The following is a 72,089-nucleotide window of genomic DNA, read 5'->3' as shown; positions in this document are numbered from 1 at the left end:
CTATAAAAGATAGGTCTGGCTCATCTAGTCAGAGATCATACACAACTCGTAAACCATATCTTCCTTTGGAATACGATGAGTGAACACATAGTGAGATTCCTTAGGAGGATATGTGCATCGTGGATGATACCCCTTGATACGTCTGCAATGTATCTATATTTTTTATGGATTCATGCTATTATATTATCACTTTGGGCTTTCTATTTTTGTGCCCCTCATTGCTTTGTGGTACTCAGTTCTGCCCCGGACAACTAACATTGCTCATTTTTGCCCTCTATAATGCACCAGCTGCTCACAAAAGCCCAAATGGAGTTGTTCCTTCTGGTCAATGCCTTTAACTGTTACCTCCTGAGTAGTGGGGCCACATGATATCCTGACATGTGGGTCTCCACTCTTTCTCACCATAGTGCTGACGTGGTAGAATCATGATATGTGGGGTCGCTCCACTCTCTCTCACCAGAGTGTTCACGCAGTAGAATCCTGACATGTGGGGTCGAGGCACATATGACATGTGGGTCTGCTTAAAACCCTGGTAGGTGGGGTGTGGCCACTATCTCCAGTAGTGTTAACATGGTAGAATCCTGACATGTGGGGTCGACGCAACATATGACACGTGGGTCCGCTTGAAACCCTGGTAGGTGGGGACTGGCCACTATCTCCCCATAGTGCTAACGTGGTAGAATCCTGACATGTGGGTTTGAGGCAACATATGACATGTGGGTCCGCATGAAACCCTGGAGGGTGGGGTTTGGCCACTATCTCCCCCATAGTGCTCATGCGTTAAGATCTTGACTTATGGGACTGGTGTTACTTATGACAGGTGGGTCCAAGACAGCTTATGACAGGCGGGCCGACGTTGCATATGACAGGTGGGGTATGTTCTCTCACTCATTTGTCAACGGTCGACCGCGCATAGCCACGAGCACCTTCCCCACAGAGCAGCCATAGCCATGGCGGGAGCTTGCTCGCATCATTGGATCTCATTCTAGCACTTACAAGCGGTCGGGGGCGGTGCATGTCCGCCACGACACCGATATTGTTTCTCTTCCGATTGGTACTATCTCATCGGAGGGGACTCATCACCATAAACATCTTCATCAGCACCATCTCATCTCCAAACCCTAGTTCATCTCTCATAACCAATCTCCGTCTCGCGACTCCGATTGGTACTTGTAAGGTTGCTAGTAGTGTTAATTACTCTTTGTAGTTGATGCTAGTTGGATTATTTGGTGGAAGAGATTATGTTCAGATCCTTGATGCTACTCATTACCTCTCTGGTAATGAATATGATTATGCTTTGTGAGTAGTTACTTTTGTTCCTGAGGACATGGGATAAGTCATGCTAATAGTAGTCTTGTGAATTTGGTATTCGTTCGATATTTTGATGTGTTGTATGTTGTTTTTCCTCTAGTGGTGTTATGTGAACGTCAACTACATTACCCTTCACCATTATTTGGGCCTATAGGAAGGCACTGGGAAGTAGTAAGTAGATGATGGGTTGCTAGAGTGACAGAAGCTTAAACCCTAGTTTATGCGTTGCTTCGTAACGGGCTGATTTGGATCCACTAGTTTAATGCTATGGTTAGACTTTGTCTTAATTCTTCTTTCGTAGTTGTGGATACTTGCGAGAGGGGTTAATCATAAGTGGGATGCTTGTCCAAGTAAGGGCAGTACACAAGCGCCGGTCCACCCACATATCAAACTATCAAAGTAACGAACGCGAATCATATGAACATGATGAAAACAAGCATGACAGAAATTCCCGTGTGTCCTCGGGACCCTTTTTCCTCCTATAAGACTTTGTCCAGGCTTGTCCCTTGCTACAAAAGGGATTGGACCACTTTGCTGCACCGTTGCTACTTTTGTTACTTGTTGCTTGCTACGAATCATCTCATCACACAACCACTTGTTACTGATAATTTCAGTGCTTGCAGATATTACCTTGCTGAAAACCACTTGTCAGATCCTTCTACTCCTCGTTGGGTTCGACACTCTTACTTATCGAAAGGACTACGATAGATACCCTATACTTGTGGGTCATCAAGACTCTTTTCTGGCGCCGTTGCCGGGGAGTGAAGCGCCTTTGGTAAGTGGAACTTGGTAAGGAAACATTCATATAGTGTACTGAAATTTATTGTCACTTGTCACTATGGAAACTAATCCTTTGAGGGGCTTGTTAGGGGTATCTTCACCTCGAACGGAAGCACAAAGAGTTGCTCCTCAACCTGCTGCACCTACTCAAAATATTTGCTTTGAATTTCCTTCGGGTATGCTTGAGAAACTGCTGGCTAATCCTTTTTCACGAGATGGAACATCACATCCAGACTTGCATCTAATCTATGTAGATGAAGTTTGTGGTTTGTTTAAGCTTGCAGGTTTGCCCGAGGATGAGGTCAAGAAGAAGGTCTTTCCCTTATCTTTGAGGGATAAGGCATTGACATGGTATAAGCTATGTGATGATACTGGATCATGGAACTACAATCGGTTGAAATTGGAATTTCATCAAAAGTTTTATCCTACGCATATAGTACATCGTGATCGGAATTATATTTATAATTTTTGGCCTCATGACAGAGAAAGCATCGCTCATGCTTGGGGGAGGCTTAAATCAATGTTATATTCATGCCCCAACCATGAGCTCTCGAGAGAAATTATCATTCAGAACTTCTATGCTCAGCTTTCTCATGATGATCGCAACATGCTTGGCACTTCTTGTACCGGTTCTTTTATGAAGAGAGATATTGACTTCAAATGGAATTTATTGGAAAGAATTAAACGCAACTCTGAAGATTGGGAGCTTGAAGAAGGTAAGGAGTCAGGTATGAATTTCAAGTTTGATTGCGTTAAATCCTTTGTTGAAACAAATACCTTTTGTGATTTTAGCGCTAAGTATGGACTTGACTCTGAGATAGTAGCTCATTAAGTGAATCATTTGCTGCTCATATTTATCTCCCCAAAGAGAAGTGGTTTAAATATTATCCTCCTTTAGAAGTCAATGTAGTTAAACCCAATCCAGTTGAAGAGAAAGTCATTGCCTATAATGATCCTATTGCTCCGAGTGCTTACATTGAGAAACCACCTTTCCCTGTTAGGATAAAGGATCATTCTAAAGCTTCAACTGTGATACGTAGAGGCTACATTAGAACACCTACACCCCGTGAGCAAGTTAGAGTTGAACCTAGCATTGCTATTATAAAAGATCTCCTGTCCGATGATGTTGAGGGACATAATATTCACTTCTATGAAGATACTGCTAGAATTGCTAAACCTCACGCTAGAGATAAACATAGGCTTGTTGTTGGCACGCCTGTTGTTTCTGTTAAGATAGGAGATCATTGCTATCATGGTTTATGTGATGTGGGTTCTAGTGTTAGTGAAATACCTCAATCCTTATATGATGAAATTAAAGATGAGATTGCACCTGTTGAGAAAGAACCTATTGATGTCACTATTCAGCTTGCCAATAGAGATACTATCTGCCCTATGGGAATTGTTAGGGATGTTGAAGTCTTGTGTGGTAAAACGAAGTATCCTGTTGATTTCCTCGTTCTTTCTACCACTCAAGATAGCTTTTGTCCCATCATATTTGGTAGACCTTTTCTCAATACCGTCAATGCTCATATTGACTGTGAGAAGCAAACTGTCACTGTTGGCTTTGAAGGTGTGTCACATGAGTTCAATTTCTCCAAGTTTGGTAGACAACCTCATGAAAAAGAGTTGCCCAGTAAGGATGAAACTATTGCCTTGGCTTCTATTGCCGTGCCTCCAACTGATCCCTTAGAGCAATATTTGCTTGAGCATGAAAATGATATGCATATGGATGAAAGGGATGAGATAGATAAGGCTGTCTTAGAACAATATCCTATCCTTAAGAATAATTTGCCTGTTGAACTGCTTGGGGATCCACCCCCACCAAAGGGTGATCATGTGTTCGAGCTTAAATAGTTGCCTGATACTCTTAAGTATGCTTATCTTGATGAAAAAGAGATATATCCTGTTATTATTAGTGCTAGCCTCTCAGAGCATGAAGAAAATAAGTTACTAAAAACTCTGAGAAAGCACCGTGCTGCTATTGGATATACTCTTGATGATCTTAAGGGCATTAGTCCCACTCTATGCCAGCACAAGATTAAAACTGATCCTGATTCCAAACCAGTTGTTGATCATCAAAGGAGATTAAATCCTAAGATGAAAGAGGTAGCGAGAAAAGAAATACTAAAGCTCCTGGAAGCGGGTATTATCTATCATGTTGCTCATAGGGATTGGGTGAGTCCGGTGCATTGCGTCCCTAAGAAGGGAGGTATTACCATTGTCCCTAATGATAAGGATGAATTGATCCCATAAAGAATTATTACTGGCTATAGGATGGTGATCTATTTTAGGAAATTGAATAAAGCCACTAGGAAAGATCATTGCCTTTTATCGACCAAATGCTAGAAAGACTGTCTAAACACACACACTTCTGCTTTCTAGACGGTTATTCTGGTTTCTCCCAAATACTAGTTGCACAATCTGATCAGGAGAAAACCACTTTCACTTGCCCTTTCGGTACCTTTGCTTATAGACGTATGCCTTTTGGCATATGTAATGCACCTGCCACCTTTCAAAGATGTATGATGGCTATATTCTCTGACTTTTATGAAAAGATTGTTGAGGTTTTCATGGATGACTTCTCCGTTTGTGGGTCTTCCTTTGATGATTGCCTCAGCAACCTCGATTGAGTCTTGCAGAGACGTAAAGACACCAATCTTGTCTTGAATTGGGAGAAGTGCCACTTTATGGTTAATGAAGGCATCGTCTTAGGACATAAAATTTCTGAAAGAGGTATTGAAGTCGATAAGGCTAAATTTGATGCGATTGAGAAAATGCCATACCCCACAGATATCAAAGGTATAAGAAGTTTCCTTGGTCATGCTGGTTTCTATAGGAGGTTCATTAAAGACTTCTCTAAGATTTCTAGGCCTCTTACCAATCTCTTGCAAAAGGATATTCCTTTTGTTTTTGACGATGATTGTGAGGAAGCCTTCAAAATACTTAAGAAGGCTTTGATAACTGCACCTATTGTTCAACCACCTGATTGGAACTTACCTTTTGAAATCATGTGTGATGCTAGTGATTATGCTGTTGGAGCTGTCCTAGGGCAAAGAGTTGATAAGAAGTTGAATGTTATTCACTATGCTAGTAAAACTCAAGACAGTGCCCAAAGAAACTATGCTACTACGGAGAAGGAATTTTTAGCAGTCGTGTTTGCATGTGAAAAGTTCAGGTCTTACATAGTTGATTCCAAAGTCACTATTCACACTGATCGCGCTGCTATTAAGTACCTCATGGAGAATAAAGACGCTAAACCTAGACTTATCAGGTGGATTCTCTTGCTACAAGAATTTGATTTGCACGTTGTCGACAGGAAGGGTGTTGATAACCCCGTAGTAGATAACTTGTCTAGGTTAGAGAACGTTCTTGATGACCCACAACCTATTGATGATAGCTTTCCCAATGAGCAATTGAATGTCATCAATACTTCACGTAGTGCACCGTGGTATGCTGATTTTGCAAACTATATCGTTGCCAAATATATACCACCTAGTTTCACATACCAGCAAAAGAAGAAATTCTTCTTTGACTTAAGACATTACTTTTGGGATGATTCTCACCTTTATAAGGAAGGAGTAGATGGTGTTATTAGACGTTGTGTACCTGAACATGAACAGGGACAGATCCTACAGAAGTGTCACTCCGAGGCCTACGGAGGACACCATGCGGGAGATAGAACTGCACACAAGGTATTGCAATCAGGTTTCTATTGGCCCACTCTCTTCAAGGATGCCCGTAAGTTTGTCTTGTATTGTGACGAATGTCAAAGAGTAGGTAATATCGGTAAACGTCAGGAAATGCCTATGAACTATTCACTTGTCATTGAACCATTTGATGTTTGGGGCTTTGATTATATGGGACCTTTTCCAAAATCCAACGGGTATACCCATATCCTAGTTGCCGTTGATTACGTCACTAAGTGGGTAGAAGATATCCCACTAGTAGTGTTGATCACAACACTTCTATCAGGATGCTTAAAGAAGTTATTTTCCCTAGATTTGGAGTCCCTAGATATCTGATGATCGACGGTGGTTCACATTTCATTCATGGTGCTTTCTGTAAAACACTTGCTAAGTACGATGTCAACCATAGAATTGTGTCCCCCTATCACCCTTAGTCCAGTGGTCAAGTAGAGCTAAGCAACAGAGAAATTAAACTAATTCTGCAAAAGACTGTCAACAGGTCTAGAAAGAATTGGTCTAAGAAGCTCGATGATGCACTGTGTGCTTATAGAACTGCCTATAAGAATCCCATGGGCATGTCTCCGTACAAAATGGTGTACGGTAAAGCATGTCATTTACCTCTTGAGCTAGAGCATAAAGCTTATTGGGCAATCGAAGAGCTCAACTTTGATTTCAAACTTGCTAGTGAGAAGAGGTTATTTGACATTAGCTCGCTTGATGAATGGAGAGCTTAGGCATATGAAAATTCCAAGTCGTTCAAAGAAAAGGTTAAGAGGTGGCATGATAAGTGGATACAAAAGCGTGAGTTCAATGTAGGTGATTATGTCTTGCTATATAATTGTCGTTTAAGATTTTTTGCAGGCAAGCTTCTCTCTAGATGGGAAGGTCCCTATATTGTTGAGGAAGTATATTGTTCCGGTGCTATCAAGATCAACAACACGGAAGGTAATTGTCCGAGAGTTGTAAATGGGCAGAGAATCAAGCATTATATCTCAGGTGCTCCCATAAATGTTGAAAGCAATATCATCAATACCATAACTCCGAAAGAATACCTAAGGGATATTTATCAGCCTGTTTCAGACTCCGAAAACGAAGAGGTATGTGATTCGGTAAGAAAACAGACTCCAAAACTTTTCCAGTAGGAAATTTTCTCCGTTTTGGAATTTTTGAAAAAATAGAAAAAATGGAAGTAGTCCGGAAAGCGCGTGAGGAGGCGACAAGCCTGCTAGGCGCGGGCCCACCCCTTGGCTGTACCTGGGGGGCTTGTGGCCACCTCATGTGCCTCCCGGACTCCGTTTTCGTGCGGAGTACTCCTTCTGGTATGGAAAAAATCATTATATATTCTCCCGTAAGGTCTGACCCTCGCAACACGCGAATTTCCCGTGTTTTCGTTTCGAGCCTGTTTTGTGCAGCAGATTTAGAGCAAGATGTCGTCCCAGGAATCTATGGGGGAGAACAATCTCCCTCAAGTCTATGGAGAAGTAAATGCTGATCTGAAAAGAATGGAGGCCAAGGAAAGGCTACCTAAAGAAACCAAGGGCAAAACTAAGGAGAAGAATCAGGCGTGGGATGAAGCACAATCTGTGTTCAACAAGGAAGAACTTGAAGAAGTGGATTTCCTCCAACCCTACCTCCACCTATTGTCTCCATCCTTGATTGAACTCTTGAGGTTTTGTGAAACAACTCGTGCTCGCAATACTTATCTCACTCGTGAAGTTGTTTTGCTGGAGAAACATATCACAAATCTCCAAGGTATAAATCAAAGATTAATGGGCCTCTTGGAATCAAAGATTGCAACAACTCCACCACCATCACCGCCAAAGGAAGACAACTAAGCATGGGTATGGTCAATCCCCTTGCCTTGTGCCAAGCTTGGGGGAGTTGCCCCGATATCGTATCACCATCACATTTTTTGCCTTTACCTTTGTTTTAGTTTGTTCCTTTTCAGTTTTCTTTTTCTCTAGTAGAATAAAAGTCTTAGTGTTTTAGTCTTGAGTTTTGCTTTGTGTCACCCCCGATGTATTCGAGCTCGTGAGCCATATAGTGAAGAGTATCTTAGTTGAGGGTTTTGCCTCTTTCCATGATCAAAAGAGTGAGAAAAGAACAAAAGCATGAAAGATCATGTAATGATCTTATGGGAAGTGATGGCTTCACATATAAAAAGAATGTTGATTGAAACTTGTTGAGGGTAGACAAACATAGACCTTGGTCATTGTTGCAATTAATAGGAAGTGATAAAGAAGGAGAGGTTCACATATAAATATATCATCTTTGACACCATCTATGATTGTGAACACTCACTAAACTATTGCATGCTTAGAAGTAGATGTTGGACAAGGAAGACAACATAATAAATTGTGTTTTCTTGGTTCTGAACAATGTTATATGACTCGAGATCCCTTAGCATGTGACGATTGCTTCCACCTCATATTAGCCAAAACTCCCGCACCAAGTAGAGATACTACTTGTGCATCCATAAACCTTCAACCCAGTTTTTCCATGAGAGTCCACCATACCTACCTATGGAATTAATAAGATCCTTCAAGTAAGTTGTCATCGGTGCAAGCAATAAAAATTGCTCCCTAATATGTATGATCTATTAGTGTGTGGAAAGTAAGCTTTGTACGAACCTGTGATGAGGAAGGCATAAAAGAGACAAACTGCATAATAAAGTTCTTTATCACACGAGGCAATATAAAGTGACGTTCCTCCGCACTAAGAGGACATGCATCCAAACCTCAAAAGCGCATGACAACCTCTCCTTCCCTCTGCGAAGGGCCTATCTTGTACCTTTACTTTTTGCCCTTGAAAGAGTCATGGTGATCTTCACAATTCCTTGTTTCGCCTTTATCTTGGCTAACGTCATATGCTAGGGAAAGATCTATATTCATATGTCAACTTGGAGGTAAGCATTCATGAATTATTATTGTTGACATTACCCTTGAGGTAAGCAGTTGGGAGGCAAAACTATAAGCCCCTATCTTTCTCTGTGTTCAGCTGAAACTTTGATCTCATGAGTACCACGTGAGTTGTAGCAATTGTAGAGAACGAAAATATGATTCAGTATGTGGATTTGCTTTACCAGCTCTTATTTGACTCTTTCTGATGTTGTGATAAATTGCACTTGCTTCAATGACTAAAGGCTATCGGTTGCTAATTCTCGGTAAGGTTCTTGATCCATACTTTACTTTGTGAAGGAATTGTCACTTTAGGATGAGAGATTATATGTTGGTATTGCTGTTCTGATCATGATCATGATGCATGCATGTTCGTATCTTGTTTTGTCGACACCTCTCTCCCTAAACATGTGGGCATATCTATTGAGCTCGGCTTTCGCTTGAGGACAAGCGAGGTCTAAGCTTGGGGGAGTTGATACGTCCATTTTGCATCATGCTTTCATGTTGATATTTATTGCTTTTTGGGCTGTTATTTCACTTCACGGTACAATACTTATGCCTTTTCTCTCTTATTTTGCAAGGTTTACATGAAGAGGGAGAATGCCGGTAGCTGGAATTCTGGCCTGAAAAAGGAGCAAGTTTGAGATGCCTATTTTGCGCAACTCCAAAAGCCGTGAAAATCAACGTGGATTTTTTGGGAATATATAAAAAATACTGGGCCGAAGAAGTGCCAGAGGAGCACAACCAGGGGGGCACAACCTGGTAGGCGCGGCCACCCCCGGCCGCGCCTAGGGGGCTTGTGGGCTCCCTGCTGGCCTACTGGCTCCGCTCTTCTGCTATATGAAGGGTTTCGTTCTGGAAAAAAATCAGGAGGAGGCTTTTCGGAGGATTCGCCGCCGCCACGAGGCGGAACTTGAGCAGAACCAATCTAGAGCTCCGGCTGGACGATCCTGCCGGGGAAACTTCCCTCCCGGAGGGGGAAATCGTCGCCATCGTCATCACCAACACTCCTATGATCGGAGGGGACTCATCACCATCAACATGTTCATCAGCACCATCTCATCTCCAAACCCTAGTTCATCTCTCGTAACCAATCTCCATCTCGCGACTCCGATTGGTACTTGTAAGGTTGCTAGTAGTGTTAATTACTCTTTGTAGTTGATGCTAGTTGGATTATTTGGTGGAAGAGTTTATGTTTAGATCCTTGATGCTACTCATTACCTCTCTGGTCATGAATATGATTATGCTTTGTGAGTAGTTACTTTTGTTCCTGAGGACATGGGATAAGTCATGCTAATAGTAGTCATGTGAATTTGGTATTCGTTCGATATTTTGATGTGTTGTATGTTGTTTTTCCTCTAGTGGTGTTATGTGAACGTCGACTACATAACACTTCACCATTATTTGGGCCTAGAGGAAGGCATTGGGAAGTAGTAAGTAGATGATGGGTTGCTAGAGTGACAGAAGCTTAAACCCTAGTTTATGCGTTGCTTCGTAACGGGCTGATTTGGATCCACTAGTTTAATGCTATGGTTAGACTTTGTCTTAATTCTGCTTTTGTAGTTGTGGATGCTTGCGAGAGGGGTTAATCATAAGTGGGATTCTTGTCCAAGTAAGGGCAGTACGCAAGCGCCGGTTCACCCACATATCAAACTATCAAAGTAACGAACGCGAATCATATGAACATGATGAAAACTAGCATGACAAAAATTCTCGTGTGTCCTCGGGATTGTTTTTCCTCCTATAAGACTTTGTCCAGGCTTGTCCCTTGCTACAAAAGGGATTGGGTCACTTTGTTGCACCGTTGCTACTTTTGTTACTTGTTGCTTGCTACTAATCATCTCACCACACAACCACTTGTTACCGATAATTTCAGTGATTGGAGATATTACCTTTCTGAAAACCACTTGTCAGATCCTTCTGCTCCTCGTTGGGTTCGACACTCTTACTTATCGAAAGGACTATGATAGATCCCCTATACTTGTGGGTCATCATGCGGCATTTCTTAGTAAGATCTCAGACCCCGATCCTCCATATTCAAGTGCTTCTAGATCCTTCCCCTTAATCTCATATGAACACCTAATTTCACGGGTGCCATCGCGGAAATGTCCGGTCGCAACAGCTATAGCGGCAAGGGCGGCGATTAGAACATGTCTTGGCCACACTCACCTACACCAGATTCGGAGGATGTTCAGGAAGTTAGCACTCGCAACCTATTTGAATGATCCATTGTTTAATTTGTAGTGTTAATTGACTTTTGGATTGATTATTGTAGTTTAGCAGGCACGCCGAGGATCCTTGGTATATTGCATACCAAGAGGAGTCAATCAAGTGAGGTAGAGAGAAGGTGGCATTGGAGGAGGCGCTCGCTAGTTTGGGTGTTGAATTAGCTAGTAAAAACAGATTGATTGTTGAGCTGAAGTGTAATATTGTGAAAGAAAGAATAATTCTCGTAACGGTAAGTTAAAACTAGACACTGATCTGGTCATATTTGATCATGTGGTAGAGGAGCTGTAAATGGACGAAGATTAGAAAGCAAGGGTCGTACAAAGACTAGAAGTGAAGGAAGAGGAGAAAAACATATGCATGGTGGCACTTATCATAGTTATCATCTCTTTACTAGCTCTTCACTATGTAGTTAAGGTAAATTGATATAAAATAATACAGAATTTCTAAATATGATGGGTTGTTGAGCAAGTTTGTACCCGGAAATCTAGTCAAGATGTGACATCTTTTTAACCCCGTGGAATTTAGTTAACATGATATGCATCTTTGTTTGTACAATTTTCTCGCCAAATATGCCTTTTCTTTTTATTAGTAGATCACACGCTATCCAATTTCAATACAACTCATATGCTATTTGGTGTCTACAAATTGGAAATTTGAGGAATTAAAAACATCATGGTCTGTGAACTCATCCACTTCAAATTAGCATTGCATCCAAATGTTTAGGGATCCCAAATGTTTATTACACCAGCATGTTCAAGACAGTAGCTTGACAAACATAGCAAATAATGCTACTACTAAAACACATTTCAGCATAAAATTCTCTCCCTCCAATTTCTTCTGCCTAACCCTAAGCTGGTTAATGGCAGCAGAATTTTTAGCATATTTCTTTAATAACACCTGAATTTGCATATCCTTCATCTTGATCAAATCATCTCTCCAACCATTCTTCTATAGCAACTCTTGATTACATGCTTTGTAGGCCTATAATTCAGTGACAACTTGAGCATCCTTATCTCTTTTCAGCCGATGCACCATGTCACGCAAATCAATCAATGTTGGGGAACGTAGTAATTTCAAAAAAAAAATCCTACGTCACACAAGGATCTATCTATGGAGAAACCAGCAACGAGCAAAGGCATAGAGCATCTTCATACCTTTGAAGATTGCTAAGCGGTAGCGTTGCTAGAACGCGGTTGATGGAGTCGTACTCGCAGCGATTCAGATCGCGGTGGATTCTGATATATGCCTCGAACAACGGCGCCTCCGCATTCAACACACTTGCAGCCCAGCGACGTCTCCAACACCTTGATCCAGCAAGGAGTGAGGAGAGGTTGAGGGAGAGCTCCGGCAGCATGACGGCGTGGTGATGGTGGAGTTGCGTGGTATTTTGACACGGCTTCGCCAAGCACTACGGAGGACAAGGGGGAGGGGAGTAGGGTTGCGCCGAGAGAGAGAGAGAGAGAGATTGTGTCTCAAAACAGCCCCAAACCCTCCACTATATATAGGAGGAGAGGGAGGAGGGTGCCCTCCCTTAGGGTTTCCACCCTAAGGGGTGCGGCAGCCCTAGATGAGCAAGGGGGCGGCGGCCAAGGGGTGGAGGAGGTGGCGCCCTAGGGTGGGCAAGCCCACCATACCTAGGGTTAGTCCACCACCCCTCTCTTGCGCCTTGGGCTGATGGTGGTGGCGCACCAGCCCACTTATGGGCTGGTTCCCATCCACTTTTGTCCCATGTAACCCTTCGAGGCTGGTGGCCCTTCCCAGTGGACCCCCGGAACCCTTTTGGTGGTCCCGGTACATTACCGGTGACGCCCGAAACACTTCCGGCGATCAAATCCTCACTTCCTATATATGAATCTTTACCTCCGGGCCATTCCGTAGCTCCTAGTGATGTCTGGGATCTCATACAGGACTTCGAACAACCTTCGGTAACCACGTATACTATTCCCATATAACCCTGACGTCATCGAACTTAAGTGTGTAGACCCTACGGGTTCGGGAAGCATGCACACATGACTGAGACACCTCTCTGGTCAATAACTAACAGCAGGGTATGGATATCCATGTGGGTTCCCACATGTTCCATGATGATCTCATCGGATGAACCACGATGTCGGGGATTCGATCAATCCCGTATGCAATTCCCTTTGTCTACCGGTATGATACTTGCCCGAGATTCTAACGTCGGTATCCCTATACCTTGTTCAATCTCGTTACTCGCAAGTCTCTTTACTCGTTCCATAACACATCATCCCATGGCTAACTCCTTAGTCACACCGAGCTCAATATGATGATGTATTACCGAGTGGGCCCAGAGATACCTCTCCGTCACACGGAGTGACAAATCTCAGTCTCGATTCGTACAACCTAACAGATACTTTCGTAGATACCTGTAGTGCACCGTTATAATCACCCAGTTACGTTTTGACATTTGATACACCCAAATCACTCCTACGGTATCCAGGAGTTGCACAATCTCATGGTCTAAGGAAATGATACCTACATTAGAAAAGCTTTAGCAGACGAACAATACGATCTAGTGCTATGCTTAGGATTGGGTCTTGTCCATCACATCATTCCCCAATGATGTGATCCCGTTATCAATGACATCCAATGTCCATGATCAAGAAACCATGATCATCTATTGATCAACGAGCTAGCCAACTAGAGGCTCGCTAGGGACACATTGTGAACTATATATTCACACATGTATTACGGTTTCCGGTTAATACAATTATAGCATGAATAATAGACAATTATCATGAACCAGGAAATATAATAATAACCACTTTATTATTGCCTCTAGGGCATATTTCCAACAGTCTCCCACTTGCACTAGAGTCAATAATCTAGTTATATTGCGATGAATCGAACACCCATAGAGTTCTGGTGTTGATCATGTTTCGCTCGTGGAAGAGGTTTAGTCAACGGATCTGCGACATTATGATATGTATGTACTTTACAAATATCTATATATCCATCCTGGATGTATCCATGTATGGAGTTGAAGCGGCGCTTGATGTGCTTGGTCTTCTTGTGAAACCTGGGCTCCTTTTCAATGGCAATAGCTCCAGTGTTGTCACAGAACAGAGTCATCGGGCCCGACGCACTTGGAATCACTCCTAGGTCGGTGATGAACTCCTTCATCCAGACTCCTTCATGTGTTGCTTCCGAAGCAGCTATGTACTCTGCTTCACATGTAGATGCCGCCACGACTCTTTGCTTGCAACTACACCAGCTAACTGCCCCATTATTCAAAATATACACGTATCCGGTTTGTGACTTGGAGTCATCCGGATCTGTGTCAAAGCTAGCATCAACATAACCCTTTACGATGAGCTCTTCGACACCTCCATAAACAAGAAACATATCTTTAGTCCTTAAGATGGATTGGGTTGAACCTCAGAGTCATTAAAAATTTGGTAAACCCTATTTTTAAAAATAGAAATTCAATTTAAAGGGGTACCCAAGCTAAATCAGGCCTCAGAAATCAGAGCATAGAAAAAGGCGAGGCTGACTAATTAAATGAAAGGATTTCGAACCAAAATCTTTGCTAATTCGACAAGGATTGTATTCTTTAATTATTTCTCTATTTTTTATTACTTAATTTAAGAATAAAAAACTTTATTCTAATGAATTTTATTCTTCTTCTTCGGATTCAAAATAGAAGAATAAAAGAATAAGTAGAAGAATTAAATTAAGTCAATCCAAAAAGAAAAGGAGGTCAGGTACTTAAGGATGTTCTTGACCGCTGTCCAATGATCCACTCGTGGATCACTCTGGTACCTCCCTACCAAACTTATGGCAAGGTTCACATCAGGTCTAGTACATAACATGGCATACGTACTAGAGCCTATGGTTGAAGCATAGGAGACTGTACTCATCTTTTCTCTATCTTCTACCGTGGTCGGACGTTGAGTCGTACTCAACCTCACACCTTGTAATACACGCAAGAACCCCTTCTTGTCCTTATCCATATTGAACTTCTTCAATATCTTGTCAAGGTATGTGCTTTGTGAAAGACCTATGAGGCGTCTCGATCTATCTCTGTAGATCTTGATGCCTAATATGTAAGCAGCTTCTCCAAGGTCCTTCATTGAAAAACTCTTATTCAAATAGGCCTTTATGCTTTCCAATAGTTCTATATCATTTCCCATCAACAATGTGTCATCCACATATAATATGAGAAATGCTACAGAGCTCCCACTCACTTTCTTGTAAATACAGGCTTCTCCACAAGTCTGTATAAACCCAAACGCTTTGATCACCACATCAAAGCGAATGTTCCAACTCCGAGATGCTTGCACCAGCCCATAGATGGAGCGCTGGAGCTTGCACACCTTGTCAGCATTATTAGGATCGACTAAACCTTCCGGCTGTATCATATACAATTCTTCCTTAAGAAAGCCGTTCAGGAATACCGTTTTGACGTCCATTTGCCAGATTTCATAATCATAAAATGCGGCAACTGCTAATATGATTCATATCGACTTCAGCATCGCTACGGGTGAGAAGGTCTCATCGTAGTCAATCCCTTGAACTTGTCGATAACCCTTAGCGACAAGTCGAGCCTTACAGATGGTCACATTACCATCCGCGTCAGTCTTCTTCTTAAAGATCCATTTATTTTCTATGGCTCGCCGATCATCGGGCAAGTCCACCAAAGTCAATATTTTGTTCTCATACATGGATCCTATCTCGGATTTCATGGCTTCAAGCCATTTGTTGGAATCTGGGCCCTCCATCGCGTCTTCATAGTTCGAAGGTTCACTGTTGTCCAACAACATGATTTCCATGACAGGGTTGCCATACCACTCTGGTGCGGAACGTACCCTTCTGGACCTTCGAGGTTCAGTAACAACTTGATTTGAAGTTTCATGACCATCATGATTAACTTCTTCTCTAGCCGGTGCAGGCACCTCAGAAACATTTTCTTGTGTTGCTCTACTCTCCGGATCGAGAGGAGGTACAATTACCTCATCAAGTTCTATTTTCCTCCCACTTACTTCTTTCGTGGGAAACTCTTTCTCTAGAAAGAATCCGTTCTTGGCAAAAAATATTTTGCCTTCGGACCTAAGATAGAAGGTATACCCAATAGTTTCCTTAGGGTATCCTATGAACACACATTTTTCTGCTTTTGCTTCGAGCTTCTCTGGTTGAAGCTTCTTCACATAAGCATCGCAGCCCGAAACATTCAGAAACGACTGCTTAGGTTTCTTGCCAAACACTAATTCATACGGTGTCGTCTCAGCGGATTTACACGGCACCCTATTTAAAGTGAATGCGGCAGTTTCCAATGCATATCCCCAAAATAATATCAGTAAATCAATAAGAGATATCATAGATCGCACCATATCCAATAGAGTGTGATTACGACATTCAGACACACCATTACGTTGTGGTGTGCTAGGCGGCGTGAGTTGTGAAACAATTCCACATTTCCTTAGGTGCGTGCCAAACTCGTGACTCAAATATTCTCCTCCACGATCAGATCACAAGAACTTTATTTTCTTGTCACATTGATTCTCTACCTCACTCTGAAATCCTTGAACCTTTCAAATGTTTTAGACTTGTGTTTCCTAAAGTAGACATACCCATATCTACTTAAATCATCAGTGAGGGTGAGAACATAACGATAGCCACCGCGAGCCTCAACACTCATTGGACTGCATACATCGGTATGAATTATTTACAATAAGTTGGTTGCTCGCTCCATTGTTCCGGAGAACGGAGTCTTGGTCATCTTCCCCATGAGGCATGGTTCGCATGTGTCAAATGATTCAAAAACAAGTGACTCCAAAAGTCCATCCGTATGAATTTTCTTCATGCGCTTGACACTGATATGACCAAGGTGGCAGTGCCACAAGTATGTGGGGCTATCGTTATCAACCTTACACCTTTTGGTACTCACACTATAAATATGTGTAACATCACGATCGAGATTAATCAATAATAAACCATTGACCAGCGGGGCATGGCCATAAAACATACCACTCATATAAATAGAACAACCATTATTCTCAAATTATATGAGTAGCCATCTTGCATCAAGTGAGATCACGATGCAATATTCATGCTCAAAGCTGGTACTAAATAACAATTATTAAGGTTCAAAACTAATCCCGAAGGTAGATGTAGGGGTAGCGTGCCGACGGCAATCACATCGACCTTGGAACCATTTCCGACGCGCATCGTCACCTCGTCCTTTGCGAGCCTATGCTTGTTCCGCAGTTCCTGTTTAGAGTTGCAAATGTGAGCAAAAACACCGGTATCAAATACCCAGGAGCTACTACGAGCGCTGGTAAGGTACACATCAATAACAAGTATATCACATATACCTTTGACGTTGCTGACCTTCTTATCCTATAAGTACTTGGGGCAATTCCGCTTCCAGTGACCGGTTCCCTTGCAGTAATAGCACTCAGTCTCAAGTTTGGGTCCTTTCTTTGGCTTCTTCCGGCAACTGGTCTACCGGGCATGGCAACTGCTTTGCCGTCTTTCTTCAAGTTCTTCTTACCCTTGCCCTTCTTGAAACTGGTTGTCTTATTGACCATCAACACTTGATGTTCTTTCTTGATTTCTACCTCCGCAGATGTCAGCATTGAATACAACTCGGGAATAGTCCTTTTCATCCCTTGCATGTTGTAATTCATCACAAAGCCTTTATAGCTAGGTGGAAGCGACTGGAGGGTTCTGTCAATGACCGCAACATTCGGAAGTTCAACTCCCAGCCGAGTCAAGTGGTTGTGCAACCCACACATTCTGAGTATGTGCTCACTGACAAAACTATTCTCCTCCGTCTTACAGCTAAAGAACTTGTCGGAGACTTCATATCTCTCGACCCGGGCATGAGCTTGGAAAATAAGTTTCAGCTCCTCGAACATCTCATATGCTCCGTGTTGCTCAAAACGCCTTTGGAGCCTCGGTTCTAAACTATAAAGCATGCCACATTCAACTAGAGAGTAGTCATCACTCCGTGACTGCCAGGCGTTCCTAACGTCCTGGATTGCCGCGGGAATGGGAGGATCACCTAGCGGTGCATTAAGGACATATGCCTTCTTGGAAGCAGTGAGGATGAGCTTTAATTTACGGGCCCAATCCGCATAGTTGCTCCCATCACCTTTTAGCTTGGTTTTCTCTAGGAACGCGTTGAAATTGACTGAGACATTTGCGTTGGCCATTGGATCTACAATATTTGTAAAGACAATTTTAGACTAAGTTCATGATAATTAAGTTCATCTAATCAAATTAATAATGAACTCCCACTTAGATCGGCATCTCTCTAGTCATCCAAGTGTTACATGATCCACGTCGACTAGCCCGTGTCCGATCATCACGTGAGCGAACTAGTCATCAATGGTAAGCATCCACATCTTGATCGTATCAACCATACGAATCATGTTCGACATTTTGGTCTCCCGTATTCGAGGACATGTTTGTACATGCTAGGCTTGTCGAGTCAACCTAAGTTTTTTGCGTGTGTAAACTGGCTTACACCCGTTGTATGCAAACGTTAGAATCTATCACACCCGATCATCACGTGGTGCTTCGAGACAACGATCCTTCGCAATGGTGCACACTTAGGGGAATACATATCTCAAAAGTTTAATGAGGGATTCATCTTATCTTTGCTACTGTTGTTCTAAGCAATAAGATGAAAAACATGATAAACATCGCATGCAATCATATAGTGACATGATATGGCCAATATCATCTTGCTCCTTTAATCCCCATCTTCGGGGCACCATGATCATCATTGTCACTGGCATGACACCATGATCTCCATCATTGTGTCATCACGAAGTCGTCTCGCCAACTATTACTTCTACTACTATAGCTAACGGTTAGTGATAAAGTAAAGTAATCACATGGCGTTGCATCTCATACAATAAATTAAGACAACTTCTATGGCTCCTGCCGGTTGTCATACTCATCGACATGCAAGTCGTGAATCCTATTACAAGAACATGATCAATCCCATACATCACATATGTAACATCACATCTTTTTGGCCATATCACATCACATAGCATACCGTGCAAAAACAAGTTAGACGTCCTCTAATTGTTGTTGCAAGTTTTACGTGGCTGGTTTGGGTTTCTAGCAAGAACGCTTCTTACCTACGTGACAGCCACAACGTTGATATGCCAATGCTATCTACCCTTCATAAGGACCCTTTTCATCGAATCCAATTCGACTAAAGTGGGAGAGACAAACACCCGCTAGCCACCTTATGCACCAAGTGCATGTCAGTCGGTGGAACCAGTCTCACGTAAGCGTACGTGTAAGGTCGGTCCGGGCCGCTTCATCCCACAATACCTCCAAAAAAAGATAGGACTAGTAACGGCAAGCAATTGACAAAATCATCACCCACGACTTTTGTGTTCTACTTGTGCATAGAATCTATGCATAGAACCTGGCTCGGATGCCACTGTTGGGGAACGTAGTAATTTCAAAATATTTCCTACGTCACACAAGGATCTATCTATGGAGAAACCAGCAACGAGCAAAGGGGTAGAGCATCTTCATACCTTTGAAGATTGCTAAGCGGAAGCATTGCTAGAACGCGGTTGATGGAGTCGTACTCGCAGCGATTCAGATCGCGGTGGATTCTGATCTATGCGCCGAACAACGGCGCCTTCGTATTCAACACACGTGCAACCGGTGACGTCTCCAACGCCTTTATCTAGCAAGGAGGGGGAGAGGTTGAGGGAGAGCTCCGGCAGCATAACAGCGTGGTGACGGTGGAGCTGTGTGGTATTCTAACAGGGCTTCACCAAGCACTACGGAGGATGAGGGGGGAGGAGGAGTAGGGCTGCGCCGAGAGAGAGAAAGAGAGATTGTGTCAAAACAGCCCCAAACCCTCCACTATATATAGGAGGAGAGGGAGGAGGGTGCCCACCCTTAGGGTTTACACCCTAAGGGGTGAGAAAGCCCTAGATGGGCAAGGGGGCGGCGGCCAAGGGGTGGAGGAGGTGACGCCCTAGGGTGGGCAAGCCCACCACGCGTAGGGTTAGCCCACCACCCCTCTCTTGCGCCTTGGGCTGATGGTGGTGGCACACCTGCCCACTTATGGGCTGGTTCCCATCCACTTTTGGTCCATGTACCCCTTTGGGGCTGGTGGCCCTTCCTGGTGGACCCCCGGAACCCTTCCGGTGGTCCCGGTACATTACCGGTGACGCGCGAAACACTTCCGACGATCAAATCCTCACTTTCTATATATGAATCTTTACCTCTGGACCATTCCAGAGCTCCTCGTGTCATCCGAGATCTCATCCAGGACTCCGAACAACTTTCAGTAACCAAGTATACTATTCCCATATAACCCTACCGTCATCGAACCTTAAGTGTGTAGACCCTACGGGTTCGGGAAGCATGCAGACATGACCGAGACACCTCTCCGGTTAATAACCAATAGCGGGGTCTGGATATCCATGTTGGTTCCCACATGTTCCACGATGATCTCATCGGATTAACCACGATGTCGGGGGTTCGATCAATCCCGTATGCAATTCCCTTTGTCTACGGTATGATACTTGCCCGAGATTCGATCGTCGGTATCAGTATACTTTGTTCAATCTCGTTACCGGCAAGTCTCTTTACTCGTTCTGTAACACATCTTCCCGTGGATAACTCCTTAGTCACACTGAGCTCAATATGATGATGGATTACCGAGTGGGACCAGAGATACCTCTCCGTCACATGGAGTGACAAATCCTAGTCTCGATTCGTACAACCCAACAGATACTTTTGGAGATACCTGTAGTGCACCTTTATAATCATCCAGTTACATTGTGACGTTTGATACACCTAAAGCACTCCTACGGTATCCAGGAGTTGCACAATCTCATGGTCTAAGGGAATGATACTTGACATTATAAAAGATTTAGCAGACGAACAATACGATCTAGTGTTATGCTTAGGATTGGGTCTTGTCCATCACATCATTCCCCAATGATGTGATCCTGTTATCAATGACATCCAATGTCCATGATCAAGAAACCATGATCATCTATTGATCAACGAGCTAGCCAACTGGAGGCTCACTAGGGACACATTGTGATCTATATATTCACACATGTATTACTGGTTCCGGTTAATACAATTGTAGCATGAATAATAGACAATTATCATGAACCAGGAAATATAATAATAACCACTTTATTATTGCCTCTAGGGCATATTTCCAACAATCAAGTGTTGCTTCAAGAACTCGGGCACTTTTGGGTCAGCCCATTCGTAGAACTTACAACCACCAACCTACGATATTAACACTATTTAGGGTCAAGATTACAGTTTTCATTTAATGGTCATAAAACTTGGGAAATGAGAAGAAATTGGAAATCACCCGAACTCTTGTGCAACAGTAATATCTTCGTCCTCGGTAGGAATTTCTCCAAGAAATCCACCTCGAAGCCTTCATGTTGCACCAACATTCTTTATCTAGAGAATACTCGAGCGGCTTTTCTCTGTACGGTATTGGGGAAGAGAAGGAAGATTTCTCGTCATTGTACCATATAGTGTTGTTGACGCAGGAACTAGACATGTCCTAGCTTTATGGAGGCTTATGAAATTAAACAAAAATTTCAATGGTCATAAAGTAGATTATGGACCATCTGAGTGTGTAGTAACGATGGTGAAAAACTTGCTCAATGTGCAGTGCTTCGATGTGCCATTTTAGTGGTGATAAACTAGCTAAATGTGTAGTAGAAGTGGTGCTAAACTCGCTCAATGTGTAGTAGCATTGGTAATAAACTAGCTCATAAAACTAGGCATGTATTAAATGTCCTGCTCAGTTCTGCACCGCAATGTGTAGTATCATTGGTGATAATCTATCGTTCTTACCGACGCAACGTCCTGCTGAGATCCGTGGAGATCCACACAACCCCGATCAGCCCAGATCCAGGACGACTTCGACATGGAGGGTCGCGCGCCGATGATGTGTGGAGACAGGGGGATGGGGTCGAACTCGCCATTGAGGAGATGTGAAGACGGGGGAAGGTCGAGCTTGCCATTGACAAGGTGTGGATACAAGGGGGGGGGTAGGTCGATATCACCATCGAAGACAGGAGCGGAGGGGGGTTGAACTCGTTGTCGAGGAGGTGTAGAGAGGGGGGAGGGGGAGGTCGAGGTCGTCGTCGAATAGGTGTGCCAACACAGGGTTCGGGTAGAAAGGGGGAGATGCGGTGGCACGACACAAGTGAGATTCAATAGCTCATATGTTGGGTCCTCTTGTCGCTTGTCCCTCTTTTGCCGCTACCATGTGATCCACAGGACACCCGACCGAATCGAGCCAATTGGGTCGCCTCTCGCAGATCGACCATGTCTAACCCTAGCGGCTGATCCAAACCGTCCTCAAACAGCCATCCAATGGCTCACATGGTGCGGGGTTTTGGTAGGGGTTTGAGGGGGTTTTGAGAGGGTTTTAGTGATTAGGGTTGAGTATAACTTATTTTTAAAAATCACGAAAATGTGATACTTGTGCACATCATTTTTTTATGTTACTAGGTTGCTAGGAAAAATAATAAACAACGTCTACAGACATGTTCATGAAATTTCATTTACAAAACTTAGCTATCACCAACAAGGTTGCATGGTATTCAATGAAAATGAGGTAGGGTTTAGGTTTAACCATGGCATGGTTTGTCCAAATGATCCCATATTGGGCATGGACCCTATATTTTCAAACCAAATGTCAAGGTTTATTTTTAGCTCATTTAGAGAAGGTCGGTTTTTTTTTTGCTTAGAAATGGGGTTGTCTATCCTCGCTTTGGAGCTCACTTGTAGCACATTTTTGATGCACCAAAAGAGATGTCTTCATAGTACTTCACAAAAAGAGTCTTTAAAACTATTTCACCAAAGTGAAAAATATCAAATTGTCCTACTGAAATCCAAATTCACAACATTAAAAATTTCAAACTCAAGTTCATAACATCAAAAGGTACACAACATAACAAAGTTCAAGCTCAAGCTCACATCATTTCGCAGTTCAAACACAAATTCCAATCCTTTTCTAGCTCCTTGTGTTTCTTTCTGGATTACTCGGTAGATTAACTAACTTTGTTCTTTTGGCCTTCACAACAGGTTACAGCTCTGGAGGTACTCAAGGAGTACTTCCAGTAAAAGAACATGTGATGGCCAATGGGCAAACAACTTCACGTGCCACAGGTTGAATTGATCTTTCATCGGCTTCTAGCATTTCAAAACCAGTGACAACCGTATTTTCAAAGTCATCACGAGATGTGGCTTTAACAGTTGGTTCACCTTCAATTGATGTCAAATCAACTTGTGCTATGTTCCTTTTAGTCCCTTTCTTTGCCTTTATTATATTCTTTTGTGTGTTTATCCTAGATTTGTTGATAGAGTGACAACATTAAAATCGGTTTCTCTAAGAATGAGAACAAATGCATAAGAAAAAGCCACACATACCAATTTGTACTTGCAACAAATGATAGCTCAGGTTTTGTTTGTTCTACACGTGTGAAAGGACGTGGATGTTGCCTAGAGGGGCGTGAATAGGCGCTTTAAAATAATTACGGTTTAGGCTTGAACAAATGCGGAATAAAACTAAAGTTTAATTTGTCAAGCACAAAACCTAAAACAACTAGGCTCAACTATGTGCACCAACAACTTATGCTAAGCAAGATAAACAACTAAGTGATAGCAAGATATATGACAAGAAACAATATGGCTAACAAAAATTAAAGTGCATAAGTAAAGGGTTCGGGTAAGAGATAACCTAGGCACGTGGAGACGATGATGTATCCCGAATTCACACCCTTGCGGATGCTAATCTCCTTTGGAGCGGTGTGGGGGCACAATGCTCCCCAAGATGCCACTAAATCCACCGTAATCTCCTCATGCCCTCGCACAATGCAAGATGTCGTGATTCCACTAAGGGACCCTTGAGGGCGGTCACCGAACACGTACAAATGGCAACCCTTGGGGCGGTCACGATACCCGTACAAATTGGTCGGGGCAATCTCCACAACCTAATTGGAGACCACGACGCTTGCCCGGAGCTTTACACCACAATGATTGAGCTCCGAGACACCACCAAGCTTCTAGGACGCCAAAGCATCCATGAAGAACAATCTCTAGGGTACTAAGTACCAAAGGGTAATAAGCTTCTCAACTTCTCACTTCGAGGAATCATCGTGGAGAACTCAAACCGATGCAAAAAGAACTCCAAGATCTAGATACAAGGGGTTCCCCTAACATAGAGGAGAAAGTGATTGGTGGAGAAGTGGATCTAGATCTCCTCTCTCTTTTCCCTCAAGAACTAGCAAGAATCATTGGAGGGATTGAGACTTAGCAAGCTCTAAGAAGGTCAACAATGGAGGAAGAACACGAGCTCAAACAGTCAAGTTAGTACAAGGGGGAAGAAGACCCCCTTTATATAGTGGGGGAAGGAATCAGGCCGTTATCCCCACTTACAGCCCGCGCACAGCAGTACTATCACTCGTGAGGCGCGGTACTACCGCTGCCTCTAGTGGTACTACCACTGGCGAGGAGCGGTACTACCGCTGGCCCTAGCGGTACTACCGCTCGCGAGGAGCGGTACTACCGCTAGGCCACGGTAGTAAAGATATTACTATCGGGCCTACCACCGTTTGGAAAAGTATTCGCAAAAATTCCGACGAAGTACAACCGCTCACAGAGAGGTACTACCGTCCCGAAGCGGTACTACCTCCCACCCGGAGTGGTACTACCGCTAGGGAGCGGTACTACCGCCAACCCGGAGCGGTACTACCACTCGCCACTGAAACAGCCATAACTTTCGCATACGAGCTCCGAATCGAGCAAACCCAAGCTTGTTGGATTCACAACAACAAGAGCTATTCAAACAGCGACCTCTCATCCTCGTCATCGTTTTTAGGCACTGTCTCGTAGGTTGTGCATCATCTTTTGCGTCCAATGCATCGCTCACCTTTCTCTCACTACTAGTAGGTTTAGCTGGTCCAGATCTACGAGGAGTATGTGTCCGCTCATTGTTAGCACAGTTAACTCGTGTGGCACCCTTACCCTTATCCCACCCTTTTCGTGGCTACAACACCTGGATTTCAATTTTACCGAAATGTTTGCCAGTGTTCAAACAAAAAAGAGCTTCTAGATGCTCATCGCAAGTTAGTGACACAAATTTTTGCTCACACCTATTGAAATATCTCACGTCAACAGCATCGGATTGGCTCCACGGATAATCAGAACAGAGGGATTTGCATAAATCCATAAACAAAATTATTGTTTCTACCACCTTTTGTAGCAAAATCCAGATAAATGTTGTGCTTGTATACCTCACAGATAGCGAGTTTCCATTCTAACTGCGAGCAAAAAGGCAAGCGTTGGATCAATCCTACGGTTAGGCAGGCAGTAATTCAGACAAGCAAGCAACAATTCATGTACCCATTCGTCAAATACTAGACATATTATCCAGTTAGATCACACATTTCAAGGGGTGTGAGGCTTACCGAGTCGTAACCCATGAGTTATTCGCTGCTCCTGGTTTGACCCAATCCTCCCCACGATGGATGGGACGGAGATTTATGTCCCTCAACATTTCCCAAGACAATGCAATTTAATCGGTTGCTATAACTCCACCCTCTAGTTCCCCTCGATCCAGTACAATCTTGGGCCACGGAATGTGACAGATCAATGCACTGTGGGCGAGGGTGCCTGTTGATTACACGCTAGATTGGGCGACGGTGGTGGGCTGGCTGGGTAGGGTTTGTGGGAGGGGGTGGTAGGTGTGGTGCGGCAGCGGTGGCAACGGGGGGAACTTCTCGGGCACGGGCTATTTGAGATGTGGTAAGAGAGAGAGAGAAAGTTGTCCACCTGCCTAGGCCCCACCTGTAGTTAGTTGCCCCCGCCCCACCAGTCAGGATATGAGTCGGTCCTAATAGTCAGAAGGAGACACAAAAAAACTAAGTGGGAGGTAACGGTCAAAGATTTTGACCGCACGAAAGTGCAACGTTTGGGCTTTTGCGAGCAGGTGGTGGAGAGGGCGGGCAAAAGTGAGAAAAGTTCTATCGCTTGTGCAAAACTGAGCACAACTAAGCAACCAGAGGCACAAAAATAGAAAACCCTATTACTTTTATATACTTTATATATCATTTTAATATTATTTTTATGGACTAACCTATTAATTTAGTGTCTAGTGTCCTTTTTTTGCATGTTTTTGGGTTCCCAAAAAAATCATACCTATCGAAGTTCAAACACAACAAAACTTCAAGAGGATTTTTCTGGAATATGTGTGACATAGAAGCTTATCATTTTTAGTTCTAAAATCATTAGCCACCTCGAGAGCTCTATCATGGGATTCCTTTAATCTAGATAATTCTAGAGCAAAGGTTTCCCCAAGAGATTCCTTGGTGGTTTGTTCATTTTCAAGAGCTTGAGATAGCTCCGCGATCTCATTAGGGTAATCACGCTCATGACCTTCCATTGTCTCAATGGTGGCCTCATGCTCCTCAAGATGAGCTTCCAACTCCTCAATGTATTTCTTGCCCTCGGTGTCAATAGATATGATTTCCAAGAAGTTGGAACAAGCAAGTTTATTCTTATAAAGAGATTTAAAAATCATTTCACCCTTAATTTTTAAGGATGCAATATTATCACTCTCTTCATCATTATCCTCATCCCCATTATCATCAACATCATCATCATGAGATATATTGGGATTCAAAGTAGGAGATACCTTTGAAGCCTTAGCCATAAGGCAAAAGTGAGTAACAATAGATGATGATGTATGATCCCTTGAAGCATCATTCAAGGCCACAACTTGTTCCATGGAGTGATGAATTTCCTCTACATTGTTAGCACAACAACTCGAGGAAATAGATACATTTTTATCATGGCAACAAGATATAGGAAGCATATCATCATGAGATTTAGTCAAGCAGTTTTTACATGATATGAAAGGACTATCAACACAAGCATGTAAAAAATTTAGAGTGATCAAAGTGTTAACGCCCAAAGATGAAGCATTGCAATAATATAGTGGTGAAGGATCATCAACAATAAGCCCACTATCATCATTGCAATGATCTCCACTACTCGCCATAGCATTACCTTGTGGCAATCCACATGTAGGTGAAGTAGATGAAGTTGAGAAGACCACACGACCGGAGGTGGAGGGAGAACAATCATTCCCACAAATCTTGGACATACCATATTTATCTTGAAGCTTTGTCCACAACTCATGAGCATCCCGAAGTGGCATGTGTTGAAATATAACTACATTGCTCAAAGCATCAAAAAGCACATTAGAAGCTTGAGCATTGAGATAAGTGTTTTTTCATCCTCTAAAGATATATTTTGAGAATCCTTTGGAGGATAAAAACCCATATCTACAATTCGCTCCAAGTTTGGGTCCATGACCCTAAGTGATTAAGCATGCAAATTACCCAAACATCAAAATTTGTGTCGTCGAAACTAAGAGTGTCAGAGAATCCTAAACCCCTAGTCGACATCCTTACTCTCTAGGTGGTTAAACCTAATAAAGAGAGACCTAGCTATAATACCAATTGAAAGGGCGTGGATGTCGCCTAGAGGGGGGTGAATAGGCGCTTTAAAATAATTACGGTTTAGGCTTGAACAAATGTGGAATAAAACTAACGTTTAATTTGTCAAGCACAAAACCTAAAATAACTATGCTCAATTATGTGCACCAACAACACATGCTAAGCAAGATAAACAACTAAGTGATACCAAGATATATGACAAGAAACAATATGGCTAACACAAAGTAAAGTGCATAAGTAAAGGGTTTGGGTAAGAGATAACCGAGGCACGTGGAGACGATGATGTATCCCGAAGTTCACACCCTTGCGGATGCTAATCTCTGTTGGAGAGGTGTGGAGGCACAATGCTCCCCAAGATGCCACTAAGGCCACCGTAATCTCCTCACGCCCGTGATTCCACTAAGGGACCCTTGAGGGCGTTCATCGAACCCGTACAAATGGCAACCCTTGGTTACGGTCACTGATACCCGTACAAATTGCTCGGGGCAATCTCCACAACCTAATTGGAGACTCTGACGCTTGCCCGGAGCTTTACACTACAATGAGTGAGCTCCGAGACACCACCAAGCTTCTAGGACGCCAAAGCATCCACGAAGAACAATCTCTAGGGTACTAAGTACCAAAGGGTAATAAGCTTCTCAACTTCTCACTTCGAGGAATCACCGTGCAGAACTCAAACCGATGCAAAAAAAAGAACTCCAAGATCTAGATCCAAGGGGTTCCCCTCACATAGAGAAGAAAGTGATTCGTGGAGAAGTAGATCTAGATCTCCTCTCTCTTTTCCCTCAAGATCTAGCAAGAATCATTGGAGGGATTGAGAGTTAGCAAGCTATAAGAATGTCAACCATGGAGGAAGAACACGAGCTCAAACAGTCAAGTTAGTCCAAGGGGGAAGACGACCCCCTTTAAATTGTGGGGGAAGGAATCAGACCGTTACCCCCATTTACAGCCCGCGCACAGCGGTACTACCGCTGGCGAGGCGCGGTACTACCGCTGCCTCTAGCAGTACTACCGCTGGCGAGGAGCGGTACTACCACTCGCGAGGAGCGGTACTACCGCTGGCGAGGAGCGTACTACCGCTAGGCCACAATAGTAAAGATATTACTGTCGGGCCTACCACCGCTTGGAAAAGTATTCGCAAAAAGTACGACGAAGTACAACCGCTCACAGAGAGGTACTACCGTCCCGAACCGGTACTACCGCCCACCCGGAGCGGTACTACCTCTAGGGAGCGGTGCTACCGCCAACCCGGAGCAATACTACCGCTTGGCACAAGCGGTACTACCGCTCGCCACTGAAACATCCATAACTTTTGCATATGAGCTCCGAATCGAGCGAACCCAAGCTTGTTGGATTCACGACGACAAGAGCTATCCAAACAATGACCTCTCATCCTCGTCGTCGTTTTGAGGCACTGTCTCGTAGGTTGTGCATCATCTTCTGCATCCAATGCATCACTCACCTTTCTCTCACTACTAGTAGGTTTAGCTGGTCCAGATCTACGAGGAGTATGTGTCCTCTCACTGTTAGCACAGTTAACTGGTGTGGCACCCTTACCCTTATCCCACTCTTTTCGTGGCTACAACACCTGGATTTCAATTTTAGCGAAACCTTTGCGAGTGTTCAAACAAAAAAGAGTTTCTAGATGCTCGTCGCAAGTTAGTGACACAAATTTTTGCTCACACCTATTAAATATCTCAGGTCAACGACATCGGATTGGCTCCAGGGATAATCAGAACAGAGGGATTTGCATAAATCCTTAAACAAAATTATTGTTTCTACCACCTTTGATAGCAAAATCCACATAAATGTTGTGCTTTTATACCTCGCAGATAGCGAGTTTCCATTCTAACTGCGAGCAAAAAGGCAAGCGTTGGATCAATCCTACGGTTAGGCAGGCAGTAGTTCAGACAAGCAAGCAACAATTCATGTGCCCATTGGTCAAATACTAGACATATTCTCCAGTTAGATCGCACATTTCAAGGGGTGTGAGGCTTACCGAGTCGTAACCCATGAGTTCTTCACTGCTCCTAGTTCGACCCAATCCTCCCCACGATGGATGGGACGAAGATTGATGTCCCTCAACATTGCCCAAGCAAATGCAATTAAATCGGCTGCTATAACTCCACCCTCTAGTTCCCCTCGATCCAGTACAATCTTGGGCCACGGAATGCGACAGATCAATGCACCGTGGGCGAGGGTGCATGTTGATTATAGGCTAGATTGGGGGACGGTGGTGGGCTGGCTGGGTAGGGTTTGTGGGAGGGGGTGGTAGGTGTGGTGCGGCGGCGGTGGCAACAGGGGAAACTTCTCGGGCACGGGCTGTTTGAGATGTGGTGAGAGAGAGAGAGAGAGAGAAAGACGTCCACCTAGACAGGCCCCACCTGTAGTTAGTTGCCCCCGCCCCACTAGTCAGGATATGAGTCGGCCCTAATAGTCAGAAGGAGACACAAAAAAACTAATCGGGAGGTAACGGTCAAAGAATTTGACCGGGCGTAAGTGCAACATTTGGGCTTTTGCGAGCAGGTGGTGGAGAGGGCGGGCAAAAGTGAGCAAAGTTCTATCGCTTGAGCAAAACTGAGCATAACTAAGCAACCAGAGGCACAAAAATAGAAAACCCTATCACTTTTATATACTTTATATATCACTTTAATATTATTTTTATGGACTAACCTATTAATTTAGTGCCTAGTGACAATTTTTTTGCATGTTCTTGGGTTCCCAAAAAAATTCATACCTATCGAAGTTCAAACACAACAAAACTTCAAGAGGATTTTTCTGGAATACGTGTGACATAGAAGCTTCGAGAGGCGGATGAGAGATGCACCAGCGGCCCACAAGCTTGAGATGCGCGCCCCTTAGGCGGCTCCACCTAGTCTTGTGGGCCCCATGGCCCTCAGTTTGACCTATTTCTATCTCCATAAATACCACAATATTCAGAAACCCTCGAAGAGAGACCCGAAAGAATTTTATCTCCACCGCAAGCCGCTACTCTTGTGCAATCCAATCTAAGACCCAAAAAATCGCCATAAAGTTTCATTGTGTTTGGAGTTCTTTTGGTATGATTTTTCTATGAAAGAAAGAAATAGGCAAACAAACAAAAACCCGCAATTGGCACTAAGTTAATACGTTAGTCCCAAAAATTGATATAAAATGGTATATAAAGCATACAAAATTGATAATATAATAGCATAAAACAATGAGTGATTATAGATACGTTGGAGTCGTATCAATGGCACCCTACGATGACTGAAACCCACCGAAGCATCCCCGACATGTAAGAATTCACAATGGTAATTAAGATGTAGGAAGGTGCAAGCATGCTAGTGGTGAAATACCTGCACTGTGGAAAGAGGTGAGAGGGTCATCATTATGTTCTCCGAAGAAATAATTGTCATAATTACTCCATGGATATTGGCCAACAAGATAGCAAAGAGCCCCATGTGTGTGACAAGCTCTCTATATCCATGAAGATAATGAACATGCAGAGAGAGAGATCATCAACCACATGTTGTTGTGGCACCCTAACGTCATCTGGTTCAAGGAGGTGATTAAAAATTATGAATGAAGACTATATGGAGGTGACCCGATTGACTACCATCAAGTACTACCATCTGGTCAATCCGATGATGATGGTGGGATCACGTTGTTGCAACCTCACTGTGTGGGGGGAAGAAGAAGGTTCTGAGTGGCTTTCGATATTTTTATTGTAGAAGTTCTCTAACACCTTATGGTCCTAGTGTGTTGTTTTAAAATAATGAGGGAGCAACAAGGGATCAATTGAGATATTCTCAAATGATTGGCTCGCTCGCGTATTTAGTTGGCTCTACGAGGCCTCACATTTCGTTACTGTAAGAAAAATAAGTCGGTTTGTTCTAGATCTGGAAGATGGACATTGGCATTGCTCGTGGGATGATAATGTGCTATTTGAAAGGTATTGTTAATTATAGAGTTCACAATACCGAGTACCCCCAAGGGTACTCAGGGGTTATAGTGATGGTTCTGATGGACTTAAGACCACAAGTGGTTACATGTTTACACTTTGTGGTAACGTTGTTTATTGGAAGTCTTGCAAGTAGACCATCTTAACAAGGTCAACATGAAAAATAAAACTCGCGACATTAGACACAACCACTATTGAAGTAGAGTGGCTTCACGAGCTCTTGGTAGATTTGTTGGCGGTAGAAAACCCAATACCAACATCCTAATCAAATGTGATAATCACAGTGTCAAATTTATGAGAAACTCTGAACTTCTAGTATTGGACTATATAAACACATCTAAGAATCTGGCAGACCCCTTAAGAAAATAGTTTATCACGTAACGTGATAGACAATGCATCGTGCGAGATGGCTTTGAAACCCACTGCATAAGTTATCCATGATGGTAACCCAGTCTATGTGATTGAAAATACCGTGAAGTAGAATTGACGAGACATGCTATTGGTTAACTGGGAGGGGAGTGTATATTTTATGAAGACACACTCCATTATGATGCAATTCTCTCCTAATATGTGTGTCGATTGATCTTTATTTTAGTGTGTTCTTAGTGGCTTGGGTATGCCAAGATGTTGTCCTACATAACATTTTTATAGACACAACTAATGAGTTAGACTGTTAAACACCGCATACTATGAGAGTTGAGTGCCTTCTGGTAAACTCATGAAGAGACCTCGGAGAATGACATATAATCTCCTATCCACGGGGAAATCACTCGGTCGGGAGCCTAGCATCGATCAAGGCTTTACGAGAGACTTATTTGCATCACATGCTATTCAAGGCATGGTCAGTTGTTCAAGTTGTAAACGAGTGTCGTGTGAAGCTCTAGGTTCATCAAAATATCGGTATATAAACAATGTTATAAAACTATAGGCAAACTCTATCTACCTTTGGGATCAGTGATGGATTGCTGGAATTATTGGGTCTCTTGACTATTTATTATTTCCAATAACTCCTGAAATCCTAGAGGCTCATATGCTCCTTTCATGACAAGAGGAGTGTGGAAAGTTTAGTCCCATCCTAGTTGTCAGGGATTGTTAGCAATTGATATTATTTGTATACAAAGTATAAATATGACATCTTGACAACAGTGAAGTCAGATGAGAACAAGACTATGAAGAGGTGGACCGATCAGAAGATTGTGCCGTCATCCGTCTTGGATAAAAACCTTTCTGACCACCCGCTCTAATCACATATACACAGCATCGAACAGCGGTTGATACTCTATTCGTTCGGTTGTTAGCAATCGATCAACAAAGGACCAGGTGTCGGGCCCATGTTAGGGCCAGTCCTTGCATTGTATAGGCGGAGTGCAGTCTCAGGGGCCGCGGGCAGAGCTGGCGTTGCACCACAAAGTACACGTATAATACAGCATTGTTCATCCAGCGATTTCGGGTGAATACTCCCTTTTATCAACTAGAGATTACAGGAAACCCCAACATATTTTGTTAGACAACACATGCTACACAATCAGCAGCAACACCAATTTCAGACTCAAGCAGTAGCCTGAATACAAACCTCTCGATGTACATTTCTACACTCTTCTTAACACAAAATGCCACTCAACAATCTGGTGCGTGTTCAAGAAACAAACAAGGTGGAAGATCGCAAACACCGCTTCTGCACATACAGATATTCACAAGTTTACTACATGGCGTATACTATCTCCCCGCTGCTGTCCATGTCGATATCGAGGTCCGAGTCCAGGTCATCCATATCGTCGTCGAGGTCAAGGCCGTCAGGCAGGAACTTGTTGATTCCGAGGGCGCTGGCCGCCGGTATGGTGGCCTCTGCCATTATCTGCATGATCTCGTTCATGTTCTGCATCGGTTGGTCAGGCTCCTCATACTGGTTGCTCACCGTGGGACCGTCCATGAGGTCAGCTGGGAGGTTCTTGAGGAACCATGGGTGGTTCTTTATCTCAGGTATGGTGATCCTCTGCAAGCTCAAATAGCACAGGCGTTATCCTGATTCCTGAGAGCGGAACGGGTGAAACCGTGTGTGTGTCGATGGAGTGAGTGAGCACTCACCGTAGCTGGGTTGGCAACAAAGATCCTTGAGAGAAGGTTCCGGCAGTCCATGGGTATGTGAATATAGTCCGGAATCGAGTACTGAACGCCTAATATTTTCTGAAAATTGTGCTTGGTGTTTAGCTGTTTGGTCATCTGACTGCAACTAGTGGAATTGCTAAGCCAACGGCTGGCGGCATACCTGAATTGTCATTTTGAAATTCTTGGGATTTTCTGGATCCTCGAAAGGGTAGGCGCCAACCAACATCACGTAAAGGGTTACGCCACATGACCACACATCGGCAATCTCCATTCAGAGACAAATTATTAGTGCTTGAGCAGAGAACAGGAAGTACTTCAAATGTTTTTTTACTTTTTTTTTTAGATTGAGAAGTACTTTAAATGGTTGCTCCTCAAGACCATGAACTACTCATGCCAAAGAAAGGTGGACGGAAGATTCATAAAGCAAGTAAAGCTTTTGTGGCCGACCAAAATGATTCAAGTTAGGCAGCAGATGTTGGCAGAGTATGCATGATGTTGGCAGAGTATGCATGAGACGGTTTAAACTTGATTTGAAAGCGCCAAGGTGGACGCATACCTTGCCATCGTATTCTTTCTTGATCAGAACTTCAGGGGCAATGTATGCCGGAGTTCCAACAGTTGACTTTGGTTGAGAATGAAGAACTGATGACTGTAAATTAGAGAGGAATTTCTGGTGTAAATCTTTTAAAGATCTGGTATCCATCACAAATTTCTGGTGTAAGATGGTTCACATAAGCAAGCAGTCAGGCACCGCTCCACCAGATTGATTAATAGCACAGAATACCTTGGAATAACCGAAGTCGCATATCTTGAGGCGAGGGGTGGTGCTTCCATCCAGCAGAGTGTTCTCGAGCTTTAAGTCACGATGGCACACTTGCTTGACGAATACAACAGATTCATGTCGTCAATTGCACAGAAAACTACATAGAAAGGTGCAATCATGTGGTAGTAGTATATATAATTCGGGTAACAGCTGGCTGATACCAATCATACCATTGAATGGCAGTAGCTAACTCCAGATATCAGTTGCTGGAAAAAGAAGCGAGCCTGAACATACACACACATGAACTGAGTTAACAAAAACGACAACTGTGCCGTCATACATACAAATCTTGAGTCGGGAGAGATACCTCGTCGACGCTGAATCGACCGGCGGTGCAGATGCGGTCGAAGAGCTCCCCGCCGGAGGCGTACTCCATGACGATGGCGAGATGCGTCGGCGTCAGAATAACCTGAAGAGCAGCAAACACACAGAAAGACAGAGTTTGTTCCTCGCATCATTCCACCAGAGTCCACATATAACCGTCCAAGGATCGATACTGCAAGCCAAGGCGATTGTACCACCGATCGTATGCTCACCTCCTTGAACCGGATGATGTTGGGGTGCCGCAGCGACCTGTGGTTGATGATCTCCCTCTGCACGTTCTCGTCGATCTGCGCGCGCACACGCACGCATCAAACTTGTAATGAATAGTAGTATCAAAAGCCATGGCTCTTGGTTCGGCGTGCGCGTGCGGGAAACTGGGAATAAATAATCGAAGCGTGGTGGCCGATGCGGTTTGGAGGTGGTACCTTCTCGCCGCGGTCGATGTACTTGACGGCGACGAGCTCGCCGGAGGCGCGGTTGCGCATGAGGCGGGCGACGCCGAAGTTGCCGGATCCGATGCTGCGGACCAGCTCGTAACGGTCGCCGTCGAGCATCACCGGCACATCGCCCATCGTCCCCCTCTCCATCGCCCCCGCGCCGACGACTCTACCGCCGCCCAAGACTGACACGGAGGTCCCCGCGCGCCCCCTCTCTCTCCTTATCTCGCTGTCGAACCTTTCTTCCTAACTCTGGCCGCGCGCTTTTGTCAATTCTTATTGCCGCCACTATCTGCATTCTGGAGTACTGCTGCTACAAGAAGAGAGGAGGATGACGTCATGGGGCGTGCTTATCCTAGGCTCGCCTTTTTTTTCAGTTGACATTCCCTCCTAGGCTCGCCTGACTAGCGGGCCCACCTGTATCATTGAAGCAGTCCAGGAACACGGTTTTATTTCAAAAAAGAAAAAATCCACTCACGGCTTTCAATCGTACTGGAGTGCGGGCCCGGGTGCGGGCTGTCATGGTGGGGCACCTGAGTCGGTATCATGTGTATGTAGCGTGTGCAGACAAGATGGTGGGAAAAAGGCGGGGAAATATCTCGAGGTGGAGGCGTGGAGCCGTAGCCGGGATCAAATTATACTACTCCCTCCGATATATTTTTACTGTACGTATTAAATTTGTGTCAAGTTAATTTTACAAAATCTTTACTTATAATAATTATAATTATTAATCTATATCTATACCCATACCCCTAATAATAAAGGGGAAACGTTACTTTTCAACCGACGGATCCTGATTTCGCGTCCACCGTCTCCTTTATTCGCCACGTGGCCGGGCGGACGAGCCATGACCCGTTTCCTAAAACAACTCCATTGTTTCTGCAACTTGGAAGTAGTTGCAGAACGAGGGACCCAGGCATGGCGACGACGGCTTCCACGGGAAGAGCTCGCCGGTCGCCCCGCCGCCGGCCGCCTCGCCGCCTAGAGCTCGCCAGCCGCCCCGCCGGCTAGAGCTCGCCGGCCGCCCCGCCCCGCCGCCAAGAGCTCGCCGGCCGCCCCGCCGGCCAGAGCTCGCCGGCCGCCCCGTCGCCTAGAGCTCGCCGCTCGCCGGCCGCCCCGCCGCCTAGGTAGTGGTTCTGCAACTTGAGCTTTGTTGCAAAATTTCCTGAAACATGACCCTTGTTGCAAAAAATTCTCCCGCAAAAACGAAGAAAAAAATCCTGCAACAAGCAAATTGTTTCTGAAACTCGACCGTTGTTTCAGGAATTAACAGATCCAAAGTTTATTTCTTGCAACAAAGCGAAAGTTTCCGCAACTCGAGCGTCGTTTCAGAACCATGCGGCGGGGATGCAGGGCGTTAGATCGCCATCCGACGGCTAGCTAGGTGACGGATAATTTTTAGAAATCATCCAGCGGATGCGTAGCGTTCCGGCTATTGCTTCCGTCGGAAAACCCACCGTGCTATTTTTATAAAAAAAGCCCCTGTAATTTTTGTTATTCAACCCACGCTCCATCATTATTTTAATAAATCAAAATGATTATAAAAAAATTAAAAGCGTATGGTTTTTTTTCTCCCGTTGCAACGCACAAGCCCTTTTGCTAGTAATAATAAAGCGGCTATCGCTTCCGTCGAAAAACCCATCGCGGCATTTTTATAAAAAAGGCCCTGTAATTTTTGTTATTCAACCCGCGCTCCATCATTTATCTGCAACGCAAAAGAAAAAAATGATTCGCTGCAAAAAAATTATACCCGTACGCATCGCCTCCTCCCGTCGACCCTGGGCCACCCTAGCTTGTGCCCAGGCCACCGCCACACCACTCGCCGCCGCGGCCGACCTCTACCGGCACCGTTGCCGATCTCAACCCACCCGCCTCCGCGGCTGTACCTCTCCCTGCTCACTTCCCCCGTTGCGGCGCTCGAGCGCATCGCGTCGACCCTGGTCCACCCTGGCCTGTGCCCAGGCCGCTGCCACACCACTCACCGCCACGGCCGACCTCAACCACCACTGTTGTCGATCTCAACCCACCCGCCTCCGCGGCCGTACCTCTGCCCGCTTGCTGCCCCCGTTTCGGCACTCTTGCACAGCTTCTGGATCAAATCAACGCGATAGCTACAGTGACTCGGGATGATGCGTCTGCTAGATGCAGAACTGCGGCGGCGCGCGGATAAGGCGCGGCGGAGCGAAGTACTTGCAGGTGGAGGCGGGCCTCCATGGTTCACACTGGGAACTCCGAGGTTATGGCGCGGCAACGGCGACTCCTTATGGCCAGATATAGGCGCCTAACCCTTGCTCCCCTCATCGTATCCCCTCCTCCGGCAGGAACTCATCATCTGGCGAGATCCCCTCCCCATGCCTCCAACCGTGTGCCAAGCACCGGTAAGAAATTTTGTTTTGTGGGGATTTGTTTGCTGATGAATGAATGTATTGAATGTAAGATTGTATTGTTCTAGAGACGGAGAATGGAACACCACCTTCAGTTTGTCATCTGATCCCACATTCTCTAACCCATGAGTGAAATAACATAACAGTCCATTGATCAATTCACGTAGCCTCTTTCTTTTGCTTTGATTGTCCCGCTCAATTTCTCATCATGGTGGAATTAACAATGGACGTGTTGATTTCTCAATAAAATAGGATAGGACTGACTACAGTAGTTAGTTAGCTTATTATTTTAATAAATCAAAATGATTATAAAAAGATTAAAAACGTGTGGTATTTTTTTCTCCCGTTGCAACGCACGGGCCCTTTTGCTAGTCTAATAATAAAGCGGCTATTGCTTTCGTCGGAAAATCCACCGCGGTATTTTTATAAAAAAAGCCCCTGTAATTTTTGTTATTCAACCCGCGCTCCATCATTTATCTGCAACGCAAAAGGAAAAACCGATTCGCTGCAAAAATTATACCCGTACGCATCGCCTCCTCCCGTCGACCGTGGGTCACCCTCGCCTGTACCCATGCCGTCGCCACACCACTCGCCGCCGCGGCCGACCTCAACTGCCACTGCTGTCGATCTCAACCCACCCGCCTCCGCGGCCGTACCTCTCCCCGCTCACTGCCCCCGTTGCGGCGCTCGAGAGCATCGCGTCGACCCTGGTCCACCCTGGCGTGTGCCCAGGCCGCTGCCACACCACTCGCCGCCGCGGCCGGCCTCAACCACCACTGTTGTCGATCTCAACCCACCCGCCTCCATGGCCGTACCTCTGCTCGCTTGCTGCCCCCGTTTCGGCACTCGAGCACAACTTTTGGATCAAATCAACGCGACAGCTTCAGTGACTGGGGATGATGCGTCTGCTCGATGCAAAACGGCGGCGGCGCGGCGGAGCGAAGTACTTGCAGGTGGAGGCGGGCCTCCATGGCTCACACGGGGAACTCCGAGGTTATGGCGCGACAACGGTGACTCCTTATGGCCAGATAGAGGCGCCTAACCCTTGCTCCCCTCATCGTATCCCCTCCTCCGGCAGGAACTCATCATCTGGTGAGATCCCCTCCCCATGCCTCCAACCGTGTGCCAAGCACCGGCAAGAAATTTTGTTTTGTTGGGATTTGTTTGCCGATGAATGAATGTATTGAATGTAAGATTGTATTGTTGTAGAGATAGAGAATGGAACACCACCTTCAGTTTATCATCTGATCCCACATTTCTACCCCATGAGTGAAATAAGATAACAGTCCATTGATCAATTCACGTAGCCTCATTGTTTTGCTTTGCTTGTCCCGCTCAATTTCTCATCATGGTGGAATTAACAATGGACAGGTTGATTTCTCAACAAAATAGGATAGGAGTGAGTACATTAGTTAGTTAACTTATTATTTTAATAAATCAAAATGATTATAAAAAGATTAAAAGCGTGTGGTGTTTTTTCTCCCGTTGCAACGCACGGGCCCTTTTGCTAGTCTTTACCTAATAATAAAGAGGCTATTGCTTCCGTCGGAAAACCCACCGCTGCCGTTTTTTAAAAAAGCCACTGTCTTTTAGGTAATTAAACCCGCAGTACCTTTTTATGTGTTACGAACAGGAAAACGTTTAATTTTTGCAGAGAGCCCCCTATGGCATTGGATAAGAGAAACACATCTGGGCTGACAAAAAAAGCACGAGAGGGATATCGCTTCTGCCCTCATAATCCCACATGGATACTTCACAGATAATTTCATCACTTTATATACATGCGCCTTGGTGATTTTACAAGAGGCAACAGAAATCAACAGAGGAACAAATTCGAGAAGAATAAATTGGAATGACACGAACAGAGGTGGAGCCGCGAGACAGAGGGGGTTAGGGGCGAAGGAAAGGGGTTGGCATCGGCGATGCATAGGTGGAGGTGGGGCGTCGGGGTTAGAGGATTCAGGCAACTGATGGGGTAAGGCTTGCCGGAGACGCAAGAAGCACCATGGGGGGGAGAGAAAAGAGAGGAGACCGGGGGTAGGAGTACCGGCTGGCGCTCGGGCACTGGAGCTGGCCCCGTCGCCCCCAGTCTCCAGCAACCCTCCACAATGGCCCCGTAGGCCGACCTCGCAGAAGCACACCATGGGAGGCGGTCACGAGGTGCAGAGGTGGGAGGCGGTGGAGGAGCAGAGGAGGAGGGAAGTGTCGGCGCCATTGGAAGGGGTAGTCGGGGAGATTGGGGATCCACTGGGGCTCTCTCCCCTAGCGGCACGGGGTGGAGGAGAGGAGGGGGCTGGGGATCGGGCTAGGTTAGGGAATTTAGGAATGGGTAAGGCTGGGCCTTGGCAGGCCTAATGGGTTGTGCACTACTACTCTCTCTCTTTCCTTTAATTTCTTTCTCTAAATTCTTTAATTAAAAATGTGTGGTATTATTTTTTTCCCGTTGCAACGCACGGGTCCTTTTGCTATCTTTACCTAATAGTAAAGAGGCTATTGCTTCCGTCGGAAAACCCACCACGGCATTTTTATAAAAAAGCCCCTGTAATTTTTGTTATTCAACCGGCGCTCCATCATTTATCTGCAACGCAAAAGGAAAAAACGATTCACTACAAAAATTATACACGTACGTATCGCCTCCTCCGGTCGACCCTCGGCCACCCTGGCCTATGCCCAGGCCGCCGCCACACCACTCGCCGCCACGGCCGACCTCAACCGCCACCGCTGCCGATCTCAACCCACCCGCCTCTGCGTCCGTACCTCTCCCCGCTCACCGCCCCCGTTGCGGCGCTCGAGCGCATCGCGTCGACCCTGGTCCACCCTGGCGTGTGTCCAGGCCGCTGCCACACCACTCGCCGCCGCGGCTGACCTCAACCACCACTGTTGTCGATCTCAACCCACCCGCCTCGGCGGTCTTACCTCTGCCCGCTTGCTGCCCCCGTTTCGGCGCTCGAGCACAGCTTCTGGATCAAATCAACTAGACAGCTACAGTGATTGGGGATGATGTGTCTGCTCGATGCAGAACGGCGGCGGCGCGGCGGAGCGAAGTACTTGCAGGTGGAGGCGGGTCTCCATGGCTCACACGGGGAACTCCGAGGTTATGGCGCGGCAACGACGACTCCTTATGACCAGATAGAGGTGCCTAACCCTTGCTCCCCTCATCGTATCCCCTCATCCAGCAGGAACCCATCATCTGGTGAGATCTCCTCCCCATGCCTCCAACCGTGTGCCAAGCACCGATAAGAAATTTTGTTTTGTTGGGATTTGTTTGGTGATGAATGAATGCATTGAATGTAAGATTGTATTGTTGTAGAGATAGAGAATGGAACACCGCCTTCAGGTTGTCATCTAATCCCACATTCTCTACCCCATGAGTGAAATAAGAAAACATTTCATTGATCAATTCACGTAGCCTCTTTGTTTTGCTTTGCTTGTCGTGCTTAATTTCTCATCATGGTGGAATTAACAATGGATGGGTTGATTTCTCAACAAAATAGAATAGGACTGACTACATTAGTTGGTTAGCTTATTATTTTAATAAATCAAAATAATTATAAAAATATTAAAAGCGTGTGGTATTTTTTTCTCCGGTTGCAACGCACGGGCCCTTTTGCTAGTCTTTACCTAATAATAAAGAGGCTATCGCTTCCGTCGGAAAACCCACCGAGGTGATTTTACAAAAGAGTCCTTACTGTTTATGACATTAAACTCGTAATATATATTAAATATTTCTTAAAATACTCATATATTTTAAACCGTAACTCCAAATTTAACATATTATACATGGAATTTGATTAGAAAAATATGTAGAATTTAAATATGATATTATTTTATCTGTTAAACGTTTAATAAAAATACTATCTAGGGTGCAATCTTAATAAATAAGTCATTATTCGTCTTTCTTTCATACCGGTACTCATCCGGGTTGGGGATGAACACGTCAACAAAATCAGGATTAGAGATGAAACTGAATGTCACTTGACTGATTCTTTGTACGTATTAAATCTACATGCAAGCCGTGTTAAAATAGAAGACCTGTGAAATTTTGAACTGCATTTTTGTAGGATAAGACCATCTTTATTTGTATCGTAACTACAAATTCTTAAATTATAGACATTTTTTATAAACTAATAGCGTGTGGTATTTCTTTCTTACGTTGCAACGCATGGGCCCTTTTGCAGGATCGACTACATTAGTTAGTTAGCATATTATTTTATAAATCAAAATAATTATAAAAAGATTAAAAGCGTGTGGTATTTTTCTCTCCCGTTGCAACGCACGGGCCCTTTTGCTAGTAATACTAAAGTGGCTGTTGTTTCTGTTGGAAAATCCGTCGTGGCGTTTTTAAAAAAAACTCCTATTTTTGTGGTAATTGAACCCGCAGTCCTTATGATAAATTAACGAAGCGGTATAGTAGGCGAGATAAAAGAAAAAAAGAACAACCGCACGCACGACCCTGCCTCCGTATCCAATCTCGACCTCCACCCCGCCTCGCCCCTCCTCACCGCCGTCGTTCGACATCGTCGTGCCGCCGTTCTGTCGGCTTCGCCAGAAATCCGTTTGTCGACATCTTCCTCCACCCCTGGTGATGAGCGGCTGAGCTGAGTCAGGCACCAACACGCGGACATGTCATGGTCATGCGAGAGTGGGGACGGGCTGACAGAGGATGACGACTTCAACTTGGGGAAACAGAACATGGGAAGCGAGGCCGTAGGAGCAGGGGCCAGTAGGCAGCACAAGGACCTCGACAGTGCGGAGGCGCCTACTAGTTCTACATGTTCCTCTCTCTCCCTTGCTCTCTCTACTTCGATTCAACCTTACCGGTCTGCCTACTCGACATACCATGCACATCATAAAGACCGACTGGTTATGGAGGTGAGTGTCCCATCCATGACAAGCATAGAGGTGAATTCAGGATTGTTCGTCATAGAAGCTACCTATCTCATTGTGATTCCAGAATCATATGTTATTATGATTTGAATTGCACGACCATTATGATAAGTCAATTGCAGAGTACATAAGAATATAGACTGTTCAAGAAGTTCGTCAGATGAAAGATGCAGTTGGACATGTTCCTGGACTAGCTATTGTGTTGATACGTGATTTAATGTGCAGGGTTGTGATGAAATTGGGATAAAATCCTTATTATCGGAGTTGCCTGGGAACTGTAAAGAAGATGGGATGATGGATTCAGTGCCAAGATTCAACGAATATCCATATGTTCATGGCCTGCTTGTTCAGCTACCACTACCACAAACAATGCATTTTACTTTTCTGGATGCAGCCCTAGAAAGGAATTATGTTTCGACTTTCTTTATGTCCATGTTTTGCTGGTATAATGCACCATCAAGCTTTGTTTTTATATGATGACATTGTGTAAATCAACATATGGATGAGGAAAGTATTCTTAGTGTAGCTTCCGACAGTGTGTGAGCCGCTTAATCGAGAGAGGACGCGGGGTGCTGATGCTGGAGCCTCCTCAGCTAAAGAGGACTCGCCGATGTTCCATGACGCCGCTGCCGGAATGCACCGATGTTCAAACACCAAATCACAGGTTTTTTCCGGCGCCTGTTTACTTTTCCTTCCTCTGCATAATTGAGCGCAAGCTTCCGACCTTAATATAGACTTTTGAAAACATTATATTTCATGCTTGCACATTACTTGAAATATACTTACACGGCATAGATTTAGCGGATTTATATAATACTATAATACTATTGTTTCTGTAAAAATATATTTTTAACTTCAAATTATATGCTGGGTTCAGATTACTTTCTTAAAAACCAAGAGCTCTTTTGAGGTTTGCAGTAGTGTGATTTGCAAGAGGTAGCCATAGTTCTTCGGAAACTAGAAGTGTTAGGAAAGAGAGTGGAACAGATTAAACTGAAGCTATGTTATTAAATATTACCTACTTTTACTTGACCATTGTTGTGAACCCGTCCCGCAATCTGAGAATAATGTAGGATGTGGAGAGAAGATTTATGTTTACCTGTAACTGCTAACTTTGCTTACATTTCTCTATGGCCGCAAAGTTCATGCAGTAATAAGTACTTCCTCCGTTCTTAAATATAAGTCTTTTAAGAGTTTTCACTAGAAGACTATATACGGATGTATATAGACACACTTTAGAGTATAGATACACTAATTTAGCTCCGTATGTAGTCCCTAATAAAATCTCTAAAAAGACTTATATTTAGGAATGGAGGAAGTAGTATACATACTTTGCTCACAATATACTCATCTGCTGCAATGTGATAGTTCCAGCTAAATTTCTTCACGTATAAATCAAATTGTGTTACTTCTCTTTGTGTAAATCTCGGATTTTAGATCTTATGAACATGGCTTTTTATTTCAACAAGTCTTAATTTAAATCTGTAATCTGTTGCAATATAGACGGATCTTTGCAAATCCAACAAAGTGGTGGGTATATATACAACATGAAGTTTCTCAAGCTGATAGAGCATTCTTCTCCATGGTTGTGACATGATCATGGCGCACATATATGTAATACTGAATGTCCTCTGCTATCATTATGAATGGTTGTGCTGTTGTGTAAGTGATTTCTTAAGTGTTGTGTTGTAACACATTACAGTAAAAGATAATTGTGTATGAAGAATAATATTACAGAGTCAGGCAGCATTTGACCTTAGTTCTGACCAAATTAATCTTTATTTATGTGTCAAGTTGCGTGTCAAACATCACTTCATGTTGTAGTGCGGTTTTTTTCCTTTAAAAAGCCAGATTATGCAATTTAGCTGCACAATATGTGTCACTTTTTTATTAGTGGTGAACGGGAGATAAGGAAAGAGAAGGGAAATATAGTAATTCTAGCAACTAACCTTTGTTCCGTTGCAAAACACGGGAGTTTGTTTTATTATGTTCATCAGAAGTCTTTACGAAGAAGTTGGGACCTCATAGAACTAGTCGAAGCACCATCGGTGGCGACGTGCCATAGCAACCCGAAGGCACTACCAAGACGGGTTAGGATCCTCTACAGTATTATATGATACAGTAAGCTCATTGTCATGTGGGACCTGACCCCATGTGTCATCGCACTACAGCATCATACAGTACAGCAGAGGATCTCAACACCTACCAAGACCACGCCATCGCAAACCGCAATCCCGATATGGAGCCACCTCGCACCCGCTGAAAACGAGTTGCTGGCCAAGTCGCCTTGGGGCCCACAACCGCCAGGGCGCTAGATCCGACCATCAATGGCTTACCAGATTCGACTTCACCAATCCAGGGACCGCCCGACGAGAAGGAGGAGCCCACGAGCTCGAGTCCCCCCGCCCTTGGGCCCGCCTATCGCACGGGTCACGCCCAGCCGCACCCGTTGTGCCATCTTAGAGCAAGTCTAGTAGAACCCTCAAACCCTCAAATTCTGGAAAATAACCGCTTTTTTACAGTTTTCGTCGACAAAACGACGTAGACTAGAACCCTTAAACCCTTAAACCCGTAAAAAAATTTAGAGGTCGAACCTGTAAACGCCCTCGCAACCTGTAGAAGTGAGGGTTGGGGGGAGAAACTGTCCCCGACCTGCACTCCACTTCCTCTCCAGCGCGGGAGGGAAGTTTCAGCTCCCACCCTCGATCCGCTGCCGCCGCCGCTCCGCTCCGGCCGCCCCTCCGCCGCCCCGGCCGCCCCTCCGCCGCCCCGCCCCGGCCGCCCTCCGCCGCCGCTTCCCCGCCCCGCCGCAGCCCCTCCGCAGCGTCGCCCCGTCTGCCCCGTCCGCATCGCCGCCACTGCCGCAGCGCCTCCCCGTCCGCAGCGCCGCGCCGCCCCCGCCGCCCCTCCGCAGCCCCGCAGCCACTCCGCAGCCCCGGCCTCCCTCCGCTGCCGCCGGCCGGCCCTCCGCAGCGTCGCCCCGTCTCGGCCGCCCCTCCCAGCGCCGCCTCCCCGGCCGGCCCTCCGCAGCACCGAAGTTTGAGGTACCCATTTTTGCTTTTTTGCTTCATTTTTACATTTTTGCTTCATTGGACATTACTCACAATTGTTGCCACTCACATTGTAGATGGACTCGTTGTCCGATGCGTCGGATTGGTCGTCATCCGACGATTCGGACCTTGACGAGTTGTTGCAGGACGACGACGTTGAGATGATGAGCCTCCTCGTCGACGTCCAAGCGTTTGAAGACCGCTTGAAGCTTATGGATCAGAGGAGAGGGTCGACGATGGGGCGACTCACCAGCTACCGGAACCGTGTTCTCGGACACGAGCATTTGATGCAAGACTACTTCGCGGAGGTACCTACATACCCTCCTCGTCTCTTTCGCAGAAGGTACCGAATGCGTCGTAGTTTGTTTGTGAAGATTGTCAACGATTGTGAGGCTGCCTCCTATTACTTTAAACGTCGTAGATCCGTCGCCGGTATCATGGGGTTTAGTGCATATCAAAAGATATCGGCGACAATGCGGGTACTCGCTTATGGCATACCCGCGGATTATACCGACGAGTATCTTCGCATTGGGAAAGATACAACCACGGAGTCCGTCCGTAGGTTTGCCAAGTTGGTCATCCGGTTGTATGGTGAGAAGTATCTTCGGGCACCAAACGAGGAAGATACAAAGAGATTAATGGAAATGAATGAAAAAAGGGGATGGCCGGGAATGCTTGGTAGTCTTGATTGCATGCATTGGAGGTGGAAAAATTGCCCAAAGGCATGGCACGGAATGTATTGCGGTAAAAGCCGTGATGCTACCATTGTGCTTGAGGCCGTAGCATCGGAGGACACATGGATTTTGCATGCATTCTTTGGGTTGCCGGGCACACTCAATGATATCAATGTCCTCAATAGATCTTCATTGTTCAAAAGATTAATTTCTGGGGATGCTCCAGCTTGCAACTACAAAATCATGAACAATGAGTATTCAATGGGATACTATCTCACCGATGGCATCTATCCCGAATGGGCAACTCTTGTGAAGTCCATCAAGGAGAAAAATGGGGTGCCGTTAACAAGAAAAGAGGCTCATTTCACCAAGGCACAAGAGGCAGCGCGCAAAGATATTGAGAGAGCTTTTGGTGTTTTACAAGCAAGGTTTGCCATAGTTCGGGGTCCAGCTCGGTTTTGGAACAAAAAAACCTTGGTGAACATCATGAAATGTTGTGTGATTCTACACAACATGATCCTAGAGGATGAGAGAGGGTTAAACCTCCCTTGCTTCTATGATAATGTTGGTACCCATGTGCAACCGGAAAGAAACCCTTCTCGCATACACGCCTTTCTTCAAGCACATCGCGAGATTGAGGATGCAACCATTCATGGTCGTCTCCGGGATGATCTAGTAGAGCACCACTGGCAGTTGGATGGGCGGCGTACTGGCCCATGATGTATGTTTGTTTTACTTTTCTATGTCCTATTTGATTCGAACAATTGTTGTAATTTGCTGAAACATTGTTTTATGTTGTTATTTGCTCAAACATTGTTGTAATGATTTGAATGATTATTGTTTTATTCGGTGTTGTAATAATAACTAGAATGATTATTGTTTTATGTTAAATGTGATTGAATTTGTGATATGTCATATGATGAAATGTGATGAAATGTGTGATATATGAATGACAGTTTTAAGGTTTGGGGTTGGGGCAAAGACTAGAACCCTCAAACCCAACCCTTATAACAGAATATTCCGTTATAAGGGTTGGGTTTGAGGGTTCTAGTCTTTGCCCCTGTTTTTCAACCCTTAAAAGTATCAAAAATGTGCAATTCTCGACCCTTAAAACTGATTTTTGTTTTAAGGGTTTGAGGGTTGTACTAGACTTGCTCTTACCGTGCGAGACGGGCCTATTGGCACCGGCTCGCCGTGCACCACTGCGCCAACTCGCCGTGTCTGTCACACCCGTCGGCACCGGCTCGCCACACCCCCACGCCTCTCCTCGGTCGAGCGGCCCCGCGCTGCTCAGACCTCACCAGAGGGAAAACGAAAGGCCCTGCCGCCGTCGCTGCAGCGCGTGCCTTGCCCGGCAGCGCGTGCCGGTAAGGAAGGGTTTTCTAGCGGCTAGGGTTTCACCTAGGTCGCCCGGGTGAGGGACGACACCGGCGCGATCCCGTCAAAGAATATTGGAGTGAGGGAAGTTCGCCTACACTGGATGACAGCCAAAGCCAACATAAAAAAATGTTGGTAATCGTTTTTTGATACTTTTAAAAGACCATGTGCATTTTGACGGGGACATCTCTAGTGACATCTATTTCCTGGCATCGTACTTCCCCAGTATGTACTGCACCAGTTGAAATTAGTGATGGGCCTTAGGTCCATAAGAAAATTTCAGAAAATCTTCAAGGGCCCATGTAGGTGGTGGCATGACAAGGTGGTGGGAAGTTTAGTCCCACCCCGCTAGTGGAGGAGAAGTTGGGCCACTTTATAAGGGTCTCTCTTCCACATGCTATTGAAGACTAAGAAGAGAAGGCGTCCTCGCGCACTCCTCCTCCGTCGCCTGCCTTGCCACGACACGGGTTGCGGGAATGAGTGAAGCTCATACTTACGCGTTTATTTTTGTCGATTAGGAACGGAGAATACGTAACGGTCACGGCACGATCCGAGACGTCGGATCGTGGGTTGTTACCGACTCGGACGTGGGTTCGGCCCATGTCTCTCCGCACAGCCGCCTTTATAAGCTGGCTAACGCCTACCCTAGTCGTCACGAGAATCAGATCACATCTGCCTCACGCGTTCGTTCCTTTTGCTGCCGCTGCAGCCGGCGACTCCGTCCCGTTTACCGCGTACACGGTCGACGAGAGAGCAGGCCTCCGAAACCCCGCCTCTCCGGTTCCTGTACGGGAGAGGGGCGATTAGGTTTTTGGAGAACGATCACGCGACTGCTCGCCTCCGTCCGTCTTCTTCGTCTACGTCCGCGTCGTCCTCGTCATCGCCATGTCTTCACCATCCGAGGCCGATCGTCTCGCCCTTGAAGGTGAGAAGAAGAGGGCAGAGGATGCTGCTGCTGCTACGGCCGCGTCCAACGTTGCTGCTACGGCCAACTGGACTATTGAAGGGTATGACTCGTTTATCCTCATGTTCTTATTTATCCTAGCAGTACTACTTGCATGCATAGATATATCAACTACTCCCTCCGTACCTAAATATAAGTCTTTTAAGATATTTTAAATATCAATATGCTAGTTATTATGTGGATTAATACACTCGGAAAATTGCCTATTTACTCAACAACCACACAGTATGTGGCTGCAAGGTTGCCATGGAAAATGCATTAGTGCCAGACGGCTACTGCTCATCTGACCTGGCCTTCTAAGCAGCAAAGGTCGAGATTTTCTTTTTGGAGAGAAAACAAAGATAGAGATGCCTGCGTTAGACTTATCGCACATATCCCAACAAATGGGAAGGTCTAAATTCAGTTGGAAGCGGGCCTATATAAAGACTGCTCCTGAGGTTGAACCGAACATACAGCAAAAAAAAAAAAAAAAGGAAAGAGAGACTGAGACAAACATACCAAAAAAATTGTATGTTTTCAATCACAACGGTGTAAAACAGTACTCGAAAGACACATCAAAATTCCCCCAAAAAGAGTAAATCGGCAATATCAACTTTCAATGAAATCAGACAGCGATTCAGTCAAGACTGCAGACTGGGAACTGTGCCTATCGGATCTCTCCATTCGCTATGGTCTTGACCTTGCATACCCCAGCCGAAGTTGTGAACGGAACATCTTTGTAGCACGCGACAAGCTCACCGTTGCTGTGCAGATCGGCGGACAACTTCTCCCAGGTTTTGCTTTTGGCATTAAGCGAAGCCTCGGGCTCACCAGAGAACCCGGCAAAGGTCACCCTCTCCCCGACAGCAGCGGATTCTGGAGGCTCGACCAACTCAACCTAAAATTTCAAATGTCAGCTTCCACGAACCAAACTGGCTGCTGCCACTGTACTTTCGTGACGCTTTATCAAACAGAGAGCGCATGAGCGGCAAATATGTTCCTTACCTTTGAGTGGTCCTCGTTCGATGCAGCCAAAACCATAGCATGTGACTTTATACCGCGCATTGCCACCGGTTTAAGATTGCAGAGCACACACACTTTCCGATTCTGCTCATCCATACCAGAAATTGCAAAATTAGGGAGGCAAGACCGCCACAGCATACCAATGTCGTCACTAGAAATGATTCTAAGAAAGACAGACCTGCATTTCCTCAAGAGGGATGAATTTGACAAGGCCGCTAACCACTGTTCTTGGTGCCTCTTCTCCAACATCTATCTCTTCTACGTAGAGTGAATCTGCATCTGGATGCTTCTCTGCTTTTCTGATAAGCCCTACCCGAATATCCAGCTTGGCAACTGAGACATCCTCTGCTGTCTTTGATTTCGAACCACCAGATTGTTTCTTCTTTGAACTGCCCTCTGGATACGAAAACGAGACATGAAAATTTGACAATGAACTTCTCGAATTATGGAATTGGTTCAGCAGAAGATAACTCAAGAGGACTTTAAACATGGGGAAAATGCCGCACTATGCATCAGTGTTTTCAAGAAAACATACAAATTGCATACAACTGAGCCACAAAAAAATCCTGTTTCTAGATTGCCACAGAAAAAATAACTGTTCTCCCATGTAATTCATGCAAAAAAAAAACATATAGTAAGAATTTCACAAGTACCAGCTAATTTTGTGCCCTTGAGCTTTTCACCAACTTTCTTGGCCTCAGCGTCAGCTTGTGCCTTTGAGATCCTCTCAGCTTGGCTGCCAGCGAATTTGATCCTAAACGCCTCGACTTCTTCATCTTTCTGCATTATTTCAAGTTACGAGATATAAAAGCATGGCCAACTAACAGATTTCTTTTAAACAAATGCAAATACACACCAGTTCCTTAAATAGAGGGACTGGCTTTCCTATTTTGTGTCCTGCTGATACAAAATCCCAGGGTCTTTTAGCCTTGGCAGTTTCTCCTTTATCGTCACAGAATGACAGATCTTCATCTGGGGACATATTTAATTGTCGCAGCACCTTGAAAAAGAAACATAAGAGTGAGTTCAGCCAATGGGGGTCTATTAACAGAAACTCTGAAGCATGAAAAAGAGGATTATACTTCTCTAGAAAAGGAAGGCATAAAAGGCTCCAGCAGACAGGCAAGGAGATAGACAACACCAACTGAAGTTTTCATTACGATGGCACATGCTGCTGGATCTTCCTTATAAAGCCTCCAAAATTGGCTCTCCTGTATTCAGTTAGGAAAGCAAAGATATAACAGTGTTATTTAAGAACACAAATGGAAACCAAGACAAAGAAATATATTTACTTGCAAATATGCATTTCCATCACTAGAAATCGCCATTGCACTCTTCAGTCCTTGTTTCAATTTAACCTGTAGCAAAAGGCCAGAGCATTCTGTTTCAAATCCTCGTAGCTGGCACAATGAAACAACACAAAACTAGACAGGATACAGGAACTTGTGCCATTTCACAAGGTTCAAATAAATTAATGACCTTTTCCATTGCTTCAAGATATTGTTCAACCCATTTATTAGTTTTTTCTGCAAGTGCGCTGGTCAATGTATGTGACTCGGCATTAGGAGCATCAGGTATGATGGAGTCGTATCCAGCTCCTACCAGAAAAGAAGATCAAAAATCAAGTTAACAAAAGTGCGGAAGAAAGGGGATGACCGGATGACGATATAGTATGCTAGCAAATCACAGATAATCAAGATAAACTGTAAGAGAAAATAGAGAAATCAACTGATAATACTTCTATACAGTTAGATGGCAGGTGCAAGATTCTCCCATGACTAACCAGCTGGTTTTGCAACGAAGCTTAACACACGGTTGATGAAGTTTCCCAGGTTGTTCAGCAACTCACTGTTCAATTTAGCTTGTAAATCAGCCCAAGTGAACAATGTATCTGATGCCTGAACACCCAATGTAGAAGTCACATTAAAATATTACAATGATGTCATTATAAGATATTTTAGATCCATAAAACAAAATGTCTATACAAACCTCAGGGCGGTTCATAAGCAAGTAGTATCGCCATACTTCAGACGGAATATTAGTAACCTTCGCATCATTGCCGAAGACACCAATACCATGACTCTTAGAAAATTTTCCTATAGATGCAAGGAATATTTAGCTATTAGCAAGGGAATAAACACACATAATGTGTCAATATCATATACTCCCTCCATCCCAAAATAAGTGTCTCAACTTTGTACTAGCTCTAGTACAAATTTGTACTAAGCTTGAGACAGTTATTTTGGGACGGAGGGAGTATGAATCTACTTCAAAGTAATTTGAATCAGGCCCATGCAAAACAGTGTCTCGATCTTACTGGACCATATCTTAGTCTATAGGCTGCTTAGCCAAACAAAAAGGATAATAGATGCCAAATGGCATAACCCGATGTCTTCAAGCCATTCATCCAATTTCATGATACTATTCTTTGGTGGCAGGAGAACAAGAGGGCAGTCGTGAAGCATGACCCATAATGAAAACAGGACCCACTGCTTAATACAAAGCAACAATATACATATACAAACCTACACAGGTAGTCATTCTGGGCACCGGCGAAGAAAGAGAAGTGTTAAGGTTCAGAAAGGTGTCGAGTACTTCTGCAGCATGAAGTGCATCACAATGCACCACAGCTCACAGTGCAAACATGGGCCAAGTACCCGGCAATATGCTATGGTAAAAGAAATTGGGCTTCGGGAAGACCAGGTCCAAGAGCCTCTGCAATTGCAGGGGAGTAAACGGAACATGTATTTCTATGGTGTAAACAAATGCAGCTGGATATGCTTGACTGACAAATCTCTTGAAAGTCAACAGAAATTTCAGCTCAGGTAAACAGGAAAGCATTGAGCAAATATGAATGAATAGCATGAACTGTGTGTGCCAATCAAGCATTAGGTTCAAACAAAAAATGTGGAAAGTACCTGCTTCATAGTTCAAATATTCAGTAACGCTTATGGTCTTCATCATTGTCCAGTTTTCACCAGTTCCCAGTAGTGTTGAAGGGAACATAACCTGAAAATTACCTTCTAACAAATAAGTACTTCATGGAAGAAAAAAAAAGTACAGGCATCCTATATATAGTACGTAAGAGGCTAAGAGAGTCATCCCCACTAACTTATTTATCTCAAGATGCAAGCATGCCACCTCACCATACAATTATGAATGGTATAAGGCCCACATCAACATGCAATCATGCATAGGAAAAGACCCAGCACAGCATTCAACCATGCATGTGAAAATGTTTTTTATTTAATTATTCTATTTATATTCAAAAAATATTGCTACAACTATAAAAAAAGGGCAGACCAGTGCATGTAGCTCCCGCTTGCGCAGGGTACGGGGAAGGGTCCGACCACTTTGGGTCTATTGTACGCAGCCTTTCCCTACATTTCTGCAAGAGGCTGTTTCCAGGACTTGAACCCGTGATCTCATGGTCACAAGGCAGCAGCTTTACCATTGCTACAACTATACATAATCAAATATAATAATTCATATGTATTTATAATATTTGGTTCTCATGTTATCAATCCGAATTTTCATCAATCAACTCCCGCAGCAACGCACGGGGTATCCTCTAGTTATCATACACATAAGCTATCCATACATTTCAATACAACTTGCATTAGACTGGCTACTTAAATGACAATTTTTCAATTTTGAAAGCACTAATTACTTGAAACGGAAGCAACCTTTTTCGAGCTATAACAGGAAATTCGTGCCAGAATTGGCTAAAGCACATCAAATGCAACTGACTCTTAAATACGGCGTTCGTGTGTTTGCAGCTTTTGTGTGATTTAACTATTAGTTATAAAATAGAATATTCTTATAAAAATAATGTCGAACAATCACAGTACTCAACTGAATAGAGGGTCAAATATTCAGCAAGAAATCATAATTTTCAGTTTTCAGTCCTATTTTCTGGTGAAAAACAAACCCAATGGCTGGGAGTACTATTGTCCTGACTTAACAGTTGAACAAACTTAATTTACAAATATATGCACTAACATAGTTCTGTTTGGATGGTATCCAAAACTCACCCTACAAATTATTTGGTCGTAGCCAAAACTTTGTTATTTGGTTGGATGGTTGACAACATTTTTGGCTTGCCAATGCCTCTTTGGCAACTCTAGTTCATCTTGCCATATTGGCCAACTCATGAGCAAGCAAAAGTTTGACCAAAATTTTGGCTAGCAAAATGTTTGGTAGGGCTATCTTGGAATAAACCAGACATGAAGCCAAATAACTGCTAAATTCGTGCGCTTGAATAACTAAAGGTGTTTGTCATATCATAGGCATCATACCGTGTGAAATGGCACATTATCTTTACCCATGAACTGGAACAACTCTACATTATCAGGATCCTTCCACCACTTCTCCCAATCAGGCGTATATGATGCTGTGATAGATATGTACCCAATTGGTGCATCAAACCAGACATAGAACACCTGCAAAGAATCACAAATGAGAAATAAGATAAATGCATAACAGCAGAATATCTTGATATCTGATATGCCCAAACCTTATCTTTATACTTCTCATGTGGAACAGGAACTCCCCATTTAAGATCTCTGGTGATACAACGTTGCTTTAACCCTTCCTTCAACCATGCGTTTGTTGCTTGAATAGCATTTTGACTCCACATACCAGCTACTGAAGTGTTGTTAATATAGTTTACCAACTTATCACTCAATAGAGGAAGCTCCAAGAATAAGTGGTCTGTGTCGCGGATACGTGGAGCATTCTTACAGACCTAAAAAATAGAAACAGAACAGGAAAGTTTATCATACTCAGTTTCATGAGGTACACACCTCGTGTGCTCAAGTAAATCATAATGATACGCTAAGCACAACTAAATATGTTACAATAAGTATTGTCGGTTGTGCATGAGGTACACACCTTGCACTTTGGATCAATTAACTCAGTTGGGTTCAACAATTTGCTGCAGTTTTCACATTGATCACCTCTTGCCGCTTCATAGTTACAACCTTCTGTCGGACATTTCCCCTCCACGAGCCTATCGGCTAAGAATCGTTCACACGTGTCACAATAAAGCTGCAAAGCAGAAAGATAATGTGTAACAGAAACAACATGTAGAGATGAATATATACAGGACCGGCAAGGAATTAGCTGTACCTGCTGCATGGTATTCTCTGTGAGCCATTTGTTTTCCATCAGTTTATGGAAAATTGCCTGGCAGACTTCTGTCTGTTCAGGAGCCGATGTCCGCCCAAACTTGTCAAACTTTATGTCAAACCACTTGTAAACCTCGTCATGGATAACATGGTACCTGCATTTTCAGCCGGGAAAGCTTACTGTGAATAAAATGCTTTCATTATTCATATGAACTATCAAAAATCACTAGCTAGGTGTGTAAGCATATCACAGGTTGATAACTGAAACTGTGCGTATGTGTGTGTACCACAATTCAAGGCAGTGTTGGATAGATTTTATAACAGTCAATTTCTGAATCCCGTGAGGAAGAAACCAAAATTTAACTAAAAAAGCATCGAGAGGTGAAGGCTCTCTCACTTGTCGCAGATCTCCTTGGGCGAGCACTTCTCCTCCAAGGCCTTGGTCTCGGTGGCCGTCCCGTATTCGTCCGTGCCGCATATGTAGATCGCGTTGTACCCTCGCAGCCGGCAGTACCGTGCGAACACGTCGGCGCTGAGCACGCCTGCAGATGACGACCAGAATCAAAACCATCAGATAAACAAAAGGGCGGGGAACAGTGAGAGCTCGAGGCAACAAAATTGGGGGAGATAGCACAGCAGAAGGGGTGCTCACATCCGATGATGTTCCCCAGGTGCGGGACGTTGTTGACATAGGGCAACGCACTGGTGATGAGGATGTTGCGGCGGCCGGGGATCGGAAGCTTCGGTGGTGGCGGCGGCGGTGACGCCATGGGGAGGGGCGAGAGGTTTAGCCGTTTAGGGTTAGGAGACTTGGGGCTTGTTCCGTCTGCAACAGCAAGCAATCAAGCAAACAATCATCAGATCTCCAGCAGCAAGCAATAGCCAAATAGCAGCCACACCGGCAGGCCTTGAGGTGGATAAACACCACGCAGCAGTAGCGGCGGCGGCGGCGGCACTCGGCAGCTGATTCAGCGACCATCACGGGCACAAACCCAGCCGGCGGCAGAGCAAGTCGCCGCCGCTCCGTGCGCTGGTAACACCTAACCCTAGGTGGCCGGGGAGGGGAGCGGGAGAGATGGACTCACCTCCTGGCCGGGATGTAGCCGCCGCCGTCGACGACCACCAGGGAGCGGGAGGGAGGGGCTCACTTTCTGGCTTTTCGTTCGGCAGCCTCGTTTCTCGCCCAGGTCGCTGGAACGGGCCGCGCAAGGCTTCTTTTTTTTTCCTCAGCAGCCTGTTGGCCGTGGAGAGCCAGCTCGGGAGAGGATGCAATCTTGGGCCTAAAACCCGGTGAGTTTGGGCCCAAGGATGCAGTTCTTTTTTTCCTTTTCTTCTCCGATTTAGCAGTGTATAGAGAGCGTTTGCCTGTGTGAAAAATTGTGTATTCTTGCAAAGAAAATAGTTATGTAAAAATAGAAAGTACATCCCCCAAGGGAGTAACATGAAAATTATATATCAAAAACACCCACAACGTGATTTTATTTCTCGTTACTAGATAGAAGAAAACGTTCGGTGTATGTATAGTCGTATCGGTGGTAGATAGGACTTGAGAGAATATTGATCTTACCTTTTATCTCCTTGTGGGTTCAACACTCCATAATTACCATTTCCATCTTTGTAAATTTCTATGATGATTCTTAGCACTTGGGGATTATCATGTGCCCCCTTGTGGGCCCCTCATGCACTTTCTCGACTTTGTATTCCTCACGTATTCGTGTTTTACAAGATAAAAAAATTATTATTATATACTCCTCGTTGTTTTTGACCATTGTATCACAAGTTTCTCCTATGTTCTTGTTTCAGGCTATTTTTCTGACAGATCTAGTGTTGGAAATATGCCCTAGAGTTAATAATAAAATGGTTATTATCATATTTTCTTGTTCATGATAATCGTCTATTGTTCATGCTATAATTGTATTAACAGGAAACAATAATACATGTGTGAACAAATAGGTCGCAATGTGTCCCTAGCAAGCCTCTAGTTGGCTAGCTCGTTAGTCAATAGATGATCATGGTTTCCTGATCATGGGCATTAGATGTCATTGATAACGGGATCACATCATTGGGAGAATGATGTGATAGACAAAACTCAATCCTAAGCATAGCACTAGATCGTATTGTTCGTATGCTAAAGTTTTTCTAATGTCAAGTATCTTTTCCTTCGACCGTGAGATTGTGCAACTCCCGGATACCGTAGGAGTGCTTTAGGTGTATCAAACGTCACAACGTAACTGGGTGACTATAAAGGTGCACTACGGGTACCTCCGAAAGTGTCTGTTGGGTTGGTACGAATCGAGATCGGAATTTGTCACTCCGTGTGACGAAGAGGTATCTTTGGGCCCACTCGGCAGAACATCATCATGAGCTCAATGTGACTAAGGAGTTAGTCACACGATGACGTGCTACGGAACGAGTAAAGAGACTTACCGGTACGAGATTGAACAAGGTATTGGTATACCGACGATCGAATCTCGGGCAAGTTCTATACCGACAGACAAAGGGAATTGTATACGGGATTGATTGAATCCTTGACATCGTGGTTCATCCGATGAGATCATCGTGGAGCAAGTGGGAGCCACCATGGGTATCCAGATCCCGCTGATGGTTATTGGCCAGAGAGATGTCTCGGTCATGTCTACATGTCTCCCGAACCCGTAGGGTCTACACACTTAAGGTTCGGTGACGCTAGGGTTATAGGGAATTGTTATACGAGGTTACCGAAAGTTGTTCGGAGTCCCAGATGAGATCCCGGACGTCACGAGGAGCTCCGGAATGGTCCGGAGGTAAAGATTTATATATAGGATGGATGGTTTCGGACACCGGAAGTGTTTCGGGCATCACCGGTAACGTACCGGGACCACCGGGACCACCGGAGGTGGCCCCGGGGGTCCACCGAAGAGGGGCAACGACCCCGGGAGGCTAGATGGGCTAAGTGGGAAGGGAACCGGCCCCTAGGTGGGCTGGTGCGCCCCCCCACCCAGCCCATGCGCATCAGAGAAAGGGGAAGGGGGGAACCCTAGGCGCAGGGGAGGCCCAAGGCCCACCTAGGGCGCCCCCCTTTCCCTGCCCTGGCCGCCGCCCCCCTCCCATCTGGTGGCTGCCGCACCACCTAAGGGGAAACCCTAGGGGTGGCGCACCCCTCCCCTCCTCCTATAAATAGAGAGGGGTTTTGGCCCTTGGGAGACAGACTTCTCCCTCTCCCTCGGCGCATTCGTGCCCTTCTTCCTCCTCCTCTCTGTCGGTGCTTGGCGAAGCCCTGCCGGGAGACCTCGTCTCTCCATCGACACCACGTCGTCGTGCTGCTGGAGTTCTTCCCCAACCTCTCCCTCCTCCTTGCTGGATCAAGGTGCGGGAGACGTCACCGGGCTGCACGTGTGTTGAACGCGGAGGTGCCGTAGTTCGGCACTAGATCGGAATCACACCGCGATCTGAATCGCCGCGAGTACGACTCCATCAACCGCGTTCTAGTAACGCTTCCGCTTAGCGATCTTCAAAGGTATGAAGATGCTCTTACCCCTCTCTTGTTGTTGGTCTCTCCATAGGAAGATCTGAATATGCGTAGGAAAATTTTGAATTTATGCTACGTAACCCAACAGTGGCATCTGAGCCAGGTTTTCTATGCGTAGATTCTATGCACGAGTAGAACACAAAAGTTGTGGGCGATGATTTGTCAATTTGCTTGCCGCTACTAGTCTTATTCTTTTCCGGTGGTATTGTGGGATGAAGCGGCCCGGACCGACTTTACACGTACGCTTACGTGAGACTGGTTCCACCGACAGACATGCACACCGTGCATAAAGGTGGCTAGCGGGTGTTTGTCTCTCCTACTCTAGTCGGATTGGATTTGATGAAAAGGGTCCTTATGAAGGGTAAATAGCTTTGGAATATCATCATTGTGGCTGTCACGTAGGTAAGAAGGCGTTCTTGCTAGAAACCCAAATCAGCCACGTAAAACTTGCAACAACAATTAGAGGACGTCTAACTTGTTTTTGCAGGGTTTGACATGTGATGTGATATGGCCAAAGTTGTGATGTTGCATGTATGATGTATGAGATGATCATGTTATTGTAATAGGTTTCACGACTTGCATGTCGATGAGTATGACAACCGGCAGGAGCCATAGGAGTTGTCTTAATTTATTGTATGAGATGCAACGCCATGTGCTTACTACTTTTACTTCATTGCTAACGGTTAGCTATAGTAGTAGTGATAGTAGTAGTTGGCGTGACGACTTCGCGGAGACACGATGATGGAGATCATGGTGTCACGCCGGTGACGATGATGATCATGCGATGCCTGAAGATGGAGATCAAAAGAGCAAATATGATAATGGCCATATCATGTCACTATATGATTGCATTGTGATGTTTATCATGTTTTACATCTTATTGCTTAGAACGACGGTAGCATAATAAGATGATCCCTCTTAAAATTTCGAGAACGTATTCCCCTAAGTGTGCACCGTTGTGAAGGTTCGTTGTCTCGAAGCACCACGCGATGATCGAGTGTGATAGATTCTAACGTTCGCATACAACGGGTGTAAGCCAGATTTACACACGCGAAACACCTAGGTTGACTCGACGAGCTTAGCATGTACAGACATGACCTTGAATACAAGAGACCGAAAGGTCGAACATGAGTCGTATGGTTGAATACAATCAGCATGAAGTTGCTCACCATGGTGACTAGTCCGTCTCACGTGATGATCGGACACGGGTTAGTCAACATGGATCATGTATCACTTAGATGACTAGAGGGATGTCGATTTAAGTGGGAGTTCATACTTAATTTGATTAAATGAACTTAATTGTCATGAACTTAGTCTAAAAGGTTTGTCTTTATAAATATTGTAGATGGCCAACATCAACCTCAATTTCAACGCATTCCTAGAGAAAAACAAGTTGAAAGATGATGGTAGCAACTATGCGGACTGGGTTCGCAACTTGAAGCTCATCCTTGAAGCAACTAAAAAGGCTTATGTCCTTGATGCACCGCTAGGTGACCCTCCCGCTCCCACAGCAGCCCAGGACATTCTGAACGTCTGGCAAACGCGGAGTGATGACTGCTCTCTGGTCAGGTGTGGCATGTTATACAGTTTAGAAGACGTTTTGAGCAACACGGAGCATATGAGATGTTCCAAGAGCTGAAGCTAGTTTTTCAAGCTCATGCCCGTGTCGAGAGATATGAAGTCTCTGACAAGTTCTTTAGCTGTAAGATGGAGGAGAACAGTTATGTCAGTGAGCACATACTCAAAATGTCTGGGTTACACGATCGTCTGACTTCACTTGGAGTCGAACTTCCGGATGATGCTATAATTGACAGAATCCTCCAGTCTCTCCCACCAAGCTACAAAGGCTTTGTGCTTAACTACAACATGCAAGGGATGGAGAATACTATTCCCGAGTTGTACTCGATGCTCAAGTCTGTAGAAGTAGAAATCAAGAAAGAGCATCAAGTGTTGATGGTCAACAAGACCACTAGTTTCAAGAAGGGCAAGGGTAAGAAGAACTTCAAGAAAGACGGCAAAGCTGTTGCCGCGCCCGGTAAGCCAGATGCCGGGAAGAAGAAAAAGAATGGACCCAAGCCTGAGACTGAGTGCTTCTATCGCAAGGGAAAGGGTCACTGGAAGCGGAACTGCCCCAAATACTTAGCGGACAAGAAGGCCGGCAACGTTAAAGGTATATGTGATATACATGTTATTGATGTGTACCTTACCAGCGCTCGTAGTAGCTCCTGGGTATTTGATACCGGTGTTGTTGCTCACATTTGCAACTCAAAGCAGGAACTGCGGAATAAGCGGAGACTGGCCAAGGACGAGGTGACGATGCGCGTCGGGAATGGTTCAAAGGTCGATGTGATCGCCGTCGGCATGCTACCTCTACATCTACCATCGGGGTTAGTCTTAAACCTTAATAAGTGTTATTTAGTACCAGCTTTAAGCATGAACATTGTATCAGGGTCTTGCTTAATGCGAGACGGCTACTCATTTAAGTCAGAGAATAATGGTTGTTCTATTTATATGAGTGATATGTTTTATGGTCATGCTCCGCTGGTGAATGGTTTATTCTTGATGAATCTCGATCGTGATGTTACACATATTCATAGTGTGAGTACCAAAAGATGTAAAGTTGATAATGATAGTCCCACATACTTGTGGCACTGTCGCCTTGGTCATATCGGCGTTAAGCGCATGAAGAAGCTCCATACTGATGGACTATTAGAGTCTCTTGACTTTGAATCATTTGACACATGCGAACCGTGCCTCATGGGCAAGATGACTAAGACTCCATTCTCAGGAATAATGGAGAGAGGAACCGGCTTACTGGAAATAATACATACTGATGTGTGTGGTCCAATGAACGTTGAAGCTCACGGTGGCTATCGTTATGTTCTCACTCTCACCGATGATTTGAGTAGGTATGGGTATATCTACTTGATGAAGCACAAATCTAAGACACTTGAAAAGTTCAAGGAATTTCAGAGTGAGGTCGAGAATCAACGTGACAGAAAAATTAAGTGTCTACGATCTGATCATGGAGGAGAATATTTGAGTAGCGAGTTTGGCACACACCTAAGGAAGTGTGGAATCGTTTCACAACTGACGCCGCCTGGCACACCACAACGCAACGGAGTGTGTGAACGTCGTAATCGCACTTTATTAGATATGGTACGATCTATGATGTCTCTTACCGACCTACCGCTGTCATTTTGGGGATACGCATTAGAAACTGCAGCATTCACTTTATATGGGGCACCGTCTAAATCCGTTGAGACGACACTGTATGAACTATGGTTTGGCAAGAAACCTAAGTTGTCGTTTCTTAAAGTTTGGGGCTGCGATGCTTATGTGAAGAAACTTCAACCAGAAAAGCTCGAACCCAAAGCGGAGAAATGCGCATTCATAGGATACCCTAAGGAAACTATTGGGTATACCTTCTATCTTAGATCCGAAGGTAAAACCTTTGTTGCCAAGAACGGATCCTTTCTAGAGAAAGAGTTTCTCTCGAAAGAAGTAAGTGGGAGGAAGGTAGAACTTGATGAGGTAATTACACCCCTTCTCGAACAGGATAGTAGCGCAGCGTGGGAAGTTGTTCCTGTGGCGCCTACACCAACTGAAGAGGAAGTTAATGATGATGATCATGAAGCTTCGGATCAAGTTACTATTGAACCGCGAAGGTCCACAAGGGCACGCTCCGCACCAGAGTGGTATGGAAACCCTGTGATGGAAATCATGTTGTTAGACAACGGTGAACCTTCGAACTATGAAGAAGCAATGGCGGGCCTGGGTTCCAACAAATGGCTTGAGGCTATGAAATCTGAGATAGGATCCATGTATGAGAACAAAGTATGGACTTTGGTGGACTTGTCCAATGACCGGCGAGCCATAGAAAATAAATGGATCTTCAAGAAGAAGACTGATGCAAACGGTAATGTAACCGTTTACAAAGCTCGACTTGTCGCAAAGGGTTTTCGACAAATTCAAGGAGTTGACTACGAAGAGACTTTCTCTCCCGTAGCGAAGCTGAAATCAGTCTGAATCATGTTAGCAGTTGCCTCCTTTTATGATTATGAAATTTGGCAAATGGACGTCAAAACAGCGTTCCTTAACGGGAACCTTAAGGAAGAGTTGTATATGATGCAACCAGAAGGTTTTGTCGACCCTAAGGGTGCTAACAAAGTGTGCAAGCTCCAGCGCTCCATCTATGGGCTGCTGCAAGCATCTCGGAGTTGGAACATTCGCTTTAATGAGGTGATTAAAGCGTTTGGGTTCATACAGGTTTACGAAGAAGCCTGTCTGTACAAGAAAGTGAGTGGGAGCTCTGTAGCTTTCCTCATACTGTATGTGGATGACATATTACTGATGGGGAATAATATAGAGATGTTGGAGAGCATAAAGGCCTACTTGAACAAAAGTTTTTCAATGAAGGACCTTGGAGAAGCTGCATACATATTAGGCATCAAGATCTATAGAGATAGATCAAGACGCCTCATAGGTCTTTCGCAAAGTACATACCTTGACAAGATATTGAAGAAGTTCAATATGGAAAACTCAAAGAAAGGGTTCTTGCCAGTTTTGCAAGGTGTGAGATTGAGTAAAACTCAATCGCCGACCACCACGGCAGCAGATAGAGAGAAGATGAGTTATGTCCCCTACGCATCAGCCGTGGGCTCTCTAATGTATGCCATGCTGTGTACGAGACCTGATATAAACCTTGCCATAAGCTTGGTAGGGAGGTACCAAAGTGATCCCGATATGGAACATTGGACAGCGGTCAAGAATATCCTTAAGTACCTGAAAAGGACTAAGCAAATGTTTCTCGTTTATGGAGGTGACGAAGAGCTGTCGTAAAGGGTTACGTCGACGCTAGCTTCGTCACAGATCCGGATGACTCTAAGTCACAGACCGGATACGTATATGTGTTGAATGGTGGGGCAGTGAGCTGGTGCAGCAGCAAGCAAGAAGTCGTGGAAGCATCTACATGTGAAGCGGAGCACATAGCTGCTTCAGAAGCAGCTCATGAAGGAATTTGGATGAAGGAGCTCATCACCGACCTTGGAGTGGTTCCAAGCGCGTCGGGTCCAATGACACTCTTGTGTGATAACACTGGGGCCATTGCCATAGCCAAGGAGCCCAGGTTTCACCGGAAGACGAAGCACATCAAACGCCGCTACAACTCCATCCAGGACCATGTCAAGAGTGGAGTGATAGATATTTGTAAAGTACACACGGATCTGAATATTGCAGACCCGTTGACTAAACCTCTTCCACGAGCAAAACATGATCAACACCATAATGCTATGGGTGTTCGATACATCACAATGTAACTAGATTATTGACTCTAGTGCAAGTGGGAGACTGTTGGAAATATGCCATACAGGCAATAATAAAATGGTTATTATCACATTTCCTTGTTCATGATAATCGTCTATTGTTCATGCTATAATTGTATTAACAGGAAACAGTAATACATGTGTGAACAAATAGATCACAATGTGTCCCTAGCGAGCCTCTAGTTGGCTAGCTCGTTAGTCAATAGATGATCATGGTTTCCTGATCATGGGCATTAGATGTCATTGATAACAGGATCACATCATTGGGAGAATGATGTGATGGACAAGACCCAATCCTAAGCATAGCACTAGACCGTATTGTTCGTATGCTAAAGTTTTTCTAATGTCAAGTATCTTTTCCTTCGACCGTGAGATTGTGCAACTCCCGGATACCGTAGGAGTGCTTTGGGTGTATCAAACGTCACAACGTAACTAGGTGACTATAAAGGTGCACTACGGGTACCTCCGAAAGTGTCAGTTGGGTTGGTACGAATCGAGATCGGGATTTGTCACTCCGTGTGACGGAGAGGTATCTCTGGGCCCACTCGGTAGAACATCATCATGAGATCAATGTGACTAAGGAGTTAGTCACACGATGATGTGCTATGGAACGAGTAAAGAGACTTACCGATAACGAGATTGAACAAGGTATTGGTATACCGACGATCGAATCTCGGGCAAGTTCTATACCGACAAACAAAGGGAATTGTATACGGGATTGATTGAACCCTTGACATCGTGGTTCATCTGATGAGATCATCGTGGAGCAAGTGGGAGCCACCATGGGTATCCAGACCCCGCTGATGGTTATTGGCCACAGAGAAGTCTCGGTCATGTCTGCGTGTCTCCTGAACCCGTAGGGTCTACACACTTAAGGTTCGGTGACGGGTTATAGGGAATTGTTATACGAGGTTACCGAAAGTTGCTCGGAGTCCTGGATGAGATCCCGGACGTCACGAGGAGCTCCGGAATGGTCCGGAGGTAAAGATTGATATATAGGACAGATGGTTTCGAACACCGGAAGTGTTTCGGGCATCACCGGTAACGTACCAGGACTGCCGGGACCACCGGAGGTGGCCCCGGGGGTCCACCGAAGGGGGGCAACGACCCCGGGAGGCTAGATGGGCTAAGTGGGGAAGGGAACCAGCCCCTAGGTGGGTTGGTGCGCCCCCACCCAGCCCATGCGCATCAGAGAAAGGGGAAGGGAGGAACCCTAGGCGCAAGGGAGGCCCAAGGCCCACCTAGGGCGCCCCCCTTTCCCTGCCCTGGCCGCCGCCCCCTCCCATCTGGTGGCTGCCTCACCACCTAAGGGGAAACCCTAGGGGTGGCGCACCCCCTCCCCCTCCTCCTATAAATAGAGAGGGATTTTGGCCCTTGGGAGACAAACTTCTCCCTCTCCCTCGGCGCAGCCCTCCCCTTCTTCCTCCTCCTCTCTGCCGATGCTTGGCGAAGCCCTGTCGGGAGACCTCGTCTCTCCATCGACACCACGCCGTCGTTCTGCTGGAGTTCTTCCCCAACCTCTCCCTCCTCCTTGCTGGATCAAGGTGCGGGAGACGTCACCGGGCTACACGTGTGTTGAACGCGGAGGTGCCGTAATTCGACACTAGATCGGATTCACACCGCGATCTGAATCGCCGCGAGTACGACTCCATCAACCGCGTTCTAGTAACGCTTCCGCTTAGCAATCTTCAAAGGTATGAAGATGCTCTTACCCCTCTCTGATTGCTGGTCTCTCCATAGGAAGATCTGAATATGCGTAGGAAAATTTTGAATTTATGCTACGTAACCCAACATCTAGATCGTCATGTTGTTACAAGACTTAGTCGGGGAGAGTTATGTTTCTTATTTTACATCGAACTAAAAGGTCTACGGCGATGTCGATCCTTACAAGTGGCCAACGGATGAAGAGGAAGAAGTCGATGTGATGTGGATAGATGACTCCAATGAAGAGGAGGAAGAATTCCCTCTACCCCAACCTGAGGATATGCATGTGAAATTAAAGAAATCAAGCCTCCCAAACACTATGAAAGATTCTAAGATCTAATTTACCCCTTTTGTCATATGTAAGAAGACACTCGTAAGCTGCGCCACATAACGTGGGAACTTCAACGAGAGGTCAATAAGACGAAAGAGGAGATTCGTATCCTCAGATAGGAGGACAAGGCCACCACTTCATCACCATCATCGTCAAAGAAGGAAACTTGAGTACAGAGGTATGGGCACCACCTATTCATGTATAAGTTATATTGTTATGGATCGTCAAGTATGTGGTGCTCGCTCATAACCTTTTGCTAGCCAAAACTTTGCACTAAGTAGAGATACTACTTGTGCATCCAAAATTCTTAAACTCAGGTTTTCATCATGAGAGTCCACCATACCTACCAATGGACTGAATAAGATCCTTCAAGTAAGTTTTCATCGCTACAAAAGAAATAAAAATCCTAAATGATAACGCCCACACGTGTAACACGAGGCAACATGGTCCATACGTCTCCATGACCATTCATCTTGCCACATCATATATCAGAATTCTTTTGGTTGTTTGGACTTAAAAATGTTTTATCTCTTCAATAAAAATCCAATTAAAAATCTAATTTCATCATTAAATCTATATCGACGGGATCTTCAAAACTAGATCCCATATTGATATGTTTCAGTGACCTTTTTTGGGCCAAAAGTTGTCATGCTGTTTACACTCAAGTTGTCATAATGTTTACAATAAAGTTGCCACGACATGTTTCATCTAGTTTTTTCACCTAGATTTAAAACTACCATTGTATTTCAACTACTTTTCATGACAATTTTTATTAATTGACCATTGCAAATTTTAGTAATTAACCATGGGAAATTTAATTCATGTATCATGGTAATTTTTAGTAATTCGTCATGGCAAGCTAAGTTTATAAATCATGATATTTTTAGTATTTTGACCATGGCAATTCAGTATTTTGAACATGCAAAATATTTTTTGTATGAACCATGGCAAATTTTAGTGCATGTATCGTGACAAATTTAAGTAATTCTGCATGGCAAGTATAGTTTATGGCTCGTGGAAAATTTGAGCGATTGACCATGCATTTTTAAAGTAATTGGCATCATATTTATTTTTTCTTATGAACCATGTCATGATTATTTCATGGATCATGGAAAAATTTAGTAATTCATCATGGCGAGTTTACTTTATTAGTTCATTTTTATAACATGTCAAAATTTATTTTAAACATAGAAGAAAAACAGTTGAAATATATCATTGCAACTTTAGTGTAATATATGTGCAAGAGACATGACAACTTTTATCCCAAAAAACTCATCGAAACATACTGACATGAGATCTAGATTCGAAGATCTCATCGCGACGAATTTAATGGTCAAAATGGTTTTTCAGAATTTTTATTTAACAGATAGAACATTTTAAAAACTGAAAAGATGAAATTTTTTTGTTAACATCATGAGTTTCATCACTTGTGCATGCATGCTATGACACGGCCCAATTTGTGGTCATGAGGAGTGTGGTCGGATGTTGCTCCCACCACACGTATGGTGGTTATAGGCATCCATAAAAATTGTCCCTAAATATGTATGATCTTTTATTGCAAGGGAAAATGAGCTTCATACGAACTTGTGATGGTGACGCAATAAAGCAACACACTTCATAATAAAGTTCTCTATCATAAGAGGCAATATAAAGGTACGTTCCTTTGCATTAATAGCTTGCGCATATAAAATCAAAAGCGCATGACAACCTCCATTTCCCTCTGCGAAGGGCCTATCTTATAAAGTTTAGTCTTTATCTTTATTTTTTATGCAGGAGTCAATAATATGTATTCTTATTTCAACCTCAGTTACTCTCCACTTGGCAAGCATGATGTGCTAGGGAAAGATCCAAGCATATATATCCAGTTGGATATGAGTGCATGAGTTATTATTGTTGACATTATCTTTGAGATAAATAAGTTGGGAGGTGAATTATTAAACACATATCTTCCTCCGTTTCTGGCTGAAATTGTTTGTTCTAAAAATATGCTTTGAGTGTTAGCAATCATGGAACACTATATGATAGTTAAGTATGTGGAATTTTCTAAAACAAAAGCGCTTACATAGACTCTTCCAAGAAAGATGATGAATTGTAATTGCTTTGATGACTGAGAACATAGTTTGTTAGTTTTCAAGAAAGTCTATTGCTTATACCTTAACTTGTGACTGAATTGTTGCTTTATCATGAGAAGTTTATGATGAATAGTTGTTTTTATAATCATGATCATGTTGTTGTTATGCCCGTTCATTTATCGACTTCTCTCTCTATAAACATGTGGTCATGATTACGTAGTTCGACATTCACTTGAGGACAAGTGTGGTCTAAGCCCGGCGGAGGTGGTACGTCCATTTTGCATCATGTTTCCCTATTATTATTTATAATGTTTTCTTATCAATATTACACTTTATGATGCAATTCTTATGCATATTCTCTCTTAATTTGCAATATATACACGAAGATAGAAAATACGGGCAGCTAGAATTTTGGACCTAAAAGGATTACATCAAATATAGCTATTTTCTAGAGCTCCAAATGACCTGAATTTCACAAAAAAAAATTTGGACTATATATAAAAAACATGAAGAAAAATGTTTCGAAGAAGGTCAACCATGGGCCCACAAGCAGGGACGTGCCATGCACCATTGTGAAGCCCACGGAGGGGGGGCTTCTGTGCCCTTCTTAAGCCATTTGCCCTAGAAAAATAAATAAGAGAAGGCTTTCGGAAAGAAGCATTGTTGTCTCGAGGCAGAAGCTGGGCACGAGCACTTTTGCTATTCAGCGGAGCTATTTCGCCAAGTATACTTCCCTCCAAGAGGGGGAAATCAAAGCCTTTATCATCACCAATACTCCCCCATCGTGGGAGGACTCATGTCCATCAACATATTCACCAGTACCATCTCATCTCCAAACCCTAGTTCATCTCTTGTATTCAATTTTTGTCCCCAAAACCTCAGATTGGTACATGTTGGTTGCTAGTAGTGTTGATACATCTTGTAGTTGATGCTAGTTCGTTTAGTTGGTGGAGGATCATATGTTTAGATTGTTAATCATATATTTATTTCCTGTGATCATGAACATGGATATGCTTTGCGAGTAGTTCCATTTGTTCTTCATGACATGGGAGAAGTCTTGTTATAAACTATCACGTGAAGTTGGTATTCATTCAATATTTTGATGACATGTATGTTGTTCATTCTCTAGTGGTGTCATGCCAATGTCAACTACATGACACTTCACCATATTTGGGCCTAGGGGAAGCCATTATGGAGTAGGAAGTAGATGATGGGTTACAAGAGTGACCGAAATTTAAACCCTAGTTTATGTATTATTCCGTAAGGGGCTGATTTGGATCCATATGTCTCATGCTATGGTTAGATTTATCTTAATTCTTACTTTGTAGTTGCGGATGCTTGCAAGAGAGCGTACTCATAAGTGGGTTGTTTGTTCAAGTAAGAACAACACCTTAGCACCGGTCCACCCACATATCAATTTATGGAAGTAGTGAACATGAATCAGCTAAAACATGACTAGACAAAATTCTCGTGTGTTCTCGAAAACACTTTGCTCACTATAAGAAACACTTTTGGCATGTCATTTGCATAATAAGGTTTGGGTTACCTTGTTGTGTCTTGTTACTTTGGTTACTAGTTACTTGCTACAAAATATCTTGCTATCAAACTATCTGTTATTACCCTTTTACATTACTTGTAGAGATTACCTTGCTGAAACTGCTTATCAATTTTCTTCTGCTCCTTGTTGGGTTCGACACTCTTATAAAAAAGAACACGATTGATTCTCTATACTTGTGGGTCATCACCTACCGTCGGCATCGGAGCCTAACCATCCACATTCCCCTCCCCCCGTATGGTGTCGCCGACACTTTTCTCTCGTTGTCCACCAGTTTCCGCTATTAGCTATGCCCTCATGTCGTCGAGCATCTTATCTAATGCTGGAGTGCCGACTGCAACTCCTTGAGTAGGTCTTGGTAAGACACGAGGCCCAGATACCCGTGAGGCTACCTTTGGATACAGAAGATCCAAAGGAGGAGGAGGAGAACTAGGATTGTGAGGAGAAGGAGGATGAGGAGGAGGAAGAGGCAACGATGAAGGGGTAGGAGCACGAGGACGGTGAGGAGAAGGAGGAGGAGGCGGCGACTGATGTGGACATGCTTACCATAAATAAGCCTACAAGTTTTACACAAAACATTGTTGACATAGTTTGTAGGATCGGAAGTATGTCTAGAGGGGGGTGATTAGACTACTTGACAAGATAAAAAAATCATTTTCCAAATTTTACTTGAGAGGCAGCTACGACAGTTATAACAGGTCAAGTACACCCTACACATGCAGTTCTAATAGTATAGCAGCAGAAAGTAAAACATGAAGTGTAAAGTAGAGGAGTAAGGTAGGGAGATCAAACGCATGAGGTTGATACGACGATTTTTGGCATGGTTCCGATAGGTGGCGCTATCGTACGTCCATGTTAGTGGAGACTTCAACCCACACAGGGTAACAATTGCGAGAGTCCACGCACGGCTCCACCCACAAGGGCTCCACAAAGAAGCGGCCTTGTCTATTCCACCACGGCTTACGTCCACGCACGACTAGTCTCACTCACGGTAGATCTTCACGAAGTAGGCGATCTCCTTGACCTTACAAACATCTTGGTTCAACTCCACAACACACATTAGGAGGCTCCCAAGCAACACCTAACCAATCTTGGAGGCACTACCCTCCAAAAGGTAATAGATGTGGTAGATCAATGAACTCCTTGATCTTGTGCTTCTAAAGATAGTCTCATTAAACAAATCACTCTCTCACATAATATGCATGGGTAGGAGAGGTTGATTTGGTGGAAAGCAGTTTGGGGAGGCTAGAGATCAAATTTCAAATGATTGGATTGGAATATATTGGTCTCAACACATGAGTAGGTGGTTCTCTCTCGGAAAATGGATCTGGAAATGAAGTGTGCGTTTTGAGTGCTTCTCCCACGAATGAGAGGTAGGTGAAGGGGTATATATAGGCAGCAGCCAAAATCCAACCGTTACACACAAAAGTGCAAACTCGGTGGTACCGACTAGTACTAAAAGTGTGAACTTTGAATCTCGGTGAGACCGATATATAGAACTCGGTGGCACCGAAAAGGTGACTAACGGTCAGATGGCCAAACTCGGTGGCACCAATACTCAAACTCGGAAATTCTGGTTTTGTGTATCTTGGCAACACAATGTTGGCCACCCAAACTCGATAGCACCGATGCAGTTTCGGTTGCACCGATTTGGTGGGAATGGCTAGGATTCTGTCTTAAGTTCAAACTCAATGGGTCCGAAGAAGCAATGTTGGTTACACCGAATTTGTGACTGTGAAACTTGACAAAGTGGATATGTGGAAAAATGACTGAGTGTTTTGGTGGCTAACTTTGAGTATTTGAGCAATCAGTTCATTTTACTACCTCACCCCTTTTAATAGTATTGGCTTTCCTATGGACTCAAAAGTGATTTCTCACAAATATAAAATGAAGAGTCTTATAGCTTGAAGCTTGAGCCAATATTATTCCTTTCTTGTATCCAGGGGTATTTCCACATAAACCTTAAGCCATAGCATCTTTTGAACTTTTTTGAAATATACTTGGAAAACACATTAGTCCTGAAAGGATCGATATGGTTGGCTAGAGGGGGGTGAATAGACAACAACCACTTTTTAGTTAATCTTAGCAAGTTAAGGTAAACAACATACGGGTTCACAAATAATACGACAATGAGGTGAACCCTAAAGAAGCTAACAACGAGAGCTATTAAGACAAGTAAGATATAGTCACAAGCATAAGCAAATACAAAGTAAAGGATAGAGATAACCACAAGTGGAACCGATGGAGACGAGGATGTGTTACCGAAGTTCCTTCCCTTTGACAGGAAGTACGTCTCCGTTGGAGCGGTGTGGAGGCACAATTGTGACAGCCCGATGCCGACGTTCCAGAAGATTCCCCTCTCTTTCCGTTTTCATCGTGTGGCTTATTTTAACTGTCGTGTCATCATCGCATCATGCGCATCATATGAATTGCATCGGCATCTCCGTTGCCGCCAGTTTTCAAAGCTTGCATCCGTTAGTAGTTGCCGGTTCTCGTCGTTGTCCGTTCTGAGTCCGACCGCACACGCACGCGCCCGCGGCACTGTCGAAACCCTGTTTTTAAAGTGCGTTTAAAACTTTCTCTGATCGAGGTGAAACTTGGCACGCGGTCGCGATTAGTTATAGCCAGGTCGCCTGTCGAATTTCGTCACGATCGGAGGCCGTCTGGTACCCGAACGGTCGACCGTAGCGGCACCGTATTCGGGCTACCGTCGGACGTCTGTCGGTGTTTTTAAATCCGTGCCGCACCGCCCGTTCTCCCCCTCGTCTCTAGATATCTACACAACACGGCCACGTAGCTCGTCCCGCGTTCGGAATCGTCCGAATCCGACCCCGCAGTTGGCTCCGGATCGCGATTCCGGTTAACCGAGCCCCCCCGTTTGTCTATATATAGTTCCCCGGGTATTTTAGACAGCCTCCCACTAATCCCTCCTCGTTTTCCGCGCCACCCCACCAAACCCTAGCCTCTCTCCTCCCACCTGTCACCCTCCTCCAGCCGCCGGCCCGCTAGGCCCGCGCGCGGCCCGCCCGAGCCCATCTCAGCTCGAGCCGCCGCCGCCCCGGTCTGCCCCGTTCT

The 72,089-nt window shown here is 44.6% G+C and overlaps 3 protein-coding genes across 3 annotated transcripts; 1 reads left to right on the top strand and 2 right to left on the bottom strand.

The window, feature by feature from the left end:
• Positions 1-32,807: 32,807 nt before the first annotated feature.
• LOC123396786 (serine/threonine-protein kinase SAPK9-like) lies at positions 32,808-35,337 on the bottom strand. The gene is made up of 9 exons (XM_045091613.1): positions 35,042-35,337; positions 34,829-34,903; positions 34,600-34,701; positions 34,463-34,516; positions 34,254-34,346; positions 34,026-34,118; positions 33,630-33,734; positions 33,449-33,547; positions 32,808-33,356 (listed from the first exon to the last, which is right to left on the bottom strand). The coding sequence occupies exons 1-9, from the start codon at positions 35,201-35,203 to the stop codon at positions 33,066-33,068; spliced, it is 1,074 nt and encodes a 357-aa protein (XP_044947548.1). The 5' UTR covers positions 35,204-35,337; the 3' UTR covers positions 32,808-33,065.
• Positions 35,338-41,875: 6,538 nt separating this feature from the next.
• Positions 41,876-44,078, top strand: LOC123396785. The gene is made up of 4 exons (XM_045091612.1): positions 41,876-42,309; positions 42,550-42,767; positions 42,851-42,988; positions 43,828-44,078. The coding sequence occupies exons 1-4, from the start codon at positions 42,061-42,063 to the stop codon at positions 43,919-43,921; spliced, it is 699 nt and encodes a 232-aa protein (XP_044947547.1). The 5' UTR covers positions 41,876-42,060; the 3' UTR covers positions 43,922-44,078.
• Positions 44,079-48,884: 4,806 nt separating this feature from the next.
• Positions 48,885-55,714, bottom strand: LOC123396784 (probable methionine--tRNA ligase). Its single transcript, XM_045091611.1, has 18 exons — positions 55,606-55,714; positions 55,173-55,346; positions 54,918-55,062; positions 54,522-54,675; positions 54,285-54,440; positions 53,908-54,138; positions 53,690-53,833; positions 52,310-52,400; positions 51,381-51,487; positions 51,175-51,289; positions 50,871-50,989; positions 50,684-50,749; positions 50,474-50,602; positions 50,248-50,391; positions 50,045-50,171; positions 49,570-49,787; positions 49,374-49,475; positions 48,885-49,266 (listed from the first exon to the last, which is right to left on the bottom strand). Exons 2-18 carry the CDS (start codon positions 55,288-55,290, stop codon positions 49,036-49,038), a joined length of 2,397 nt encoding a protein of 798 aa, XP_044947546.1. The 5' UTR covers positions 55,291-55,346; positions 55,606-55,714; the 3' UTR covers positions 48,885-49,035.
• Between the last annotated feature and the right edge of the window lie 16,375 nt (positions 55,715-72,089).

This window comes from Hordeum vulgare, chromosome 5H (assembly GCF_904849725.1).
Source record: "Hordeum vulgare subsp. vulgare chromosome 5H, MorexV3_pseudomolecules_assembly, whole genome shotgun sequence".
Classification (NCBI taxonomy): domain Eukaryota; kingdom Viridiplantae; phylum Streptophyta; class Magnoliopsida; order Poales; family Poaceae; genus Hordeum; species Hordeum vulgare.
The sequence above is the reverse complement of the archived record's forward strand: the minus strand, read 5'-3'. Positions and strand labels throughout refer to the sequence as shown.

Coding starts and splice junctions, on each gene's coding strand:
- LOC123396784 (XM_045091611.1), bottom strand. CDS start 55,290: ATGGCGTCACCGCCGCCGCCACCACCGAAGCTTCCGATCCCCGGCCGC. Junction 54,441..54,521: donor CAGAGAATACCATGCAGCAG/GTACAGCTAATT, acceptor TCTGCTTTGCAG/CTTTATTGTGACACGTGTGA. Junction 49,267..49,373: donor CGAACGAGGACCACTCAAAG/GTAAGGAACATA, acceptor TTGAAATTTTAG/GTTGAGTTGGTCGAGCCTCC.
- LOC123396785 (XM_045091612.1), top strand. CDS start 42,061: ATGTCATGGTCATGCGAGAGTGGGGACGGGCTGACAGAGGATGACGAC. Junction 42,768..42,850: donor TTTATGTCCATGTTTTGCTG/GTATAATGCACC, acceptor TTCTTAGTGTAG/CTTCCGACAGTGTGTGAGCC. Junction 42,989..43,827: donor GTTCAAACACCAAATCACAG/GTTTTTTCCGGC, acceptor GTTGCAATATAG/ACGGATCTTTGCAAATCCAA.
- LOC123396786 (XM_045091613.1), bottom strand. CDS start 35,203: ATGGAGAGGGGGACGATGGGCGATGTGCCGGTGATGCTCGACGGCGAC. Junction 34,702..34,828: donor ACATCATCCGGTTCAAGGAG/GTGAGCATACGA, acceptor GCTGCTCTTCAG/GTTATTCTGACGCCGACGCA. Junction 33,735..34,025: donor AGAAAGAATACGATGGCAAG/GTATGCGTCCAC, acceptor CTCTGAATGGAG/ATTGCCGATGTGTGGTCATG.